The sequence below is a fragment of the Mixophyes fleayi genome, chromosome 2 (genome assembly GCF_038048845.1).
Source record: "Mixophyes fleayi isolate aMixFle1 chromosome 2, aMixFle1.hap1, whole genome shotgun sequence".
Taxonomy (NCBI): Eukaryota; Metazoa; Chordata; class Amphibia; order Anura; family Limnodynastidae; genus Mixophyes; species Mixophyes fleayi.
The window spans coordinates 323,241,582-323,313,670 of record NC_134403.1 but is presented as its reverse complement, the minus strand read 5'-3'; positions in this window follow the sequence as shown (position 1 = coordinate 323,313,670).

Below are 72,089 nucleotides of genomic sequence, written 5' to 3'. Positions count from 1 at the left end.
TTTGGGAACTACATATAGAATGAAAATATAAATAGAAATGGCAGTTCCTCTTTTTGGGAACTACATATAGAATGAAAATATCAATAGAAATGGCAGTTCCTCTTTTTGGGAACTACATATAGAATGAAAATATTAATAGAAATGGCAGTTCCTCATTTTTTGAACTACACAAACAATGAACGTAGTAATAGAAATGGCAGTTCCTCTTTTTGGGAACTTAACAAGAATTAGAGCATTTTTTTTATTCAGAAATGATGAGTCTCTCTATTAGAGTGTAATGCCCCTTAAAACTCCTTTAAATAAAATAGTACGTATTCTAGGAGACCCTGTTTATATATTTAAATTAGTTCTGCAAAAATATGCATGATGATCACTGTACAGAGATCTGTAATAGAGCAGCGATTAAAGTGGCCTGATTAAAGGTCATGTAAGATCTTAAAGCACTCACAATATATATAGATACTGTATTCTCGTTAAAGACGCTGCCTAACGTGTATAAAAGTTGGCACTTATATAGCGCTTGCTTCACTGGGTGATGTGAGCAAGCGGAGTGTGTTAATATGTAGAGACCCTATCTAAACATTAATATGATAGAACAAATAGCAGCACTGTATACGCTGTGTGTAGGTAAGGTAAGGATCTCAAATACCATGACACTCTGTTTAGCCTAATCCCTGACAATGTAATATCACGGAAAGCCTATTTGATTATCAAGACCAATGGCTAGCTTCTGCTAAATCAGACAGAGTATGCAGCACACGTCTAACACCAACATAGCTGTGCCGGTGACATGGCCTGCAGGAATATCTCTGATGGAGATAGAACTAGGCCCCAAAGAGCACATAATGGCAAAAAAAGAGTTGCAAGATGGTATTGTCCTTGAGTCCTCCCACCCACCCTGATGTTGTTGAAATAGGACATGCACACTTTACAAACCAATCATTTCAGCGACAGGGCCTACCAAACTACTGTGGCTGAAATGATAGGATGTCCCTAGGTGGCCAAGATCCTTACCCCTGCTTATTTGAGCTTTACATAAGCTACATATGGCCATACATTTGTTGTCCGGATTCGGATAAAAATAACTCCAGACAGAAGAGGTGGATTTTTGGGTCTTCTGACCAGGCATGACAATGGGCTTTTTCATCCCATGGACAACAACTGTTTCCCCCCCTGGTGGCTCATTTAAGATAACCACATCAGCATCCTCCTCGTCAAGTTCCTCCACAACGCCAGCTACATCAATAACCTCCTTGACAACTTGATTATCCAAATCTGGAGCGACACTGTGGGTCATCCTTCCAGCATATGCAGAGGGTGTGCTGCAAATGGTGGATGGAGTCACCTCTTCCCGTACAGTGATGGGAAGGTCAGGCTTCGCAACCACCAACACCCTTGGATTTGCCTTGGGGATTTTTGATGTCATCTGTTTAGAAGGCAGAGTTGTTTGCTGTGTTGTTGCTGACAGCATAACTCTTTTAAATTTTTTGGAGGGGGTGGGAGGAGGGCTTAGATCTTTGGGTGAAGCTGAACCACTAGTGCTGAACACGAGCCAGGGCCTAAGTCGTTCCTTTCCACTCCGTGTCGTAAAGGGCATATTGGCAAGTTTATGATTCTCCTCAGATGTTTTCAATTTTCTTTTTTTACTAATTGTAGTGAACTTTTGCTTTTTGGATTTTACATGCCCTCTACTAGGAGATTGGGCATCAGCCTTGTCAGACGACGTTGATGGCATTTCATCGTCTATGTCATGACTAGTGGCAGCAGCTTCAGCATTAGGAGGAAGTGGGTCTTGGTCTTTCCCTACTTTATCCCCCACATTTTGGTACTCCATTATATGCAGCACATGTTGTATTACAGTACTATTTTTTAAATACTGCAAGAACAGTGAGCAATTTTTAATAGATTGAAGTATTAATGTTAATGGACTGCAATAATTTTTTTTCGACTTTTTAGAATATTTTCTTATATTTTTTTAAAAGGATTTTTGTCGAATTATCATTTTTTTGGAAGATTTTTTAATACTTTTAAAATAAAGATGCACTTAGAAAAACAAAGCACAGGACAAAAGCACCGCTGGACTCAGCAAGGACAGAGCACTGGACTGATGCACCACTGGACTCAGCAAGGACAGAGCACTGGACTGATGCACCACTGGACTCAGCAAGGACACAGCACTGGACTGATGCACCACTGGACTCAGCAAGTACTTTTTTGATTATTTTTTTTTATATTAATGTGAAAGGATTTTTGTAGAATTTTTCTTTGTTTTTCTTTTTATGGAAGATTTTTTAATATTTTTGAAATAAATATAAACTTAGCAGAACAAAGCACAGGACAAAACGCACCGCTGGACTCAGCAAGGACAGAGCACTGGACTGATGCACCACTGGACTCAGCAAGGACAGAGCACTGGACTGATGCACCACTGGACTCAGCAAGCACACAGCACTGGACTGATGCACCACTGGACTCAGCAAGGACTTTTTTGATTTTTTTTTTTATATTAATTTAAAAGGATTTTTGTAGAATTTTTCTTTGTTTTTCTTCTTATGGAAGATTTTTTAATATTTTCGAAATAAATATAAACTTAGCAGAACAAAGCACAGGACAAAACGCACCGGTGGACTCAGCAAGGACAGAGCACTGGACTGATGCACCACTGGACTCAGCAAGGACAGAGCACCGGACTGATGCACCACTGGACTCAGCAAGGACAGAGCACTGGACTGATGCACCACTGGACTCAGCAAGGACACAGCACTGGACTGATGCACCACTGGACTCAGCAAGGACTTTTTTGATTTTTTTTTTTATATTAATTTAAAAGGATTTTTGTAGAATTTTTCTTTGTTTTTCTTTTTATGGAATATTTTTTTATATTTTTGAAATAAATATAAACTTAGCAGAACAAAGCACAGGACAAAACGCACCGCTGGACTCAGCAAGGACAGAGCACTGGACTGATGCACCACTGGACTCAGCAAGGACAGAGCACTGGACTGATGCACCACTGGACTCAGCAAGGACACAGCACTGGACTGATGCACCACTGGACTCAGCAAGGACTTTTTTGATTTTTTTTTTTTATATTAATTTAAAAGGATTTTTGTAGAATTTTTCTTTGTTTTTCTTTTTATGGAAGATTTTTTAATATTTTTGAAATAAATATAAACTTAGCAGAACAAAGCACAGGACAAAACGCACCGGTGGACTCAGCAAGGACAGAGCACTGGACTGATGCACCACTGGACTCAGCAAGGACAGAGCACCAGACTGATGCACCACTGGACTCAGCAAGGACAGAGCACTGGACTGATGCACCACTGGACTCAGCAAGGACACAGCACTGGACTGATGCACCACTGGACTCAGCAAGGACTTTTTTGATTTTTTTTTTAATATTAATTTAAAAGGATTTTTGTAGAATTTTTCTTTGTTTTTCTTTTTATGGAAGATTTTTAATATTTTTGAAATAAATATAAACTTAGCAGAACAAAGCACAGGACAAAACGCACCGCTGGACTCAGCAAAGACAGAGCACTGGACTGATGCACCACTGGACTCAGCAAGGACAGAGCACTGGACTGATGCACCACTGGACTCAGCAAGGACACAGCACTGGACTGATGCACCACTGGACTCAGCAAGGACTTTTTTGATTATTTTTTTTTATATTAATGTGAAAGGATTTTTGTAGAATTTTTCTTTGTCTTTCTTTTTATGGAAGATTTTTTAATATTTTTGAACTAAATATAAACTTAGCAGAACAAAGCACAGGACAAAACGCACCGGTGGACTCAGCAAGGACAGAGCACTGGACTGATGCACCACTGGACTCAGCAAGGACAGAGCACTGGACTGATGCACCACTGGACTCAGCAAGGACACAGCACTGGACTGATGCACCACTGGACTCAGCAAGGACTTTTTTGATTTTTTTTTTTTATATTAATTTAAAAGGATTTTTGTAGAATTTTTCTTTGTTTTTCTTTTTATGGAAGATTTTTTAATATTTTTGAAATAAATATAAACTTAGCAGAACAAAGCACAGGACAAAACGCACCGCTGGACTCAGCAAGGACAGAGCACTGGACTGATGCACCACTGGACTCAGCAAGGACAGAGCACCGGACTGATGCACCACTGGACTCAGCAAGGACAGAGCACTGGACTGATGCACCACTGGACTCAGCGAGGACACAGCACTGGACTGATGCACCACTGGACTCAGCAAGGACTTTTTTGATTTTTTTTTTTATATTAATTTAAAAGGATTTTTGTAGAATTTTTCTTTGTTTTTCTTTTTATGGAAGATTTTTTAATATTTTTGAAATAAATATAAACTTAGCAGAACAAAGCACAGGACAAAACGCACTGCTGGACTCAGCAAAGACAGAGCACTGGACTGATGCACCACTGGACTCAGCAAGGACAGAGCACTGGACTGATGCACCACTGGACTCAGCAAGGACACAGCACTGGACTGATGCACCACTGGACTCAGCAAGGACTTTTTTGATTTTTTTTTTTATATTAATTTAAAAGGATTTTTGTAGAATTTTTCTTTGTTTTTCTTTTTATGGAAGATTTTTTAATATTTTTGAAATAAATATAAACTTAGCAGAACAAAGCACAGGACAAAACGCACCGGTGGACTCAGCAAGGACAGAGCACTGGACTGATGCACCACTGGACTCAGCAAGGACAGAGCACCGGACTGATGCACCACTGGACTCAGCAAGGACAGAGCACTGGACTGATGCACCACTGGACTCAGCGAGGACACAGCACTGGACTGATGCACCACTGGACTCAGCAAGGACTTTTTTGATTTTTTTTTTTATATTAATTTAAAAGGATTTTTGTAGAATTTTTCTTTGTTTTTCTTTTTATGGAAGATTTTTTAATATTTTTGAAATAAATATAAACTTAGCAGAACAAAGCACAGGACAAAACGCACTGCTGGACTCAGCAAAGACAGAGCACTGGACTGATGCACCACTGGACTCAGCAAGGACAGAGCACTGGACTGATGCACCACTGGACTCAGCAAGGACACAGCACTGGACTGATGCACCACTGGACTCAGCAAGGACTTTTTTGATTTTTTTTTTTATATTAATTTAAAAGGATTTTTGTAGAATTTTTCTTTGTTTTTCTTTTTATGGAAGATTTTTTAATATTTTTGAAATAAATATAAACTTAGCAGAACAAAGCACAGGACAAAACGCACCGGTGGACTCAGCAAGGACAGAGCACTGGACTGATGCACCACTGGACTCAGCAAGGACAGAGCACCGGACTGATGCACCACTGGACTCAGCAAGGACAGAGCACTGGACTGATGCACCACTGGACTCAGCAAGGACACAGCACTGGACTGATGCACCACTGGACTCAGCAAGGACTTTTTTGATTTTTTTTTTTATATTAATTTAAAAGGATTTTTGTAGAATTTTTCTTTGTTTTTCTTTTTATGGAAGATTTTTTAATATTTTTGAAATAAATATAAACTTAGCAGAACAAAGCACAGGACAAAACGCATCGCTGGACTCAGCAAGGACAGAGCACTGGACTGATGCACCACTGGACTCAGCAAGGACACAGCACTGGACTGATGCACCACTGGACTCAGCAAGGACTTTTTTGATTTTTTTTTTATATTAATTTAAAAGGATTTTTGTAGAATTTTTCTTTGTTTTTCTTTTTATGGAAGATTTTTTAATATTTTTGAAATAAATATAAACTTAGCAGAACAAAGCACAGGACAAAACGCACCGGTGGACTCAGCAAGGACAGAGCACTGGACTGATGCACCACTGGACTCAGCAAGGACAGAGCACTGGACTGATGCACCACTGGACTCAGCAGGACAGAGCACAGCACAGAACAGAACTGAACAGCACGAGATATAGCAGGACAGAGGACCACCTAACACACCCTCCCTCTTCCCTGATCAATGCCCGAGTGAAGATGGCGGCGGCAAGCGGGGAATTTAAAGGTTCCGAGTATCGCGAGATCCGACAGCGGGATTATGACTCAGAGCCTTGTTTTAAGTTTCGGAATCGTCAGGAATACCCGGACAGTGCTCGGATCTGACTCGGATCCGCAATGTTCGGGGGGGCTCGGATTCCAGGAATCCGAGTGCACTCATCCTTAATTAATATTGCTAATATTATTAGTACTGTAGATTATGATATTAAAAGGAAGCTTGCGACATGTTTTGCTAATAAAATGCAAACATATGTCAACCTTCATGCAAAAACAAAACAATTCATTCTATATATTTTGGCCAACAGACTGCCAGTATGACTACTGAGTGAGCAGGAGGTTAAAGATACATGACTTCGCAGGACCAGGCTTGTGGGGGGTTCCACTGGCGGCAGATAGAAGACATCTTAAACCAGCAGTCAAAAAATAAGTAATTTATTTAGCTTCAAATAAAACCTTTTTTTTTCCAGTGCTCTAGTTTCCATAAATATCTCGCACAGTCTCTATAGGGGAGATGTCACACACACAAATCCCAGGGGAAGATAGGGAAATATGTTCATTTAAATTAAAAAAATGAGAAGCAATTAACACACAATATAAATGATGGTTTCTACTTCTAGATGGGACAATCTTCACATCTGTCGTTACCATGCAGCCGTGCCTGAAGCTTATAGCAAAGTGGCCTTTTCTTAAGCCTCCCAGATATTTAATGCAGCTATTGCAGAAGTCAGTATTAGACCAGAGCGTTAATATGAAACAATGGTGCAGTTGTGCCGGTACATAATCATCAAAAAATAGAAAAGAGTAATTATATATATATATATATATAATATTATATATATGTGTGTGTGTGTGTGTGTGTGTGTGTGTGTTGCTAAGCTTTTAAACCAGGGTATCCTGGCAATGTATAAAGCCATATAGAGTCAATCTTATAGAGTCACATACAGATTACAGAGACACATTTTAAACAATGAGTCATTGTCATGTCTCTTAATTAACACAAGATCCATTTTCTTAATCCATTGCTAGGAAACAAGTCCTTGGGGAGGTAATTTCAGTTCTATGGATATATAATATTAATTTAAAGTGTAAAATTGAACTCTATTATACCCAGAAACCTTCATTCAACCTAAAGTAAACAATGATAGAAGTAGTTATTTTTTGCTTAGTAGTAATTTGAAGGAGAGAGATGACAATCAGGATAGGAGGCGGGCAAACTAGTGCCCTTTGGGTCCCTCTTGCTTCTACAGTTGGGGGCTGATACTGTGAGACAGAAAGGGCCTCCTTCACTGTCATAGAAATAAATATTATTTATTTACTAACTTTTAGTCATATTACACAAAAGAAAATACTATCCATTCACATCAGCCCCTGCTCCAGAGGAGGCTTAAATACAATCACATTATTTTACAATATTTACCAATAGAAAAAATGCTTTATATAAATTATAAATCATTTTTTTCATTCGTTATTTTCTGCTATTGCCATCCTGAGATAGTGATAGGAAAAGGAGGATTGTGGGGAAAATGTGCCGCAGTGGTTTTTTGTTAAACAGACATCCGTCATGTGGGTAAGGTGTCGCCAGAGACAGCCAGCGAATCTCTTCACTGACGGGGGTTACCAAGACGGTAACCTTTGATAGACAGGGAGAAGCACAACCTCCTTCAAAAACACCCGTAGGCCCCAAAGAGAGACATTCTTCAGTGTCCATTACTAGACCTGCATGCCTACATACTGCATATCTGCTGCGCATAGGGAAAATTTCCTTCCCCATAATAACAACTTTATTTAAATATATTCCAAAATGCTTCCCCTGCTTTTACATATTTACATACCTCCCAACTGTCCCAATTTTGGCAGGACAGTCCAGGTTTGTGATCCTCGAAATGGTGGGATGCACATGAAAGTGGGTAGCGTTTCATCCAAAGGTGGGTGTGTCTGGGAAGGCTGAGGCAGACTTTTGATGGGTCAAGGCAGACTTATTTTGTCCTGATTTTTATTGTGTAAATGTTTGGAGATATGTATTTGTCAGGTCAGTCGAAGCTCATTTTTATAAACCTAACTATATATTAAGTTCCGTGGTCATTTAAATTATTTTTTTTGCTTACTAAAATAAAGCTTACATTTTATAATTTTCCTGGGTGATTTTAATTTCCAATAATATTTATTTAGGTTTCAATTTGGTTTTTAAACTATACAAATATTGCTTAAACAGAATAGTAGTTTTTCAGCATAACAGCAATTTACTGATTTTTAAGAACATTCCATATGTTGTTACTGTACTGTACAGAGTGTACTGTACAGTCAATCTTAGTTACAATGCTTAGAGGTCACTATTAGCTGCTGCAGGTTTCCATTGCCATATGTTAGCACGCATAATGTAATCAATCATTATACAATGGTAAAGTAATATTATTTGTGTGGTCAGCTGCCTGGGAGCTGGTCCAAGGAGATTCAGATGAGATCTCTCCTGATAACAGCAGCGACAGGGTGAGACGCAGGTGTCTGTTCAATCACATCGTAACCCTAACAGTGTTATAGCCTAGTGTTGGATAAATGGTGTACTGGAGCATCAATAATTGTTTTGGTGTTGATATGAGGTCAAGTAATGGTTCTTTTAGCTTCACCAACATAAGAAGAGGTGTGAAGAGACAGGAGTTATAAAAAAATAATTTGTTACAGAGGATAAATCTGATGGAAGTGTCTTCTCACTCACTGTCACTCAAGAATTTTATTTATCATTTATGACAGCATCATTCACCAACTTTATCAATCCTCTATTTTTAGACTGGATAGTGGTGACAATGGGTCAAAAATGGAATTTAATCTTTACTGATAATCTGTGCTCTTGCCCACTCTGTGGCAGAAAGACATCACTTTGCAAGCAGAAAGGTGTGCGTGAACACAACAGTAACACAATACCAAGCAGACGGTACTTTGATACACACTATACAATGCAGACTGCATCTGTATAAAACAGCTTTAATATGGAGAATAAAAAGTGCTATGTACTTTTTAATCCAGTAAATTTAAACAAGATTAAGGCAAATGCGTCTCTCTGTGTGGTGAACTGCAAGTCCCAGCATGCCCTGCCATCTTCTGGAGTGCTGCAAAATATGCTGGGATTTGTAGTTCCACAACACAGAGTCATATTTAAATATCTCTGCCTTAAAGATTAAATAAAGTATAATTGATTATTTTCAGTTACCTTGTATTGCTTCTGCAATATGTTTAATAAAATTTAATGGTTTAGGTTATTCTACACAGATAGGTTAATTTATTAAAGTGAAAAAGCATTGTCACATGCCTACATCTACACAAGTTTTTACAGATATATGCATGGATTTGTGGCCAAGTTGGCAGCATCCTTAGGAGTTGCTGTTGCTTGCTCAATGCGGATTAGGTGGACAAGTGTGCTTACTTTTGCACTGCAGTGGAACAAGTTATTTAAATGAACTGACAGGAGAGGATAAGGATAATTTGAGAAGGATTTCCCATTTGTTGTTTTTATTTTTATGGGATAGCACACAACCTTTTCCTACACGCAAAAGAACTTAAATTCTACAGTCACTGTTGTAATGTAAAAGCAAACGATTTGATTTTGTGGCACATCATTTTTGTAACACACAGCATTGATTTGGTGAAACAACAATGACTCTAAACTCACAAAAATGTATTCTGTTGCACAAAAGACATTTTGTAGTGCACAAAAAAGTTTGTATGCCTCAAAAACATTTCAACAACACATTTCAATAACACATTTCAATAACATCAAAAGCTTAATTTTGTGAATATAGTAGGATTTGTGTTACAATTTTTTTTTAAATACTGGAGAAATGTATTTTGCAACACACACTCTAGTTTATAACAACAAACCTTGCTGCATTTGGATTACAATCTTTGTAACACAGAGAGATTAATTTTGTGACACAACAACCAAAGACGTGCATGGTTTTGCTTAATTATGTAGACAAAAAAATGACAAAGAAACAAAAGCCCACATTTCATAAAGTAGTACAATGGAGCAGAACTGTTTACCCATCTAGCAGAGCTAAATCACCGATAATGCTCCCCCACATTTTGTTGAATTTGTAAATGACCCCAATTGGGTGTAAATGTTATTGTAAAATATTGTGTATATATATATATATATATATATATATATATATATATATATATATATATACATACAAGTTAACCCGTGCATGATACTCATGCATTCTAGTCAAATCAAGCTACTTAAGGTCTTAAAAAGGTTCTTGTCATGCATTTGGACCTAGCCCAGGCCTCCTCAGGGGAAGAGCGTTACTTCCCGACGCAAGCGGCCTTTTTAATGTGTGTTCATGAGGTAAACTTACCTCACGAAAATGAGTTTGACCCCTCAACTCGTAAATTTAGCCTTTACTACCCCTCCCACGGGGGGAAGGGGGGATGATGGAAGTTAACTGACTTAACTATTCTAATTTTGGTCAATTGGATGAGCCCTTTCTGAGAAAATAGTTTTTTCCACACACACACACACACACACACACACACACACACACACACACACACACACTAACGCACGCCTCTACACATGTGTGTTCATGAGGTAAAATTACCTCACGAAAATGAGTTTGAGCCCTACCAAATTTCAGCCCTTTTTGAATTTTTTTTCCTACACACACTAAGAATTTAGTAGGTCAGTGTATAACTCTGCCCAGCAGGTGGCGCTGCAACTTGGTTTTTTCTTTCCACACACACACAGACAGACAGACGCCACTAAGCATTTATATATTAGATAGATATATATATATATATATCTCAATACAGAACTAATGGAGGTTTTATGATTTGTACATACGGTAGTGTTGTTTGTATCACCTTCTTAATACTTGAATATTTGGCATTTAATTTCAGCATTGGATGTAATAAGGAAGCCTCTACTCATATTAATGAATTTGTTTTTACCAGATTTCTCCATATATTGAACAAAACATTTAAAATCAGTTTATACATTTCCTTAAATAACTATGAAACAATCACTATTTCATATAATTGTTTTTAAAATGTCAATTTGAAATAGAACCACCACATTGCTCTTCAATCGCCCTTATTATAATGATAAGGACAGTATATTTTATTCTCAATCAACAGATCCACTGTGAAGTACATTTGTTTCAACATATTTCTTTTGACCCAGTAGAGGATATTCTTGTAAACCAGAGACTCTCACAGAGTTGCCATGGCAGTGATACCACACATTATCACATGTCAGAACACAACACACAAGTTTGTAATATCAAATGGTGTGAAGTCTGCTGGCCTTCGGCTTCTAAAGAAAATCTAAGAGGAAATGTAAGGTCTTTAGCAGTTCAAGGACTAAGGGCAGATACTGTCTTCTGATAATCTATTATTTTGAATTTCTCACAATATTTCCTGTTTCAAGTTATTTATCTTAACTCCTAATAATAAAATGATTTTATATGTTCAAGTTTGATAAACCTCAGTAAGGAAACAACAGGGCTGCCTTTATTTTGCTTTTAATATACATTAGTTGAATATTCTTCTGAACAAAAGACATCTTATTAAAAATAGACGCCAAGGTCCAACTACCAATGTGTGGTCTCTCAATACCTTGAAATCCTTTCATATATCATCATATACATCATCCTGACCTGCCCATCATAAGAATCAATATTTGCTTATTCAATAAAAAGCTGGAGCAACAGTGGATATACAGGTACATGTGTGAGCTTTCCAGCATAAATGGCTCCAATATATTTATATGCCAAGTAGTTGATAACAGATGGCGGATAAACCACAGGTTTCTCTCTACTTAAAAAGATTCTACTTAAATCTACTTTTCTTTTATAGGGTAGAGGGTTACGAGTATTTTATACTACAAAGTTGTTATTCTAAGTAGTCCTAATGTACAAATGTAATGTAGGTGTATTAGGCGCTTCGGAATTTGCTGTCGCTATATAAATAAATGTTGCTGATAATGTTGATGATTAGGTGCTCTTCATGTTTATGTTAGTCTAGTATCTGTAGAACAGACCGATGGGTCCATCAGATGAGTGTCGTGGTCCCTGTCTTTGACAACACACAACTTAAAGTGATTTTGTGCAGAAGAGGTCAAACAGATAGAAAATGATAGAATGCATTTAAAACATTTTGTACTGTGGATTATTAACAAGGCGAGTGTTAGATATGTGCAATGGGTGACATTTCAGATTGAAACAGTTAAAGCCTTGTCACATTAATGCGAAGCAATACAACAAGAGCAGCACACTGAGATAAATACAACCCATACTAACTACAGTAATAAGTATAATTGCTGTTGTCCTTGTTTTTTTTCCCTATAAATAGGTAATTATGGGCTACCGGAAATCACAAGATCACAACATGGTCTCAAGACCATACCCTTAATCTCTAACGTAATACATTTAGAATTACCTTGTAAACAATCAATTGGGCACTTACTGTATATTTGATCCAGAACCTACTGTATATTTGATATGAGTTTAGGCTGTTGCCAGAACTGTGACTTGTCCACCAGCTTTGTTAAAGACAAACGTAGATAGATAACCATAGCCAAAACGCATTATTGCGCATGATCATTCAGGAGGCTCAGTAGCAGCAGGTCACATGAGTGGATGTGAGCATCATCATGTTATATTCTCACATGTATTTATGTGATACTCTCCATGGCTAGGTATATCCTGGTGATCAATCGTGTTATGTGAGTCAGGAAGGTAAATTCATCCACTTTAATAGAGGTATGGAAAATGTTTTCTGGAAACCCATTATCCAAAACCCAGAAAATTAGAAAATGGCCAATACGCAAATATGGCCGGTGGGCACATCCCCATACTACTGAGAGGAGAACTGTTAACTAATTTAATGAATGACAGAGTCAGCGCTCAGTGTGGGTAAATGGGGACGGAAAAGGTGACTGCAGCTCAAAATACTAAAAGACGTCCAGCCTTTACAAATGGTCAGTTAGTAGGGAAAAGTAAGAAATGGAGAAATGTAACCAGCCAGGGGGGAGAAGAGAGGTGCTCTGTGCTGCAGTGTTTGCTCAGCAATAGAATTTGGATATTGATATATTGGATCTATGAAAAGAAAATACAGATATTAATGTAGGTATACATAAAAATAAAAACTAAATATGAATAAAAAAGTAGAACAACACAGTATAATCAAATAGAAAATTAAAATAGATAGTGGGATAAATAAATCAAAACAAAACAAATAGTATAATGTCAAATAAATAGTTACGGGTAGTCTTGTATATAAGTGGACATCTGAAATCTGTCATGGTTAAGTTCCAAGGGTGAGGCCCTGTCAAAGTGTTCACAACTGGCTTTAGTATAGAAGAAGTGTCAAAATGGTAAACCACAGCCATCACCCAGCTAATCATTAATAAGCTTTTGATTAGATCATACCAACTTTTCTGTTTTGTCGTCTGGGAGATCCTGGGGGGGGGGGGGGGGGAGATGTAGCTCAACTGCAGAGGGCTACAGGGCATCATAAATCACATCCTTTTGTCTGCATTGCATTGCGGGGGCATCACTTCACCACGGATGGGGCAAAACATTATACTAGATACACTTCTTCCACGTGCAAAACCTCTCAAAAGTCATCGTCAAAAATCTCTTAACCTCTAATGAAATAAAACACACTGACAACATCTAGCTTGGCTAAATTAGGTCATAGTTTATTAATGATTATATATAAAAGTAGTTGCGGTGAGAGCTCCTGTGAGTCAGCTAACAACTAATAGCTGAACCAAACAGTGTACGGCCACAGGCACTACCACTGGTACCAGGACATAGGGCTAGATTTACTAAGCTGCGGGTTTGAAAAAGTGGGGATGTTGCCTATAGCAACCAATCAGATTCTAGCTGTCATTTTGTATAATGTACTAAATAAATGAAAGCTAGAATCTGATTGGTTGCTATAGGCAACATCCTCACTTTTTCAAACCCGCAGGTTAGTATATCTAGCCCATAGTCTCTTACAATTGACCGGTGCTAAATCTGGTGTAATTGTGACTACTCCCCCTCTGGGCTGATGAAGTACCATATAATGCAGGTCAAAGGGTCCCCGCACAAGGTAACCCCAAGAACCAGGGTGCTTCAAAGGGGGTGTCACGGTCACTAGCGTTCTTGACCCAGTGCTCTGCTAGTTGTTGTCACTACTCTCGAGGCGCGGAGTCTAACGCAGTAAGTGGTCTTCTCCAGGGACCCCCGCAAGAGGGTTTGGGTTTCGCAGCGTCACTGCGCAGGTCGCGCTCCTCAAGAGAGTGCAGCAGAGCAACGACATACAGCTAAATATATAGTAGACAATAGTAGCGATATGAAGATACTCAGGAGAGCGTAGATATATAAATATGATGATGGTAACAACACTTGTCCGGCCAGGGGAAATAATGAGACATGAACTATAGGATAAGCAAACAAAGGTAATGTTATCCCAATGAGCCTAAAACGAGAGAATCCAATGAAAGGAATATAATACTAATATGGCAATCGGCCAGAGGTGATAAATACTGATAGAATGAAAGAGGGCCAATAGATACAAGGCAACAGTCACTACAGCCCACAGCAGGAAACCGGTTGACTACAGAGATGGCTGAGAAGTATCCGGCAAATAGGTGAGCAGCAGCGGTCACTACAGCATACAGCAGGAAACCAGTTTACCACGGATGTGGCTGAGAAGTATCTGGCAAATAGGTGAGGGTTAACAGCCACTACCGTATATAGCGGGATGTAGACTCACCAGGGATGTGTCTAAGAAGTATCCGACCAACAGGGATCACTACAGCATACAGTGGGAGGCAGGTTTACCACGGATGTGGCTAAGAAGTATCTGGCCAACAGGTGAGAAGCAGCGTTCACTACAGCATACAGCAGGAGGCAGGTTTACCACGGATGTGGCTAAAAGGTATCCGGCCAACAGGTGAGAAGCAATCATCAGAGACCAGTGCAATGAAGCTGGAACGCAGAGTAACGGCAGCCACAGGAACGGAGTACACAGCTGACACAAGGAAGTGAGATTCAAGATCAGATAATTAAGGAGGGGTCAGGGATGGGTTAAATAGGGAAAAGGCTAATGGGTAGCCAATACCAATAAAGGAAAGGTTATAAAGAGCCCTTCTGATCTGCACATGCGCAGAAGCACAGTCAAGATGGTGGACGGCCGCGGCGCAGTACAGGCGCCAGCAGAGGGACAACTGGCCCAACTCTAGGTCTAGAAGTCCGGTGAGTGACAGGGGGAAGTAATATTCGGCCGATCAGTGATAGTACTATATGCCTTAGTCGCCGACTGCAAAAGCTCTCTCACCTAACTGTGCCTCCTCTGTAACCGGGAAAAAGAAATGTTAACATAGCAACACACATGTAGGGAGGGTGGGAGTGAATTTCTGCGATGGAAGAGATCCAGCATCCTTTGCTTGAGAATATATGGACACACAGCCCAACCACTCCCACAGGATTTTATTGGCTGACGAGATATAACAACTTAACCCTTAATAGGTAAGTGCTTGACTCCTGAACATGTACATAAGTTTAAGGCCGTTCGACTTCATGCGCCTCACTTTTCAAAATGACACAATTCGTCTAAAAATTGCACCATGTAAGCCCCTATCTCGCCCATTTCACTAGGAAGAGGGTAGGTTATGGGAGGCTGGCCTGTTCTCCAGAGAGTCCAGGAGACCTATCCAGACTTTGGGATTCTCCTGGACATTTCGGGGGAGTGGGCAAGTATGGATATGATAGAGTGGCATTATCTTAAGTGGAATATGAATAATCCAAACTGACTTTCACATGGTCTGTGAAGGATGTTTCCCCTGATTTTAACACTGATGGGGTAATAACTGCATTTGTGTTGCTAATGTTTTATGCTCTTTGCCTTATAACAATTTTATATGAATTGGTGCAGTAACACAGAGTCAGCTTTTATGTACTTTTAAAAAACTGATTAAAGACCACTACTTCTTATTTATATATTCACATTTTTATCCTATAGAGAACTAGTAAAACATACATAAAGCTCAATAACACTCAACATACTGGACTATAAACTATATAAGTCACGTGGAACAGCAGCAACAAGTTAGCTTGGTCTAAAAATACATTTCATGTATACTGATAATATTGCAGTTTTCTGAACCATTTTGAGGACGATGATCAGTAGGGTTAATTGGGTGAAAGAAAGTAATGTGAAGCTTTCAGGTTCATTCCTAATCCCCATAAAGTCTGTCTCCTGTGGAGCAGGATTAGTGGTACAGTCATGTGCCCATTCTGATAAAAATAAGCCTATACCTAGTACATTGGCTGAAAATAACAGTGCAAAACCACATCAGAGATGAACGGTTCTAATTATATAGATGTCTTTGTATTATATTAAAAACAATACATGTATAGTTAATATGTAATATATTAATATAATATATTCCTGTAGATAGTATATAAAATGGTTCTTTGGAGAAACACACAAGGGAATCAAGGCCGGTCTAAAACAGACCACATAGTAAGAGGAGAGGGCAGAGAGGTCTGTGATTATTACATGCATCAGTGACCTTGGTGGATCCGACAAACCATGTATCCAAGAGAATCATTTTATTAATCAGTACGCTCCTCCTATCTAATGCATACCTTCCAAATATCCCCATTTCGTCTGGACAGTCCAGAACTTAGGGCTCTGTCCTGCTGTGCTGCTCATGGACATGTTTCTCCAGCGGGTGGGAACATTGAGAACGGGTGCAGCACACCTGCTAGTGGTGCATGTTGCAATGTTTGGAGGGGAAGGGGGGTTTCTAAGGGGCAGCCTAGTGCTTCACAGTGCTAGACAGCCCTCTGGGGGAATGGTCACACCCTCATCTTGAAAACGGCCACTGTCCTTCATGTTGAGGCAGCAGGGTGGCTAAAACCACTTTCAAATTGCCACTCCAGTAATATCCCGGGTATATGAACCCGGGATATTGCCGGGGGACAGTGCAGGACACACAAGCAAATACCCGGGTAGATCATGTTCACACTGAACACAAGTCTGCCCCGGTCTCCATGGCAACATCACAAGAGTTGCTCTGATTGGCTCCTCTTGTGATGATTATTATTTAATTTTTTTTTAACTTTACAAAGGTGTTCGGTGAGACCCTGGTTGAAAAACCCGGGTCTCACCGTTCACACCGGCAGATACTGGGGTTGGACCCGGGAATAACCCTCCAAAAGACCCAGGTCTAATTCCCTGGTCATTGACCCGGGTAGATTCCCCAGGATCCATTCACAATGAGCCTAGACCTGGACCATCGGAGCTCATCCCTGCAAAAGCCTGGGTCTTTTAGGCAGTGTGAATGGGGTGTTAGTGGTTAGCAATACTGCCTCACAGCACTGGGGTCATCAGTTTGATTCCCGAAAATGGCCTTATCCGTGTGGAGTTTGTATGTTCTCCCCGTGTTTGCGTGGGTTTCCTCCGGGTGCTCCAGTTTTCTCCAGCAATCCAAGAACATACTGGTAGGTTAGTCTGTGTGTGTGTGTGTGTGTGTGTGTGTCAGGGAATTTAGACTGTAAGCCCCAATGGGGCAGGGACTGATGTGAATGAGTTCTCTGTACAGCGCTGGGGAATTAGTGGCGCTATATAAATAAATAAATGATAATGATGGGTGCTCAAATGCTAAAGGAAAATTCCTGGCAGGTTTGCTGCAGTATACAGAACAGAGGTGAGTGCAGGATTCAGGGTGGGTGGGGGGGTATCTAAATGTAAAAGCTATCGTAGAAAAAATTCTGAGTGTAATTTTCCCCATACTTTTCGATGCATGCACCTCATTCAAGGAAAATTGCTATTCACACAAAAGTATGGTACATACCACTCATACCCTGGTATCTAATAACTACATGTTTTTTGAATAAAAGAGCACTGCACCTGTTGGTACTGCACTTTGGTACTCTTACGTTCCATCTTTTGGAAATATGTTTTGCCTAGTGGGATTCCAGACACCTGTAATCCCCCCTATACATGCCACTGCAATTTCATCAGCTATACATTCTATCATCATCATCACCATTTATTTATATAGCGCCACTAATTCCGCAGCATGACCACAGTGCTGTAAGGCAGAAGTGCTAACCGCTAGGCCACCGTGGTTAAGTAAACAAACAATAGCACAAAATACTGTACAGTACATGTGATATTTGGTCTATGTTCTTTATGACCTTATACTAACTGGCAATTGATTTGCATTTTTACTCACATTCAGGTGGCTTGTGGAGGACACTCCATTGATTGCAATGACTTTAGCTTATGATAAATGCATTAAACAAAGCAGGTAGTGCTTGGAAACCTACAATGCTGTTGCAGTACTTCTGAGTGTGTCTAACATCGCAAGTGTGTATGGGGTCACTAAAGACAAGGGTTTCCATTTTCATACCCATTTTTGTGCATTGTAGTAGAGTTAAAAACACTAATATAGTATTATGCACAAAATTGACATCAGTAGTTATACGGCCAAAAGTTAATATTGAAATATTTATCAATATTCAATACTGTGCCCTATAGTTCATGTTTTACTACTTGAATTGTAGAGAAACAATGTACGGGAGACGAAAAACAAATGCTTATTTTTTCACTATTGCATTATAATAATACAGAGAAGATCCCTGAAGAGGCAAAAAGAAATTGATTTTGAGATGAGAATTTAATACCTCTACTTAAGAACAAATACAAGATATTCTAAAGGGATTACTGTGAATACGCTACTCTCGAGCTGTTCCTTACATACAACAGATTGTAATAAACCTGTTATCCATTTCATATGTGATTCATTGTCAACAGACAAACTGTTTGTCTAAAGAATACTGTTTTAACCCTTAATTGCAAAGGAGAATATCACTCACTGCATTTCTCATAAATGAAAAAGTTTTAAAGTCAAACGTGAAGATTTTCGGACTAAGATGATTATAGTGGGGGCCACTGGGGCTCAAACCTCCTCCGCACAACCACAGCGCAGAGCGGGATAGGAGAAGTGACTGCGCAGATGAATAGCATCCTATTGGTCCACCTTGTAACACCCCTCCTAGCCGGCGAGCACAGCACCTTCTGTCTCTGTAGCTGTACGTGTAGCCTTCGGGGCAGTGGTGACACTAACGAGCATAATTTCCCATTGGATGCATGAATCTCAGCTAATCGCAAAGTACATCCAAAGCTTTATGGGGAGTCACTAGATCATAGCCGCAAATGCAACTATTATTATTACTATTATTATTTTATCTATGTGAACCAACTTCATGAACTGGAGCTGCTTTATTCCAAGTGACTTTTTCATGATATAGGAGATTAATTCACGTACATCTTGATCACCAGTCATGAATACATTTCATATGTTACCGCATTTAAGTAGCTCCAAGAAGTGAGTTCTATAAGTAACATATTGATCTCCTTGTAGCCTCTGCAAATTATATAGCTAACAATGTTTATCACTGCTTTACTATGGTAAGAAATGTGATGTTTCAGTGTTATAAATAATTCATACAGTATTTCTGCATAGCTGATCAGGATCCATTTAAATCATTACATCAGATGTGGTCATTACTTGCAGACGACCTGTTGGTATGCCAACGCGTAAGGCACCAATTCAAGGTCACTAGTAAAACAGCAACAAGCACGGTGATGGACTATACAAGCAGGGTCAACTACACCGTTTATTTTGTTTTTTTTACTTGTATGTAACATCTGTACTATTGTATTTGGACGGAACTATATAAAATGATGGTGCTTTGTGAATACTGCATAACAATAATTCAATTAAACATTCAACCATCCTATCACACTTGAATGTATGGTATCATAAAGATATGATTTTTAAATAAATTGTGCAAGGACAAATATAAATTAACCAATTAAAGTTTGCCTACTGCTATACAGAAAAATAATACTTATATTTATAGCTTTGCTCTTGGGAAAGTTTTTAATGGTGCACAGTACATCATTTGATGATACAATTGATGGGTAAATATTAAGCCTTTTGTTGACTATAACGGATGGCGAATTTGCGCTGTTACCTGCTGGTGAACTAGCTGCAACCTTTTGAGTGACACTTTTATTGAGCTCCACTCCAACAAAATACAAATATTCACCGTGTAATCAATCTTATATAAACTCTACAATAATATAATTATAAAGATCATTAGAAGTATCGGATATTTCCTCAACTTGATGTTCTGTTTCACAGTTCAAAGAAAAGGGCGTGGATATTATTACAGGTGATAACCAATTAATGTAATCAGTGTTACAAAAGAATGCCAAGAAAGAACTATGTAATGTTTGAGAGGTACTAAGCAACCCAAAAACATGACTGTCCCCCTGTGAGATGTACATTCAGTGGTATAGAGTTTACTTGCAAAATAAAAACATATAATAATGTGTGTTATGCTAATTGCACAAGACAATAATTATTGTTTTTTCACTCTTTAATGATGAGACAAAGGTTCATAAGGCCTTAAACAAATTCATTAAGGACAGTGATAGTTAAAATTTAGTTTAGTCCTTGATAATTACAGCTCAGAGTAGAAAAAGTATAGTTTATTTATATCTATTAGAGGTATTTCTATTGCATTTGGAGATAGTGTTATAGATGCTTGTTAGTAAACCACATTTGGCAATGCTTCATTGATATTTTAAAAGACCTGATTAAGAGATGAATGTTACCCTACCCAAACCATAAAGATATTGGGCCTAAATTCATTAAGGAAAGTAAAGCAAAAGAAATGAGTAACTTTTCACCTGGGCAAAACCATGTTGCATTGGAGGGGGAGGTAAAAATAAAATGTGGAGAAAGACTTATAGTTAGGTTAGGGCATGTCCTAGATTAACTATACATTTCAGTTTACAAATAAAGCTACCAAGTATTTATGTGCTACATGAAAAAACAGCCAGTATTTAACTTATGTGCAAAATAATAAACTAATATGCATCCCTTGCATTGTAACATGGTTTTGTCCAGGAGAAAACTTACTCAATTTTTTGCTTAACTTTCCTTAATGAATCAGGCCCATCACCTATAGGCATACTTGCCTACTTTGGAGATCTCCCATCTGGGAGGGGAGATCTCCCTGCTGAACCCTGGGGGCGTGTTCATACTAATCGCATCTTTTGGCCCCAGGATGACGCAATTAGCCCCACCCACTTCACTAACGAAGAGGGCAGGATGCGGGAGGTTGCCCTGGTCTTCGAGGAGTCCGAGAGAACTCCCAAAAATTTGGGAGCCTTCCGGACATTTCGGGAGAGTAGGCAACTAAGTATAAGTTACTTTCATGTTTCAGAATGTTTAATAAACAATAAATGATTATACAGTCATACTGAATGTACATCTCACAGGATCAGGCTTTGTTTGTGAGTTGCTTAGTAACGCTCACATATTGTTAGCCGGTCACACAGATTACATTCATTGGATACTATATCCACACCCATGTTATCTGAACTGTTATACAGGAGATCCAGGTGAGGTAAATTACACAGTTGCCAAATGTCCCTAATCTCCAGGCACAGGTCCAGGATTTTAAGGCTATGTCCCTCTTTTGCAGTATTGGACTGCACTAAAAGTAATCGCTGTCTGCATATTATATTATATTTTTACCATCAACCCTTATTCTCTGAGTTATAAATTAATATTTATTGAATAATGAATAAATAATCTATTGAATTTAAGATGCACAAAAAGTATTATAACATGATATGATGGGGATGGCAGTGCTTCAAGGTTCATTGTGGCGCTATTGTGCAAGGAGTGCTTTGATTTACTGGCTCAGGGCCTAATGCTGAGTTAGGAGCAGTGCAAAAAAAGGAGCTAGTTTGCACTGGGTCAAAACATGTTACAATGCAAGGGGTGCAAAATATTTTTTTTTTTTTTGCATGCAAGGAAAATATTGCCTTTTTTTTCTTATATAGCTTATAAATACTTTATTTGTACACTGAAATTTACAGTTGATCTAGGACTTGCTTATTTTGCTTATCCCACTTATAAATGTGTTCCCACATTTTAAATTTGCCTCCCCCTCCAACCCCCTTCAATGCAACATGGTTTTGCCAAGGTGCAAATTTGCTCAGTTTTTTTTTTGCTTGGCTCCTCACTCAGCATAAGGCCTTCAGAATTTAACTGTAAATTATTTTAAACCATTAACAACAATGTTGATAACTTTTGAATGGTACAACACTCAACAATAGTAGCACCACTGTGTGGGTAGCGGATATCATGACAATAAGCGCATGATGCAATGTGCATAAGTGTTGTGTACCAATAAACCATTATTCAAGTCACAATTTATTCAAGTAACAGGAAATTGGTTTCTATATTACATTATACTATGGCATGTTCTTTTTTTGCCATATTTCACTAGCGCTGCTTAAAGAATCAGGTTGCATGTGGTGGATTTTTCCTTTTCAGACTGATAAATCATTTTAGTCATTAGTTGCTTGACATCCAATAAGTTAGAATACAAGGTACATGATGTAACTGTTTATACTTGTATCTGCAATGTTTTGTGCATGTCTGTCCTGATAGCTGTATGTTGCTGCCACCTAGTGGTACCGCTTTTTAGTGTAACCACTGTCTCAACGAAGTGCAGCTGAATGAGGTGGACTTCATGCCAGCTGTGTTTTTTCCTTCAAGAACTGTGTCGAATACTTTGCGCTTTGTGTTTTATTGTTGAGGATAAAAACATCGATCCTATAATGGGCAAAGCGTGGCTGTAAAGGAAAAACACACTTAGGACACTTAAGGGTGCAAGTAAGGTTTCTTTGGCTAATGACCTCCTGTTGATCTGCAGGCACACTGACATTTTTTAAAGTTCCTCTATATATTTTGATATTTTATTTATATTTTAAAATAGTTCCTCTATAATATTTAAGTATTTGGATCACATCTTCTCAAATAGGTTTCCAAGGTTTCTTCTACACTGCTTCTTGTCTGTCCAATCAGACTTCCCCCCAATTCTACATACATCAAATACTCCATTATTATTATTATCTTTAATTTATAAGGCACCACAAAGGGTCTGCAGCGCCGTACATGACATACAGAAAACAGTGAGCCATGACACAACATGATACACAAAGAACAAAAAAGAGCAAAAATATATACACAGACACAGGTAACATGGTAATGCAAATCAAATTATTACTGGGACAATGAGTGAAAGTGATGGTAGAAATCAGCGAGAAGTAGGCCGAAGCTTAAGAAAACAGGGCTAGGGAAGCAGGCCAAAAGGTACAGAGGGTGATAGAATAGTAGAAGGAGCACAAAAGGAAAGATGGCCCTGCTCCTGAGAGCTTACATCCTAAAGGGAAGGGGGAGACACAAATAGGGTGGTACTAAATGGGGGAGAGAGTCGGTACAAGGGAGTTAGGAGGACTGATAGACTTGAATAAAGAAATGAGTCTTAAGGGCACGCTTGAAGCCTTTGAGAGTAGATGCTAACCTGATGGAACGTGGAAGATTGTTCCACAGCAGGGGAGCAGCCCGAGCAAAGTTCTGAAGACGAGAGTGAGAGGAGGTGATCAGGGAAGTAGTGAGGCGGTGGTCAGAGGCAGAGCGGAGGGGGTGGGTAGGAGTATAGGTAGAGATGAGATTGGAGATGTAGGGAGGGGAGGATTGATTAAGAGCTTTAAAGGTGAGGGTGAGGAGTTTAAATTTAATTCTGTAGGCCATGGAGAGCCAGTGACTGTTGGAGGGAGAAAGCAAAGGTAGAGCGGCGGATGAGAAAAATGAGGCGGGCAGCAGCATTGAAGATAGACTTAAGAGGGTCAAGGTGAGAGTCAGGTAGGCCGGAGAGAAGGAGGTTACAGTAGTCAAGGCGAGAGATTACAAGCGAGTGAACAAGGGTTTTCGTGGCTTCTTTAAAATCCATCTTTTCAGAAAGTTATGTTTTCTCTGTCCCTGAATTATTTCTGCTTATCTCTCCACCTAAATGATTCTAGATCACCCCTATATGGTGCAGAATGTACACCTTATGTGACTTTGGGTCTCATTTAATTCCTACTATTTTCAAATTGGAAAATCTCATGGCCAGGGTCGCCTCTACTACTTGTGCCAATTTCTAATCATAATTCTGTTCTATATGTTCGTGTCGCCATTTGTACATTGCTATAAAATCTGTAGAAATAAATAAACTGATAGTCAACATTCTTGTTTATTTTATTTTTTTCTAGATCTGATTAAAATAGGTCTTTGGTATTTTCTATCAAAAACCAATTGCTTCGCAATACTGAGCAAATGTTCTACGATTGCTGAGTGGCGGTGGTCTATTTCTGTGCATGCTGTGAATAGAGTAGAGTACACATGGACAGACTGTACCAATATGAATGAATATCATTTACAATTATCACCTCTAGTCCAACATATGTTTAGCCAGAAAGCTCAGTTTAATTTGCCTTCCAAAGCATTTTCTTATTTATTTTTAGGGGCTGATACAGAGTTGGTCGAAATTTCAAACCAAATCAAAGCAATTTGTGTTCATTAAAAAAGCAGCAATTGCAACCATATGCAGAGCGGCACCTATCTTACAATGTTGGAAGGGATAGCATATGCTCTGGTTTACCCCAGACATAGGTCACATACACTTATGTCCCACTTGCGCCCATGTTTATAACCATTCATTTATTTTATTTGCAACAAATGCATTTGCTAACAGGCATCAATAAAACTGATATTTTTACTACAGCAGAAATATCTCCCCATCTCATGGACGAATATAAAATAAGCTTAAACACGCACACAAAACATAATATATGTACGAGTGTGGAAGAAATCACCAATCAGAGTAAGTGGAACATGCGCAGACAGCCAATCACAAGCAGATTGCTAGTATGGGAGACCATCATCATTATCATCACCATCCACTATTTCCACCTGCCTCTGATCACCTACAAATAATATCACTTTCTCAGGTGCATGTGTGTCTCTGTCTCAGTCTACGTTACAACGCCCCCATCCCACCTATCCAGGTGCAAAGAGGCAGAAGTGGAGGAATTACTTAAATCTGCATGGGCACATACTCTGCAGCCACTTTTTTGGCAAGCGCAGAGCAACATCATGCAAGATATTCTATGCACCGGTGTCTGCATCAGCCCCTTAGAGCCATTTACAAACTGATATTTTACAAGATCCCTTTTTGCACAAATGCTTCCATGGTGATGTTTGGTTGTGAGTTTGAGCAGGTGCTTGGTGTGACCATTTGCAGGATTTTGGTTTATTTTAAGATGTCAAAATCCTGCTTCTTGGACCACCCCATTAATTAATTAAAAATTTCCCTTTTTTCTCTTAAAATGCAGCAATCACAAAGTCATGAGAGTAAGAGAAATTGGGACTGTATATGTACATTTTAATATTTTTACTATCTTGCTATATATGTGTCTATAAATGTGCTTTCCCATATAAGGGACATTTGGATGGTGCAAAAGGCATCCCATTTAATGTATAGACCTATTGGGTTATAAAGCTCTAATGCCACCCACTATCCAGTAATGGCGACTAAGTTCACAGTCTCCACTACTTGAAAAGAATTTTGTCTTATCAAGCAGCACAAAACTGTTATCTGCATCCGTGCACAGTATGAGGATGTAACTGTAGATAACCAGCATTTAGTAATGATTTTTCCTCTCCTCCAATCACAATTGTGCATGTCCCAAGTTTGCCACCTTCGAATCCAATCCATAAGCATACCACACTTGCTAATCCATGTACATATCTATAAACACACAATTTTTAGCTTAATAGATTTAATAGATTATACTCCTTGGCTGTGTTTTATGTGTTCGGATAATCTTCCCCTCCTACTAACCATTCCTATCTTTAGTGGTTTGTATATTATGTTATCCCCTTCTATTATTTTAGAAATTCTTAGATTAGATCTTTAATTAGAGATTTCAATGTTAATTTTGTAATTATAAATATATAACCAGTGTAACATTTAAAATTTGGTAGATGGTTAGTGGAAGAGTGAAATGAATTGATAAGGCAAACTGAATTATGTGTGATTATAGCACCATCTAGTGGTTTCACTTTAAACTAAAATCTCAAAATCTTGTAATGGAAGAATTCAGTCAGTAAATGTTGTCCACAAACATTGATCAGTGTTCCGCCCCCCTCTTGCTGATTGAGCAGTGCCACTCCACAGCTACTTGTGTCCCCGGATGGTCGCTACAGGAGGGAGCAGAGTAACTGACCCAGTGAGAGGAGTGCAGAAAGAATACTTTAAGATTTTAATATATTTTTTGCAAAACATGCCAATGTCTATTATCTACAGGCATTTATCAAGATGCAATTTATAATGATTATTTGGGACATTTTAGACAATTCAAAGATTCCAATGATTAAATAATAAAGAATCTATATCAATCATGATGTTTCCTTACATTGATCTAGAGTCCCCTGGTTTTATATTCACACATTTTGGGGTTTTACTTCCATTATTCTACATTTCATTATTTCCTAGGCAATTCTTGTTTGGATAAAATCCTTATTGTTTTATATACGTACATTTATGTCTCACGTGACTCCACTATCTGCTTTACTGCTCACATTCAATTTCCATACCAGTCTTGTTATCCATTGTCTCATCATACCTTGCACGACTACTGCAACCCCCTCCTAGAAGGAAATCCATCACCCATGTATCACCACTTCAATCTGCCCTCAATGCTGCAGCAAGTCTGACCTTCCTCTCTCGCTGCTCCACGTATGCCACAACACTCTGCAAATCTCTACACTGGCTCCTGTGTCCACAAGGTTCCAACTCAAATTACTCACCCTTACCTACAAAGCTCTCAAAACCACCACACTTCATACACATCAAATCTTGTTAAAATACTCTTCCTTATGCCCTCTTAGATGTACCTCTCACCTCGCCTCTGATAACCATGTCTCACTCCCTCCTACACGACTTCTACTGTGCCTCTATCAACTTCTGGAATTCCCTACCACGTCTGGTCAGTCTCTCCTAAAGCCTTCAAATCTTTAAACGCTCTCTGAAAACCCAATATAAAGGTATTATATTAATAATAATAACAATAATAATAATAATAATAATATAGTATTAATAGTAATACAACCAACTCCCATTTTACACTGGTAGACCCTCACAACTCCACTCTGAGTCGCACTCTCTCATCTTGTCTCAGCTGTCTACGCTCTCTCATGAGCAGAGTCCTCCCTAACCTTTTATATTCATGTCTGCATTTATTTTGCCTACTTTGTATGTCTCTGTTTTATGTATCCCCACTGGCTGGCACTGCAGAGCATTGTGGCGCATTATAAAAATCAACAACAAAAATAATAATGACTTGCTGCTTCCCAACATAATACAACCTGTAGCCAGAAATAAAAGAGAGACTTGAATATGGCAAAAAGTCAGGTTTATTAAATTTAGGTTAGAATTTGAAATGATGCAAGAACAGCACTGCAGGGAGCCAGTCCTAGCTGTATGTATACACATTTGGGAGCACCCTTCTGTCCCCTCTGACTAGGCCTTGAAGCTCCCACTCCCCCTTCCATAGCTTTCTTGTGTGTCTATTCTATTGCAGTATTATTGTGCAACCTTTGCATTAATGCCATATATCTTGCTTATAAAGTTACATACAACACAATGGGGCATATTCAATTGTCGGCGAAAACGCAGAAAATCTCGCGGTGCACGCACTATTACCATTATTACGGTAATAGTGCGTGTAAAAAACGTTATTACGGTAGTTTACTTGCTGGATTTCAGCTCGCAGCTCCTGAGCCGCGAGCTGAAATCCAGCTAACTATTACCGTAATAATGGTAGTAGTTTTAACGCCGCGGAAAACGGCGACAATTGAATATGCCCCAATATGTTAGACCAGACTGACAGAGAATGTTAACAATCACCGTATTTATAGCATACAAAAGGTACTTTGCATGTATACAACACACATAGATTTTGTCACTGAAAATGGTGACGTGTGGGTGCAAAAACTAGTTGTTCTTCTCTTCTTAAAGAGGTATCAGGGGAACTGACTACTAAATGTAGACTAGGCCCACTTTTTATGCCCATGTGATAAACAAGCCTTTTTGCAATAAGATATATTTAAAATGCCATTTAATTGGCTGCAAAGGCACTTTTACAGGGTGTTCCCTGGTGCGCGGCTGCACAGGCTTCTTTACCCTGTAAAAGGACTTGTTTTGAACATGTCCTCAGAGGCGACGTGAAGGTTGACCCCAGGCTTGCAGCACAATCTAGCAGTACTTTATATGACCAAGTGCCATTTCAAGCAATGTAAAAAATGATTCAATTGTAAGATCCTGACACATATTAGACAGCCCCGATGTCCCCTCAATTCACATGACCGAATTAAAACATAATGGGGCTAATCTGAGCAGGACGTTAGGGGTTGTTCAGAGTCAGTAGGCATTTTGAAGTGATGTTTTTACTCTTTCCACCATGTGTATGTCCAGGCGCAGACTGATTTCTGATCGATTCCAAGGGCAGCTCCCAAAACTGAACTGTGGGCGTGCTCGTATATATGTGCTAAAGAAACATTTATACTAAGTGTCAGCTCTGTGCATCCTCATCTTCTGCACATTTTGGTAATTGACCCTTAATGAATTGCACAAGATAGCAATGAATTTAACTAGTTCTGTATAGAGGAACCGGCCAAAATACCTTCATGGCGATGTGAGAGGTTGATCCACAGGTACAGAGTCACTGTTGCTAACAGAGATACCAACAGTTACTAAATGCAAAGGTTTTACATACGTTTTCCAGACAGTGGATGGTATGTCAATAACACTACTTATTACATATGTGCACCTATTTGATCACACATACATTTCAAGGCTCACATCAACTTTACTACCCAAGGGACTGTGAAAGTCAATGTGCAACTGGATGGTGCAATTTGCATCCAATTATAAGTATAACACAAGACTTGACCACTGCCACCTCAGCGGTTGTGTACAGATCAAGTCATTTTGTGGCAGGAAAACCCCCCAACGTGTCTTTATCTCACTTAAATTATCTTATTAGACAAAATGAAATATTGCTTTTCCATGTGGGTGCAAAAGTGGTCTCTCTTGTGCCCCTAATCTGCAGTCCAGTCACCAAGGTATACCCCAATCTGCATAACTCCTTCTATCAAACAGGGCAAATGTTTGCACTTCTGCAGACGCAACCATTTTGGCCTGCAAATCAATGCACATATCCATAAAAATGTGGACACTCAGCAAAAGTAGGCACGTGATATTATAAAAGAGCATCTCCATGTCACCATAAAATGTAGCCTCTGATACTGAATTCCATAAAATGTTCACAGTGATAGACTCTCGTTAAGGATGGCACACATACATGGGAGTGTAGTACAAACTATTACTAAAAATATTACCAATATCATTATATCTCATAAAAAGAATACCCAGATCACCGCAAACACTTTGACATTTTATGATTTAAACATGGAAGAATTCACTTGACAAACTGCCAGAAATAAAGTGTGCCATCTGGGAAGATAATATGTCAACTGCCATTTATTCTTAGACCAAACATCAAAACCATTCAATGCTACATAGGTTTCACTTCACTGTTTACAGATTTGACGCTCAACTCTCATAATTTCTTGCCATGCTTTTATATGAGTACGATACATTAATCTTTCTCTGTTTAAAACATGAGGAATTATATTTGGAACTTAGCATAATAGTGCGGAATGTGCTGGAAACACCACTGTACTGTAGAAATAGGAGTAGCAGCAGCAACAACTGTCAGGTTCTGGAGTCCCCAAACCTTCCCAATTATCCTGATTTAGGTGGGACAGTGCTGACTTAAAAGGACTGCCCGGTATCCCAACAATCAGCACCTTTGGCTGGAATTTTTGGAAGTACGTGCCACTCACCATGTTGGGCAGGAGCTATGCGTATATCTGCCCTTGTGCACGTGCCAATATACAGGTCTTCCTAGGGGAGCGGAGATGGAAACTGGCAATACTAAAAAAAAACAGCCTCATCACCTCAGGGCACTACTGATACATAGACTCACTGGAGTGAGAGGGAGGAAATCTCCCTGGCCCATTGGGGTAGGCCTGAACTGTCACTGCTCCTCTGGACAGGTACTAGACTCTCTCTGTTCTCCTTTTTCAGCCGGTGTCCAGAGATCTGGCCTCTGTTAATTTAGTGTTTGGGTCACAAGAAAGTGTGTGGAACTTTATGTTGTCAATTACTTTGTCATCCTGACAGTAAAGAAAATTAAAAAAGCAAGAAGTTGTTTGAGTGTGTTTTACCAGAAGAGTGCTAGGGCCACAATGTATACATATATATATATATATATATATATATATATATATATATATATATATACACAAAGACATTAGAGCGGAACAGTGACACACTGCATATAATGCAGGTAATTTAGCTGCACAATAAAAAAAGCACATGATGAAAATGATGATTTTTCTTTCCAAAAACATGCTATGCAGAGCTTAATAGTTACAGTTTAACTTTCCAAAACATATTCAAGATCTATTTACAGTATTTGTGATGCAGATACATACAAGCATATAGAAACCTTCCTGTATAAGGCTGGTACGAGGTGCATAGGATGTGTAGGGTGTGTAGGTTTAGCTGGTTTCACACCAGAAATAAAAACGTAAAAGGTCAGACACCAGTCTGCACTCTCCCACGATGGCAACATAATCATATACATGTTTATGTGGTTAGATTCCTATAAATGCATAAACAAGTCAAACAACTAGAGAAGAAGAATATAGTTATCACATAAATTCATACTAGTAAAACATAATTAGATATATATTCCACAGTTATAGAGGCAAGACATATATACTTAGCAGCACTGAATACATATAAGATAGCTATAGGGCGAAAAGCCTGGGAAAACTGGAGTGTTCACCAGCAATAGGATATTTTTGTTTTGCTCTACACATCAAAGTGTTACATCCGGTGATTATCCCAGCATACAGTAAGATTCTGTGCATGGAAAGGCCTGTATACAAAGTATTGCCTCAACACTCTATTAATTGAAGACAGAGCAGGCAAATATATGGATCAACATGTAGTCAGACTCATATTTTTTTTTTATCCTCAGTTTACTTCCTTTTCAGATATATCTCTTTATGTATTCTTTGAATGTGTTATTAATATCCCTGCTTATTCTTTTATCACATCTTTATCTACTTCACATACATTTCCACTTCCCAAACTGTATTGTGCACATTTCTGCAAACCACAACATCAAGGCGTAGAGCAGGCTTAGGCAACCTGTGGCTCTTCAGCCTTTATGGATCTACAAGTCCCAGCATAACAAGGAAGAGCATGCTGGGACTTACAGTTCCACAGCAGCTTAGAAGCAGTAGAAATGCTTCCCAATGGAGTCCTGTCTGCCAAGGAAATTTTATTAAATGTCCCTGACCAAAACGATAGGCCTGATATTTTATTGCCGTGACAGATCAGTTATACCTTAAATCTAGCAAAAGATATCCCAGGGGCAGCTGTGTGGTTCTCAGTGGCCCCAGAAATATTGGTCTGTACCAGTAAATGTTAACATAACATCTTGCCAGGCCAGTCATGCATATATATATATATGTTTTAAGAGAGTACCGCTGTAATACTTGTTAAATAGGCTTCCGCTATGGTACAGCCTTCGCTGGTGAAAGCTGGCAAAACAACGCTGATAGGGTTGACGCCAATAATGAGAATGTTATCTCCTACGGTGACTCTTTTATGTATGGGTGAAGTGAAAATAGGCCCTATTGGGGAAAACTCCATTATCCTGGAAATTCTCCCTTCCATAAAAATGTCCCTTAGTCTGTTTCATGTGCAATTTTTCAGAACACCAGTCTGTCACAATAGAGTAGAGCAGCTGTGTGATGTTATCTATTGTTATCTATACTGCAACAAGCAAAGCTGAATGAAGACCCCCCCCCCCCCCCCCAAGCAACACAGTGGTTTTGACGCCAATCCAACCATCCCCCCGTCCCCACGAGCTTTGTAAAAAAAAAAAAAAAACATAAAAGTGGGTTATGGTAATTTGGGACCTGCAATGCCCTCTGGGCCACAGGTGAGAGCCTAGAATACATAATGGATGATTCTCTATGGCTACAAAATAACATGAACTCTATTTATTCAGCGATACATGTTGCTTTTAAAAAATGTTGTCAGTTCATGGAAATTTTGCATTAACATTTGTGAATATTTACAATGCCTGTTCCCATCAGATCAGCTTACTAGTTCAGTAGCCCTTCAAAGGCTGCACACAAGTCTGCAATTATACCCTCAGGTGTAGATTATAAAGAATGGGATATTATAAATCAGATTCTCTATCAGTAATCTCTGGGCTTTATGCTACCTATCATACACAAATATACAAATGTAACAAACATGTTATATAATAACTTACCACAACCTCATGAACATTCTCAGGGTGTATTGAGTTTAAAGCTTCTGATTGGAGTCCTTACTTTATCCCAGACCCGAAACTTTAAAAAATGTTATATATTGCTTTTAAATCCTATGTAAGGTGAGCCTGCATGATTCAACTAATTAATTGAAGCAGGACTGTTAATTCAGCAGCAGGGCTTATCAGTCTCTGCATGTGATTCCAGCCTGTAATGTCTACTTATTTTCTCCTGTTTCAATTCCTTCAACAGGCATTTTCACAGGTTGTCATAGTAACTAATGAAAACTGATTTATTGCGAAAAGGAAAAAAAAATGCATTCAAGCTCAACGCCACCTGTGTGAATTAATTTATTAATAACTGGTTCAGCCAGCGGCAGGAAAATAAGACAAGCAGAGCTTTGCTTTGCCTGGCCAAGGCCTAGCTTGCAGGTTTAGGCTTGTTCTAGTATTTATGTCAGGCTTTAATTAAATCTGAAACCTGCACTGTGTGAAAAAGACAAAAATGTCAGTTCCGCCTCTTATCACTGATTTTCAGTAATTCAGTAAGTTGCAATAACTGTCATTTATTCTCAGCACAAACATTTGTTATAAACTTCAGAGTGTTCAGCAGCCACATTCACATCATCAGTGCTTTTATTTCCAAGCACAGCTATAGTAATATTTTAAGATGTACCAAAGGCTGATTTAGTGGGTTGGGTACGTTTTACCTATTACCAGTATTCCGACATCTCCAATGAAAGCACCGTGGTGACAGGAAGTGATTCCGATTGAAGAAGTGTTCGGCGGTGCAAGCTGACATTATCGCGACGTCTCTCAATAGACATTTAAAGCGGCAATGTGGGGACCCGTAAGGTTAAGTGTTTAAACACTTAACCCGACATTGCCGCTTTAAATTTCTATTGACAGACGTCGCTTTGACGTCACCTTGCACCGCCAAACACTTGTTCAATCGGAATCACTTGCTATCAGCATGGTGCTCCCATCGGAGATCTCCAGCGTCGGGTTGAAGGTAAGTCTGTTTATTTTCAAATCGGCTTTTCATAATTTCGGAGGTATTTTGTAGGGGTTCTCCATGTCGGAATAGTGGTAATCGTAAAAACCATTATCACTGGATATATTTAGAGGTAATAGAGTTCTAATGGGAAAGACTTTGATGGTCCCTTTCATTTAGCCCACTAGTATCCCAGGAACTAAAACATCCTCTCATTTAAATTATCATGGATGTAAAACAAAAAATAATACTACTCAAAGCCTTCAGTAGATGCCACAGAGATGTAGTAGGTCATTGTGGTGGCATTCAGTGTGTACAATATATTGAATGTGGTGCAATAGATAAATAATATGAGAGTCAAAACATTGTAATTACCATCGTACAATAGCAGAAACTCCACGTAGAGGTTACTCAATGCAGATCAGGCCCAGTTGTCCTGACTGGTATTTATTAAAAAACAAAAAAACAAAAACACCTCTTGCCAGGAGTCAAAGTGACACTCTAGGCTGGCTAATAGAAATCTCCTATCTTGGACAGCCCACTACCTGACACATAACACTATGATATCTTATCATATCATATCATATCATATCATATTATATCATAACATATCATATTATATCATATCATATCATAGCATTTCATATCATAGCATATCATATCACCGTAGACAGCACAGTGACTTAGTGGTTAGCACTTCTGCCTCACAGCACTGGGGTCATGAGTTCGATTCCCGACCTTGGCCTTATCTGTGTGGAGTTTCTACGTGGGTTTCCTCTGGGCGCTGCGGTTTCCTCCCACAATCCAAACACTTACTAGTAGGTTAATTGGCTGTTATCAAATTGACCCTAGTCTGTCTGTGTGTGTTAGGGAATTTAGACTGTGAGCTCTATTAGGGCAGGGACTGATGTGAGTGCGTTCTTTGTATAAATGATGATGATCTACCTATATTTAAGATTGGGAAATTGTGACAAATTAAGTCAAACATTGATATTCCAAAACCAGCCGTTATCCTCCCAAACCATGCCCCCTTTGAATGACAAAAACTGGGGCTTTTGCTTTCAGGTCAGACTCATTTTCTGTCTCCTGTGTTAGTGAATGATTTACTGCCAGGGGATGGGGAACAAGATGACATATAGTACAGACAGTACTAAGACAAAAAAAGATGACGTGAGGAGTTTAGTGTCCCACCAACTCATGTCCCTGCAGGCAAAACACAATAGTCCCTTAGCAAAGCAACTGCAAGGATGTTATAATCACTCCAAGAAATCTTGTGGTGTGTGAAAAAAATCTATGCACGTCACATATGGGAAGTGATACTATGCAGTACTATGTAGTATGCACGTTCTCTGTGTACAATAGAATACTGCTTCAAGATATAACCGTGAAGTAGAGAAGCCCATAGTTGCCAACCTTTAACGATTGGCCTCCAGGAGTCTCGGTGTAGAGGTGGGCATGAGGGGGTGAGGCTCCTCGAATCGCGTCATTTTGGCCCCGCCCCATGTGACCGAATGACACGAACGCATCATTTTAACACGGAAGGCGGGCCAAAATGATGGGATTCCCGGTAAATCACCTCATGGAGGCTTCAAATCTGCCCACTTCCTAGTGAAGTGGGCAGATTTGCGCGAGAATTGTCAGCTCTTCCGGGAGTCTGGGAGACCTACTCAGAATTTGGGAGTCTCCCAGGCATTCCAGGAGAGTTGGCAAGTATGGAGAAGCCACTAGACTGTCACGTCAAACAAAATAAAGATGTCATTTTTCACTTTACAATATGTTGCAGACAATGAAATAACACACAAAGGCTCACGGATGCAAGTAACATAGGTCTTTTTGTACTGCACTTGTGACATAAAAACTAGGGGAGAGAAGTAGAGGACAAGCGTAGGCCGAATTCAGTAAGGACCTGTTCACGTTATTGTGACTCATTTAGTCATGGACACAGACACACATATTCCTAACAAGAAGCATATGTCTTACCAATGCTAGAGAACTGGTATAAATTTACATGATGATGATGATGATGATGATGATGAAAAATATTAGCAGTACTTTGTAGCCAGTTCTGATTGGATGATTGTGGATAGACCTCTTCAGCTTATAGAAAGAAAACGTTAGCAGCTATTTTATATCAAGTCATTGACACCTATTTGCATTACTGTCCGTACCTACAGACGGCTGCAGGAAAGACGATTCCAGGTTAATTCTCTCTTGTGTATCTAACCCCATTATCCTACTAATACACATCATAATAATGTATTAAGACGTGTTTTTATTACATTATTAGGTTGTGTACAAGTAGGACAATGGGGTTAGATACACAAGAGAGAATTAGATTTGAATTGTCTTTCCTGCAGCAGTCTATCCTACACTGAGTACTAATACAGATACCTAATGCTTGTGTATCCTATGCTGCTGTCTGGCATACAAACACACACTGGTACGCCTGACGTAAGAACTGCATATAGTATATAAATAAATGTTAATAATATTTGTTGTTTGCATGGCAAGATACATCCCCATATTGTTCACAAACTCATAATAGGTAAGAGTTGTGAAACTTTGATATCCTTGGGCTTGATTCATTAAGGATCTTAACTTAAGAAACTTCTTATTTCAGTCTCCTGGACAAAACCATGTTACAATGCAACGGGTGCAAATTTGTACTCTATTTTGCACATAAGTTAAATACTGACTGTTTTTTCATGTAGCACACAAATACTTGATAGCTTATTTATACACTGAAATTTAAAGTTGATATTTGTGTGCTACATGAAAAAACAGTCAGTATTTAACTTATGTGCAAAACAGAATACTAATTTGCACCCCTTGCATTGTAACATGGTTTTGTCCAGGAGACTGAAATAAGACGTTTCTTAAGTTAAGATACTTAATGAATCAGGCCCCTTGACTTTAGTAAAATGTTTTATCCGACACAAATGGAAAAACAAGAGGCCTCTAGATGGCACACAGAGCAGGTGTTAATTCCTGGAACATAGCAACATCCAGCCCTTGATACAGTTCTGTAATCACTATGCTAAAAATATATATATTTAGTTATCAGTTTGAAGAAACTTTTTCATTCAAGGAATCCAAAGCTCCACTTTCCAGAAAGAAAGGCAAGTAATGCTAAATTTGCAATACAATGCTGTAATTATTATAATAATAGTGTAAATAGGGGCATCATTACTACTCTAATCTAAAAATAAAAAAATCCCTGAACTGAGCAGGGACCCAACAATTATTAACAACTTCCCACTGTGTTAGTTAGTTAGCTAGGCTAATTACCATGATCATTGTGGAAGCCAATAAGCTAATAATGGTCACTAGCCTCTTTACTGGTTGGCTGCAGATTTTTAACAATAATAAGAATTGCTCAATTGCAATTAACAACAGAAAACATTAAATAGTGGATTTGCAATGTGTATGGCTTACTAAGATTAAAGTATGATACTAATTTGGCAATTATTATTATTCATTCACAACCAAAAAAAAAAAAAGGTTCATAGTTTCTTCCTTTTTTTGACATAGTGCACCTAAGCAAAAAATACATCTTGTTTCAACAAGCAGGAGACTTCTCACAGTCCGATAATTGGAAATCGGAGACAGAGAAGGGAAACGAGTCAGATCTTCACACGTTTATCTCTACTTTGGCTGAACTAGCAAAGAGAAAATGTGGACTGTGAAGTGTTTTTGTTTCCTCTTACTCTCTAGCGAGTTATACTTTACAACAGTTACAACATCCCTGCTGGCTTATCTCTCCTCTGCAACACGAAAAACAATTGCAGTTATTTTTACAATGTGCAGCCTGCACCATATCATATACAATAATGGAGGGTAAAAAGTGACGAGCAGACCTCTAATAGTTACAATCAGACCTCTATTGCAAAGCAGGCATTCTAAAAGAATTAAAGAGAGAACATTATATTCTGTAAACAGAAGTTCAATTTAAAATGAAAGTTAAAATGTGTATATTTTGTTATAATTCTTTTTAATGTACATGTCTGAAAACTTATTTTTATTTTTTTATTTATCGTAGTTTGGTTTAGACTTACTTTACCATATTTTTGATATGATGCTACAGCTGGAGCAGCTTTATAGCCGCTAAAATATGCAGTATACACTCACCAATGCCCCATGTCAAATCAAATAAAATGATGCTATGAAAAATTACATGTTTATTTTAAAAGTTCAATTTTTAAAAAGGTTTCCGTATCCATCCTCCCATTCCCCTAATAGATTGGGTTTCCAAGCTCCCTCTGAACAGTTACAGTACTTACCAGTATAGGGTCTTGGCACCTACTGTGAGAACCATTCGTAGGCAGGATGAAAGGCTGCAACTTATCTTATTGGACTATTGCACCTGATATAGTGACTGCAGTCATCAATCCAATCATGTGCAGCCTTTCATCACAAGGATCATTGATAGTTAATCACCATTTCCATTACAGTAGGCTTTCTAATCAAACATGCAATCACTTTGATATATTTAAAACCTCAGATAAGTTGAACTGCTATCTCTGTTCCTCCTCTGTGGCTTTGCAGTGTGACCATGGAGAACAAAGTGATCTGGCTTGGTGAACAGCAGTGAGCTTTATGGTAAACAAATACACCAGGCACACTCTACTCTGAGCTGACGGATAACCATAAGCGAGCCCATCAGCAGAAAAATGAAAGCCTTCTTCAGAACCAAAACGAGAAGGAGGTTTGGTTAATGTGAATTGTGAAGGATGGTCATGGTTGCCAGCAGCTGTCTACATTCTACAATGGTTAACCAATCATTTTCCTCCACCATCTCCCCTCATTCCAACTGTACCACTCCAGTGGTAGCCACGCGGAATTGCAAGTAATTAATGGCTACTTTAATATTTGTGGCTTATAATGCTTCTTCAGAAAATTAGCGGATGTATAATAAGGTAAATAATTGTCTAAAACAAGGAGCCATTGCAGTAGGAAATGGAAGTTTGGCTATTATTTTTATGGCTATAATACATTTGTATATACAGCCCAAACCGCAGTAAACCCAGATAACTAACATGATATGCAGTCATTTTAATTAACTATTAAATCACAAAACATCAATTCTTTTTAACGACCTTATATTATCATCAACATTAATTTATATGGAGCCAGCAATTCCATAGCTCTTTACATCTGGGAACACAGTTATAAAACAATCCTGGGTAATACAGAGAGAGGGGTAAGAAGGGTCTGCTCACAAGTTTGCAATCGGCAATTTACCAGTTCAAGGAAGTGTCAACTACTCTTCATTGGCAGCTCATGCAGAGTCAGCTGGTCACATAATACATGAGACCCCAAAATGTAGTGGTCAGAAGAGGGCCCTTTAACCAAATAAATATCTATCATAGAGTTCTCCTTCAAAATAATCACCAGTTATTTTTGTGATCAATTTAGCATTGTGTTTCTTGGCACTGAATTACCATATTTCCCCATGTATAAGGCGCTCCCATATATAAGACGCACCTTAATTTTGGTCTTGAAATTTGAAAAATATTCAGAGCAGCCGGCCAGCACACTCTCCTTGCCTGTCTCTGCCGAACGGACCTGCATAGTGTGCAGCCGCCAGCAGTAAGCCCCTGCAATTGCCCCCCCCCCCCCCCCCGCGATGCCACTGTAACTATCCCCCCCCACCTGGATCCCCGCTACCACTATATAAGACGCACCCAGTTTTTAGACCCCAAATTTCTGGGAAAAAGGTGCGTCTTATACATGGGGAAATACGGTATATATCCAATGCTATAATAGCTGATACCTATGCTATGTAGATTTTACAATTCTAAAGAAACCTGTGTCAATCTCAATTAGCACTATCAGACCAGGGGCGCTGAGTTTAATGAGTTCCCCAGTTTTCACCAAGAATCACCACATGGCAGGATGGGCTTTGCTGCCAAGAACTCGCAGGTCGCGGCCTCCTAGACTGCCGTAGGATGTAGCAACAGGGTCTAAAGGAGAGAGAAGTACCTTGGAGTTGCAGCACAAACAGGAACACATTAGCTGTAGTGGAATTGTCTAACAGGCCATGATCTGGTACATGGAGGAACAGACGGAGGATCGTCAGACAGGCTAGGATCTGGTACACGGTACGTCAGGCAAGGAATGGTCAGGCAAACCGAGCTCGTTACACAGCAAATCCCAGGAAAACAAGGTCAGACAGCCAGAATTCGGTACACAGAATATCCAGCAGCTCTTGGTCAAACAAGCAGGATTCTGTACACAGGAGATCAGTAACACTTGGTCACACAGGCAGGGTTCGCTACACAGGAGATCAGTAACACTTGGTCACACAGGCAGGGTTCGCTACACAGGAGATCAGTAACACTTGGTCAAACAGGCAGGGTTCGCTACACAGGGGAATCCAGCAGATAGCAACACACAAGGAGTAGCTCAGAGGGTCAGCAGCACAACAAGTTGCACTGTGTCAGAATCACTAGGTGGAATTGATGATACCTGCCAGCAGTTGGCGCTGAGAACTGAGGCGCAGAGTCTAACACGCCCCTGGTTTTCACCAGGAACCCCCGCAAGTAGGTATGGACTTCGCTTCAAGGGACGTGCAGGTCGTGGCCCTCAACTGGCGAGGTAACAATTGAGGCAGCGGTGAGAGCCCACCAGGATGCAGGATGAAAGAGTAGTCAGCAAGCCGGGTCACAACCAGAGGAACGGATATAGCCAAATCAGAAGCAAGAGAATGGTCAGGAAGCCGGGTCAATACCACATATCCCTCTAAGCCAGAATCAGGAACCAAAGGAGAAGTCAGGAACAAGCAGAGGTCAGAATCCAAATAACAGCAACACAGGAACAAACGCTGGAGCAAGGCTGAAGACCAAATACTCTGGCACTAGACATGTGTCAGAGGCTGCTTTATATACCCTAAGGTGCCTCCTGATTGGGTTAGGGAGATTTTGGCGGTAAAACATGCTGGCTGCAGACAGGTGAGCAGAGATAGCGTCCTGCTGCTAGACAACAGGACGTGGTTGCTGAGAAGGTGCAGGCGTCCGTCTCCTGCACCAAGTGTCAGTGCGGAGACGGCGCCTGACACACTGACACTGTGCAAGTGTCAGAGCCAGAATTAACTAGAGAGGCAAGTTTGAAAACCCCACCCCGACCAGACGAGTCATGTGACCTGCCACCTGAAAGTACCGCGGGCGGCACAGAGGAGACAGCGCTGGAGCGTGGATAAGGTAAGTTTTGTTACAGTAGACATATGATTTTAATAATACTTATGTTATTATTACACATATACTAGGACAACAAACTGAATTCAATTTTGAATCATGTATTTAATGTCACTAATTTGATAGCCAATATGAGTTCTAGCTAGCAGTACTGATTCCTAAGTGAAAGGATTCCTGAACTACATTAATATCTCAATGACAGTGTATTTATTTATAATGTGTTGTTGACATGGATTAGTGTATACAATATAAATTGACAATAGAGACTTAAGAATGTTGTTACATGAAATATATTTAATAACGTAATCTTCAAATTCAAATATTTGTCTATAACATTCTCCCTGTCCATGTCCTCTACTTGTCTGATGTTAGTGTCAGCCTCATTGAACTATTATTGGAGGCTTATTGTAGGTCTACAGATTGATAAGAATGTATTCCACTTTGCCCATTGATCGTTTCAAGAACCACAAGATGTCAATTATATTGATGCAGCCCATACATATCTGTTTACCATTCACTAGCAAAATGTACGCATGAAATACCTGTCAAAACTCATTTTTGTTGCTGACAGCACAGACCAAAAACAGTCAAGGTTAATGCTACATAGGTGCATCAGACTTTTCTCTTGTGTTAAATTACTGCAGCACAAACAGAATTTAATCAACATTTTATGCAATATTTCATGCATAGAGTAGAGCCCTGAAAAACAATCAGCAAAAGTGCATTGTCAATTTGAAACTAAATACAAAATTACATTTTTTTCAGTTTAAGGAGAATTCTACCATAAATGTATTTTTGGAACCAATATTCCTCTATATAGCAGTATTGTGGAGCTACCAGTCTATTAAAAAAACCAAAAAACAAGTCAAACTAATCACTTGCAATAAAAAAATCAAAAAATCTCAAATTGTTATAGTAACAATAAAAGAGAACAATTTGCATCGTTTGATAACTACATTAGTTATCAGGAGTTTTACAGAAAACATGAACTAATGGAGCTGCATTAAATTTACTTTAAAATGTTTGCATCACTATAACAATTTATATGAGCCTTTTTAGGATATGATATTATTATTTAACAATTTATCACCCAAAAATTAAAATAGAGGCTTTGTTATCAGCAACAGTACATTAGGGAACATTTATGAATGCTGGTGCACAGCAATAAGTTGCTGTAACTTTTAGCCACTTATAAGATTTTGTCATTATTCTAGTAGTGCTTTGAAAATAAAAGTAAATATCTAAATGGTTGCTATGGGTTACAGCTGCAATTTAAAGAGCAGCAGTTTATAGAAATGTACCCAAGCATGTATTGATAGCATGGATCCAGTGGATAAACAATCATTAGAGGGGCACATAATTGAGCCATTGGTAGGACCCTACCTCCCTGTGTTCCTTTCCACTTTACTTGTCATTTTACTCAGCTATATTGGAGCAAAATATATGGGATACAATGAAAAGGCAGAAATAAAATCAATAAGTCAGAAAGGTGTATGCACTATGGAATTAAAAACAGATGTGAAAAGTAAACATATTTTGTGTATATATTTATTTCACATGCATTGTGTCACAGATTTAAACAATGGCATATCTGGGGAAAAAATCTCTTGTTTCTCTTCACTTTATTTATAGAAACTAAGGGTCTCAAGCTTAGTTTGGTACATGTGCTTTTGCTTAGCGTAAAACATGAAAATTTGTACTGGCCACAAAAAATACTAATGTACGTCTACATTCTTATACAGGTTTGGTACTTGCACCTCTCTGTGCTGGATGAGGCGGGACGGGGCATGGAAGGGACTTGGAAACGAAGACTCTGTACAGTAAGGGCGTACAGTAATTGTGGAGGGAGACAGACCCACAGAGTGAGCTGTTTATGCCTGTCAGTACCTGTATCACTTGCAGGTACCTTAGGTCTGGTACAGCTACATTCTGATGATGAGAACGGATGTTAGAACTATCTAGCCACCTCCAGTAGGCTGATTGCAAGGTCACCGCTGAAGCAGAAGTGCTTTCTTCTCATCCAGTGACGGTAATGAACAAGATTGAACAAAAAAGAATGCAATGTAAAAATATAGTCAATTTATTAAAATTGAATAGCACAGTAGTAACTCACATGAGGTAACCACAATAGCGCTGGTAGATGTCACCACTCAACGCGTTTCGTCTCGGTGCAACGGGACTTCTTCAGGAGCAATATTTTTTTTTTATTACTCCTGAGGAAGTCCCGTTGCACCGGGATGAAAAGCGTTGAGCGGTGACATCTACCAGCGCTATTGTGGTTACCTCATGTGAGTTGACTATATTTTTACATTGCATTCTTTTTGTTCAATCTTGTTCATTACCGTCACTGGATGAGGTTGTGACAGAGGAATTGCCTGATCTTATATATATGGTCTAAGAAAGTTCATGGTCTTGTGACTATCTGGTACGCAGTTTTTATTTACCTAGGGATGCATGTTGCACCTGTGTGCTACATTATTCACCATTGGGTTTACTACCTGTTTTAGTCTCCTGGTGGAGGAATATCTCTGGTTTTTGGTGCAGTTTTATATATAATAATACTGCACTATGTTACTTTCTGTTCTGTTTTTTCTACATTGTCGCTATGTCTGATGGAGACTGAGAGGGATTACCTCTGAAGAGGAAACCTCCATATGATATTTTACTTCTTGAATACATCTTTACGGTACGCAGTTATTACATCTTCCCAACATCATATTTTTGATATTACACATTGGGGCGCCCTACTTGTTTTTCTGTTGCAGCATTTTCGTTATCCGGACTAACCATCTGGCCACAAGTATCCTGAGGCTGCCGCTCTCAGCTGAGCTAAGTGTTGTTTTTCGGGACTGATCCCTCAATACTGGACTTTATATATTATCTATACCAGTTGTTTATCCAAATTGTATTTACGTTGTGGTAATTAGCGCCATCATATATATCTTTTTGTTGTTTGAGATAGATATATATATATATATATATATATATATATATATTATTTAAATGCTGTAATCAGAGCTGTCTATTGGTCAGGTAATATCACAATGGACATTTGGAGCTTCAAAGATGGGCTGTCGATCAGAAGACACCTTTAAGCAGCGGGACACCTAGTGGAGACCCATAGGACTACCGCACTTCACAATAGCTGTATATCTTTCATCTTAAACTTGTACAAATCACTGAAACAATCATCTCTATTTTCTAAATTTATTGTTTTATACATAATAAGTTACAGCCCATAATTTAGATTTCTTTTTTGATATAACTGTGGTGGTTTCTAATCAACAAATGGCTGCAATAGTTACTACAGTAAAACAGGAGCCAAAAACTCAAATTTATATTTATAAAGTCTGAAACATTAGCTCGAAGCAATAAGTCTTGGGCTGTATAAATGATTATAATCTGTTAAATTAACAAAACAACTTAAATAAATAGAAAGTAAACCAATTACTTACTTGACTTTCAGACTGGCCAGCATTGCTTTATCAATCCTGCAAAAATAAAATCAATAGGCTAATTCATTATTCAGCTTTCATTAGCTATACACAAAGTTTGAGCGCATTACAATTGACGTTTAACTTAAATAGAGTTATTACCGCTAAAAACAGAACAACTTTATCAGCAGAAGTAAAGTGACTGCTGGACTTACAACATACAATGATTTCAGTAAGATAGATCGTAAGACTAAAAAACATAGAATCTCTTAAAAGTAACAAAAAAAAATGTTATCAGCATCAATGTGTATCAAAAAGGTAACAACAATACATCAAACCATGAGACAAAATAGATCCTTTAAGACATTGGTAAAATCAGAGAAACAGTAAACATAAAAAGGTATTATTATTATTAATATTATTATTATTATTATTATTATTGTAGATTTGTAAGGCGCCACAGGGCTCTGCAGTAACATACAGTAGGGAAAACAGTACATACATAAAACAAAGACATACAAGGCAGACAAAATAAATTCAGTCATGAAAGCATAGGGTATGAAGGACCCTGGTCATTAGAGAGCTTACATTATAAGTGGAAGAGGGCACAGCTGAAACAAGAGGAGCAAGTATGGTGTGTGTATATATATATATATATATATATATATATATATATATATATATGTGGGATAAGGTCACCTCTAAAAGAGAGATGGGTTTTCAAAGAGCGTCTAAATATTTGAAGGCTGTGGAAGAGCCTAATTGAGCATGGTAGGGAATTCCATAAGTGGGGAGCAGTACGGGAGAAGTCTTGTAGGTTGGAGTGAGAGGTGGTTATCAGAGACGAGACAAGGCGCAGGTCAGAGGTAGATCTAAAAAGAAGGGAGGGAAAGAGAGTATTTTGATATAAGATTTGAAATGTATGATGAGGTTGTGTTTTTGGGGGCTTTGTAGGTAAGGGTGAGTGATTTGAATTTAAATCTGGAGGACACAGGCAGCTAGTATCAATAGCAGATGAATGTATTAGGGCTAGGGAATGAAAAAAACTAATAATAAGTCTGCTGCTCTTTAGGTGTGCCAACTAATTATGTATTTTTATAATATGTCATGTTTCATAGTTTTAGCCATTTGCTTATACTGCCTTTCAGTGCACTCAAGGGCGAGCCAGAGATAAAGCATGCACCTAAGTGTGCAGTTTCCCTATTGAAATTACAGATTAAACATAACTTCTTGCTAATAGAAAAAAAAAATCAGGCTCTATATATAGAGTAATTAGTAAGTGAGTTTATAATTACAGCAGAGTTTTACCACAAGGAACTGGCTCCGACACAGAAAAGGAATATTAAATATGTCAAATGTGTTTTAATATTTATAAATAATTGACACAATGAATATTCTTGTTGGAGCAATTTTGCATCTTGTGCTGAGGTGCACTGAGCTTGTCTGATGTAAATTACCCCAATTTCTGCTAATCTAATACAACCGTAAAACATGCATATATAGCAGAGTGAGTGAGACAAATGTCATATTACAAATGTCCCTGGAATGCACAATTTCCACCATTCATCATAACTGCCTGGCTATTGTTCACATTATTTGGCTCTACTTGCCATTTTCTAGAATTAACCATAGTATTCTACTGTGCAGAAGTACTGCAGTAAAATAGACTTACGCAGCATGAAAAGGAAACATGTTTCTTCGTCTTTTGACTATCATGCCATTAAGATAAATTACTTCAACAACTACTACCAAACTGTAATAATGAGCTGTTTAATTAATTATATTCTGATTGACAAAAGGCTACCAGTTTCTTTAGAAAGAAGAAGCTTATTAGCATGGCTGAAATGAAGGTAAATCACTGTATGATTTCTACAGAGCTCATATTTAAGTTTAAATGAATCTTTTAATTAATAAATGGGTAAAAAGGGCATTTAACTTTGGCCATCTAAGACAGGGGACCCAGCATTAAACTTTCTAGTAATGGAGCTTGGCCCTAAAATAGCTTATATCAAGTGCTCTGGTGTCCTTTGTTTAAAATTGGTAGGTCCCCAAATTAAAATATTTTATCAAGGTAATCCTATAAAACTCCTGGGGCAAATTAACACAAACTGCCATAAAAGTATCCCAGAGGTGTGAGGGAGTAAGCGGCACTGGGGGTGAGGTTGTAAGTTTTGCAGGATTCAAGTGTTTCAAAATATGGGACTTGAGCTTGGGTGATATTTAGTTAATGACTCGTATGTTCCCCATTCTGGTGTGAGTTCATGCTTTTGGAGGTACGGGTGAATGAGATTTGAATAGGGATTAGACGTGGGGCTTAAGAAAAGAATGTCGTAGCCTAACTTGCATGTGGAATGATTATTTATAGCATATGGAGCTCGCTCAGAGAGGCACATCGTGATTTACCTGTACTCCAAATGCATCTGGGAACAAGTCAACTGAGAGAAAGAAATGGAGAGTGTAAAAGAGTAACAGTACCATATGAGAGTCAGCTCTGAAGTCAAGGGATGCACTGCAGGCTGTGATGTGATAATGTGATTACTGCTGCCATATGTTGTGATGAGACAACGCACACTGAGATGTAAATTCTCTCTAACTGCTAAATAACTTACTGCAACTAATTAATCTGTGCGGCAGAGGAGAAAAGTAAGACTGTAAATAATCAAATCATTCATTTAACCAATCATAAAATAACCTGATGCCCATTCCTTTCCCCAGTGATATTTGTGCATCATTTGCCTGCAGCATCTTCATGACATCAGTTCTCTCATTTTCTGTTATCAAACCTGCAAATCACGGACAACTGTTTGCTAACTTTGACTGACAGGATCCTAAGGTCCTAAGACTGACCTACAGCCAGATACTTGACTCTAGGGCACTGCATCAATAGACGTTCAATGAGCATTATAGTTACACTGACAGTCAGGGGGGAAGACTACTCCAGTATGGAAGAAAATAGGAGTACAGTGACGTGGTGGTCGTAGATGCTCAGTTACTAGGTGGAGAGATAGGGTAAACTAGTTCTGATCATTTAGGAGTGTTTGTTGATAGTGTGCAGGTGGTCTCTTTTATGGGTATTTTGTGGGTTTGTGTTTGAACTATTACTCATCAAGCAAATCTTTGCTGGTTTAGGATTTCTGGTGGCACACTGCCCAGTTTTTAATTCGTTTTTTTAATTATTATTTTGCATGGCACTGTACATGGGGACAGTTTTTAAACTTCTCCGCTTATTTGATCCTATTAAAGGTATATTATAGGCGCAGATCCTACCTGAAGTATTTGATATAAATATTTTTATATGTTCGGTCTAATTTAGAAAAAAATAACTTGTAAAAAATCTCAAAACACAACTGATTTATTCCATTAGCGCCAGCAATTATTTTGTGTTTACAAAGGAGGAAACAATGCTATGAAACATTTTGTACCACGATAACCTATACACGCTGTTGACTATTATCATTCTAGCTCAAGAGGAAATTCATTTACTACTAAGCAAGATTAAACATGATACAGTAGTTGGTACAGATGGTATCTATCATGTGTAATGAAGGAGCTATGTTCAGTTATAGATGAACCATTATTTCTTATATTTATGAACTCCTACATAACATGATCCGTACTACAAGACTTGCAAAACAGCAGGGGGTAAATGTATCAAGCTGAGAGTTTTCCAGCGGGTTTGAAAAGTGGAGATGTTGCCTATAGCAACCAATCAGATTCTAGCTATCATTTTGTAGAATGTACTAAATAAATGATAGCTAGAATCTGATTGGTATTTCAAACCCGCCGGAAAACTCTCAGCTTGATACATTTACCCCCAGATGTAGTCCCACTATCTAGAAAGAGTTCAAAATCAAACCTAGTAACTTACAGGACCAGTGAGCATGACATCAGTTGTGTGTAAACTTTTGAAGGAATTCTAAGAGATTACATCCAAAAATATACTGTGGAAAATAAACTAATAACCAGTCAAATTTTTTAAGGTATTTTGAAGTCAGCGTTCATGTCAAACTAATCCAATCAGTTTCTATGAGGAGATTGTAAACAGGATCATGACAATGCATATTAGACCCATAATCAGAATAATTTACCCACAGATATTTGTTTCTTTATTGTTTATTTATAAACAAGTTTGTATTATTTCCCCTGAGGATTAGCTCTTGTAAAAACAAAGATTAAGGGTGATGATTGAGGGTAATTTCAGGTCACTATGAGGAGCAGGGGATTTCCTTGAGGATTACGCTGGATCAAGTTGAGAAGTCAGGTTTAAGTATTATTTTATGTCAAGGCAACGGCTTTTAATAAATATTTTGTGTGTTTTAAATACATTATAAAATATGTGTGCATTATATGTTAGATTACTTAACCATTAGTCAGGTACGCTAGAAGTGACATTATTTGCCACCCCAGAAATACGTAACGTTAGCACTACTTTGGTAACCAAGGCCAAGGAGAACCCTTTTGTTTTCAGCAAGAGGTTGACTACTATATTTGGAAGGATCCACAGTGTTTTGACCTCTTTTTCTTTATTAGTAACCCTGTGTTGACCAGTCCATTTGCAGTTAAAACTATGGGCTTGATTCATTAAGGATCTTAACTTGAGAAACTTTTTATTTCAGTCTCCTGGACAAAAACCATGTTACAATGCAAGGGGTGCAAATTAGTGTTCTGTTTTGCACATAACTTAAATACTGACTGTTTTTTCATGTAGCACACAAATATCAACTTTAAATTTCAGTGTACAAATAAGCTATCAAGTATTTGTGTGTTACATGAAAAAACAGTCAGTATTTGACTTATGTGCAAAACAGAATACTAATTTGCACCCCCTGCATTGTAACATGGTTTTGTCCAGGAGACTAAAATAAAAAGTTTCTCAAGTTAAGATCCTTAATGAATCAGGCCCCATGATGCTGCTACTACAGCAAACCAGCATTGTTTTAACAGTGAAATTAAATTAATGAAACCTGTTGCCCTAAAGTCTCAAATATTCTAGGATTTTTTTTGCATTGTCTTCACAATGATTTGCAGTATAGACGGACAAATCAATTCAGCCAAATTTCAGAGACTCACAGTCGGCAATTTAATTTTAAATGATTCCTGATTTGTCCACAATTCAGTGAATAAATAACACGCTGGAGAATCCGTCCAATCAGACTGCATGGAACTTAAGGAAGTCAATCAACAAATGTCAAGTCACAGTCTGATAAAGGTGCTTACAGCTAGAGATGGTCACTGACCCCCGTGTTTTGGTTTTGGATTCGGTTTTGGATCTGGATTACCGTCGTGTTTTGGTTTTGGTTTTGGTTTTGCAAAACCGCCATTGCGTGTTTTGGTTTTGGTTTTGGTTTTGTTTGGTTTTGTTTTGCTATTTTTTGGGAAAATCCATGTTTTTGGGCCTAAATTAACCCAATTTAGTGCTCCAACTGTTTTAGAGACAAGTAATCTAATTGTTGAGGTAATAAATCATCCAAAAAAACAGTTTAATTCTTCGTTGGTAGGCCTATTCTACACACAAAACAGATTGTCTTCCTCTCCATCTATGCATATTGGCAATGCAGCCATCGTCTTTGAATGTATATTACACCCTACACTTATAGTTAAATATGTAAAGAAATGGAAAAAGCCAGTTTGCTTTCTGTCTCTCAAGGCCCCCCTCCACTTGTATAAAATAGCAAAAAATTCAGCCATTATAGACTGTACAATATTAATTGACATGGAGAAAGCCAGTTTGGTTTCTGTCTCTCTAGGCCCCCCTCCACTTGTATAAAATACTAAAAAATTCAGCCATTATAGACTGTACAATATTAATTGACATGGAGAAAGACAGTTTGGGGTCACTCTGTCTCTCTAGGCCCCCCTCCACTTGTATAAAATACCAAAAAATTCAGCCATTATAGACTGTACAATATTAATTGACATGGAGAAAGCCAGTTTGGTTTCTGTCTCTCTAGCCCCCCCTCCACTTGTATAAAATACTAAAAAATTCAGCCATTATAGACTGTACAATATTAATTGACATGGAGAAAGACAGTTTGGGGTCACTCTGTCTCTCTAGGCCCCCCTCCACTTGTATAAAATACCAAAAAATTCAGCCATTATAGACTGTACAATATTAATTGACATGGAGAAAGCCAGTTTGGTTTCTGTCTCTCTAGCCCCCCCTCCACTTGTATAAAATACTAAAAAATTCAGCCATTATAGACTGTACAATATTAATTGACATGGAGAAAGACAGTTTGGGGTCACTCTGTCTCTCTAGGCCCCCCTCCACTTGTATAAAATACCAAAAAATTCAGCCATTATAGACTGTACAATATTAATTGACATGGAGAAAGCCAGTTTGGTTTCTGTCTCTCTAGGCCCCCCTCCACTTGTATAAAATACTAAAAAATTCAGCCATTATAGACTGTACAATATTAATTGACATGGAGAAAGACAGTTTGGGGTCACTCTGTCTCTCTAGGCCCCCCTCCACTTGTATAAAATACCAAAAAATTCAGCCATTATAGACTGTACAATATTAATTGACATGGAGAAAGCCAGTTTGGTTTCTGTCTCTCTAGGCCCCCCTCCACTTGTATAAAATACTAAAAAATTCAGCCATTATAGACTGTACAATATTATGAAAAATGGACAAAGCCAGTTTAGGGTCACTCTGTCTATGACACCCTACCCTTAAGGATAAATTGCCCTAACAGCAGCCTTTCAAGATGGTATGTGATATGGAAATGCCACAAGTCCCTTTCCTCTTTGGGGGTAGATTGCACCCTACACTTACATAGAAAGTTTTAAAAAGATGTTATCGGCATCATCTTCAGCTTCATCCTCACCCTCATCAGTGTGTACGTCATCATCACAGACTATCAATTCATCGCCGCTTGAATCCGCCATTAGAGAACAGTCAGTGCTTGGATGTCTTGGATGGTGAAGGCCTTCCTCGTGGAAGATGTAGTTCATTTTTATAAACATCATTTTCTCCACATTTTTGGGAAGTAACCTTCTACGGCGATCACTGACTAAGTTCCCTGCTGTGCTGAACACTCGTTCAGAGTACACACTGGAGGGTGGGCAGCTTAGGTATTGCAAAGCAAGTTTGTACATGGGTTTCCAAATGGCCTGCTTTTCTTCCCAGTAAGGAAAGGGACTGTCTGACATTTCCATATCAACTACCTCTTGAAAGTAATCCTCCACCATCCTTTGCATGTTTATACTCATATTGGATGGACTTATGGGCAAAGTGACACTTTTTTTTGAAAAATCCTTCAAACCAGCCCAGATGTTAAATTGTTCTCGTCTGCCCCCTGTGTCTTCCCTGCTTCTTTTTTGGAAATTTAATTTTTTACGAGCAACAGCTTGAGAAAGTGAAGGAGGACACGTCGTCAAGCCGAGGCCCAGTTCAGCGGCCAACTTGCTGAGCAATAGCTCCTTGCAAAAGTTCACATCTCGCTCATTTACAAGTAAAGACTCAATGTAGGTTTTAAACCTTGGATCAAGCACAGTGGCCAAAACGTACTGATCCGAGTTCAAGATCTTAATAACTCGAGGATCATTGTGAAGCGAATTAAGTACTTGATCGACAAGGCCAACATACTTTGCTGAATTGCTTGCTTTCAGCTCCTCCTTCATTTTCTCAAGCTGCTTTTCCAATAGTCTAATTAAAGGAATGACTTGGCTCAAACTAGCAGAGTCTGCACTGACCTCACATGTCACAACTTCAAATGGTTTCAGCACCTTGCACAGCACTGAAAGGATTCCCCACTGTGCAAGAGTGAAATACATCCCCCCTCCTTTCCCAATGTCATGACTTGTGCAATATGCTTGGATGGCTTTGCGCTGTTCCTCCATCCTCTGAAGCATGTACAGGGTGGAATTCCACCGAGTTACCACCTCTTGCTTAAGTTGGTGGCAGGGCAAGTTAAACTGCTCTTGGAGCTGCTGTAATCTCCTACATGCTGTGGCTGAATGCCTGAAATGGCCTGAAATTTTACGGGCCACCGAAAGCATCTCCTGCACCTCACGGTTATTTCGTAGGAAGCTCTGCACCACCAAGTTGATGGTGTGAGCAAAACAGGGAATATGTTGGAAATCACCCAGCTGTAATGCTCGCACTATATTGTTGGCGTTATCTGAAATGACATACCCTGGGGAGAGTCCGAGTGGTATAAGCCATGCATCAATCACATCTCTCAGTTTGCGTAACAAATTGTCAGCCGTATGCCTGTTAGTGAAGCCGGTGATACAAAGAGTGGCCTGCCTGTGACAAATGTTACGTAGTGGTGTACATGCTGCTGCTGTTCCTGCTGGTGAAGGTGAATGACCAACCCAGTGGGCTGTCACAGTCATATAGTCTTTGGTTTGGCCACTTCCACTTGTCCACATATCTGTGGTTAAGTGAACAGTGGGCAGAATGGCATTTTTCAGCGCAATCTCTACATTTTTACACACTTTTTGGTATAGTTGTGGAATAGCTTTACGGGAGAAATGGTGTCGCGATGGAATTCTGTAACGCGGACACAAAACCTCAATTAACTGTGAAAAACCAGCTGCGTTTATTGTGGAGATTGGACGCAGATCTAACACTAACATTGCAGCCATGGCGTCTGTGATTCGCTTGGCGACTGGGTGACTGCTGTCATATTTGCTTCCCCTCGCAAATGATTGTTTCACAGTTAATTGCTGAAATGTAGGACTGCTCATTTTATTCACCTGCCTCTGGGATGACGATTCACCCCCAGCAGCAGCAACAGCAGCAGCAGGACTAACGCTTTCTTCAGAGGAATCAATAATAGTGCCGGAGTCATCCAGCCTTAAGTGGGATGCCGGGCTAACTCCGAGCGCTACTGAGGATATTGATGAGGATGGTGTGGTGGGTGTATTTTGTAGCCGTCGGTATGTCGGTGAGCGGAGGGTCTTAGCTGATGAGGGAGTGCTTGTATTCTTTTGGGAAGAACTTTCAGCTTTTCCCAACACTTTGCCATGAACTCTCGTTAAATGGCGTAACATAGACGAGGTTCCAAGATGGTTAAGGTCCCTCCCTCGACTGACTGTGGCTTCACATACACTACAAATGGCTATACAATTGTTGTCTGGATTTGGGTAGAAATAATTCCACACATAAGAAGTGGATTTTTTTGTTTTATGCCCAGGCATGACAATGGCCTTTTTCTTGTCACGTGCCAGAACTGCTGCCACTGGTGCAGGACTTACACAAACAACCTCATCCTCATCAACATCCTCATTAGCGCCCTCGTCGCCTACACAAATCTCCCCCTCATCCTCTTCTAATTCCAAAGTGGCATCCTCAATTTGGGTATCACCGGCTACACTCGGGCTATTAAGGCACACATCAGCAGAATGCTCACGATTAGACATCCCACTGTTGGATGGACTCTCCACAGGGATTGTTGTCATTTGTGAATCAGAGCAAATATTCTCCTGTAATGCCTCACTGGTATCTTGCAGCTCAGCTTTGACGCGTAACAGTAGTTGTGCACCAATTGTAGCCTGGGTAACTTTTTGGGATCTGCCACTAATAGCCAAAGGTGAAGGCCTCATTCTCTCTTTGCCACTGCGTGTGTAGAATGGCATGCTTGCAATTTTTTTTTTATCGTCACTTAACTTTTGCTCAGTTACACTTCTTTTTCGCTTCAATACAGTAAATTTTTTTTTGGTTTTTGTTTTTTGCACTAATTTGAAAACACTCTGTTGTTTGACATCGCCTTGGCCAGATGACGTACTGGGAACACTAACATCAGGACTGGTGACAGAACCTGGTTGCTCATTTAGATCATATGTGGACTGCTTTGAATCCATTCTGAGCGCAAACCACTGAGGAGTGCTAAAAATTATTGAGTAGATACTGCTGACAGATATGACTTTTGACAGCCAGAAATATTAATGCACAATTAGGGAGGACACCCCAAAAACACTGAGGAGTGCTACAAATTATTGAGTAGATACTGCTGACAGATATGACTTTTGACAGCCAGAAATATTAATGCACAATTAGGGAGGACACCCCAAAAACACTGAGGAGTGCTACAAATTATTGAGTAGATACTGCTGACAGATATGACTTTTGACAGCCAGAAATATTAATGCACAATTAGGGAGGACACCCCAAAAACACTGAGGAGTGCTACAAATTATTGAGTAGATACTGCTGACAGATATGACTTTTGACAGCCAGAAATATTAATGCACAATTAGGGAGGACACCCCAAAAACACTGAGGAGTGCTACAAATTATTGAGTAGATACTGCTGACAGATATGACTTTTGACAGCCAGAAATATTAATGCACAATTAGGGAGGACACCCCAAAAACACTGAGGAGTGCTACAAATTATTGAGTAGATACTGCTGACAGATATGACTTTTGACAGCCAGAAATATTAATGCACAATTAGGGAGGACACCCCAAAAACACTGAGGAGTGCTACAAATTATTGAGTAGATACTGCTGACAGATATGACTTTTGACAGCCAGAAATATTAATGCACAATTAGGGAGGACACCCCAAAAACACTGAGGAGTGCTACAAATTATTGAGTAGATACTGCTGACAGATATGACTTTTGACAGCCAGAAATATTAATGCACAATTAGGGAGGACACCCCAAAAACACTGAGGAGTGCTACAAATTATTGAGTAGATACTGCTGACAGATATGACTTTTGACAGCCAGAAATATTAATGCACAATTAGGGAGGACACCCCAAAAACACTGAGGAGTGCTAAAAATTATTGAGTAGATACTGCTGACAGATATGACTTTTGACAGCCAGAAATATTAATGCACAATTAGGGAGGACACCCCAAAAACACTGAGGAGTGCTAAAAATTATTGAGTAGATACTGCTGACAGATATGACTTTTGACAGCCAGAAATATTAATGCACAATTAGGGAGGACACCCCAAAAACACTGAGGAGTGCTACAAATTATTGAGTAGATACTGCTGACAGATATGACTTTTGACAGCCAGAAATATTAATGCACAATTAGGGAGGACACCCCAAAAACACTGAGGAGTGCTAAAAATTATTGAGTAGATACTGCTGACAGATATGACTTTTGACAGCCAGAAATATTAATGCACAATTAGGGAGGACACCCCAAAAACACTGAGGAGTGCTAAAAATTATTGAGTAGATACTGCTGACAGATATGACTTTTGACAGCCAGAAATATTAATGCACAATTAGGGAGGACACCCCAAAAACACTGAGGAGTGCTAAAAATTATTGAGTAGATACTGCTGACAGATATGACTTTTGACAGCCAGAAATATTAATGCACAATTAGGGAGGACACCCCAAAAACACTGAGGAGTGCTAAAAATTATTGAGTAGATACTGCTGACAGATATGACTTTTGACAGCCAGAAATATTAATGCACAATTAGGGAGGACACCCCAAAAACACTGAGGAGTGCTACAAATTATTGAGTAGATACTGCTGACAGATATGACTTTTGACAGCCAGAAATATTAATGCACAATTAGGGAGGACACCCCAAAAACACTGAGGAGTGCTAAAAATTATTGAGTAGATACTGCTGACAGATATGACTTTTGACAGCCAGAAATATTAATGCACAATTAGGGAGGACACCCCAAAAACACTGAGGAGTGCTACAAATTATTGAGTAGATACTGCTGACAGATATGACTTTTGACAGCCAGAAATATTAATGCACAATTAGGGAGGACACCCCAAAAACACTGAGGAGTGCTACAAATTATTGAGTAGATACTGCTGACAGATATGACTTTTGACAGCCAGAAATATTAATGCACAATTAGGGAGGACACCCCAAAAACACTGAGGAGTGCTAAAAATTATTGAGTAGATACTGCTGACAGATATGACTTTTGACAGCCAGAAATATTAATGCACAATTAGGGAGGACACCCCAAAAACACTGAGGAGTGCTACAAATTATTGAGTAGATACTGCTGACAGATATGACTTTTGACAGCCAGAAATATTAATGCACAATTAGGGAGGACACCCCAAAAACACTGAGGAGTGCTACAAATTATTGAGTAGATACTGCTGACAGATATGACTTTTGACAGCCAGAAATATTAATGCACAATTAGGGAGGACACCCCAAAAACACTGAGGTGTGCTACAAATTATTTAGTAGATAATGCTGACAGATATGACTTTTGACAGCCAGAAATATTAATGCACAATTATGGGGGACACCCCAAAAGCGCTGGGGAGTGCCAAATATGAAGAAAAAATAATAAACCTCTATCCTCCTCTCTGCACTAGCGATTTTGGTTAGAGCAATTGCAAGAACAATATGGTATTCTCTGTCCCTGCTCTAATTAGCCTATGACTACACCCTGCTCTCTCCCTCTGTCAAATGGCGATGGATTGCTGTGGAGGCGTGTATTTATAAAGTTGAAGTATCGCGAGAACCGAGTCCCGAGATCCGACGACGTCACAATGACGTTCGGCCTCGATTTGGATTCGGAATGGGCGGGAGAGTACCGAGCTGCTCAGCTCGGTACTCGGATACCCAAAGTTCGGGTGGGTTCGGTTCTCGGAGAACCGGACCCGCCCATCTCTACTTACAGCTCACTCTGCTTGGATTACACTAGGGGAAAAGACCACGTTCTCTGTGACGGTGACTATTAGGCTGTACAAAAGTGCTCACACTGTATTTGTTACAGTCATAGTGTAAAAAGTACTGCAGTACTGCCGGAATTATTTTCTCCCATTTTTCTTGCATCAGAATCAATGTTTGCACATCGCAGAGAATTGCTGACACAAACACTTCAGTCATTCTTATAGTAAGAGAAGTGAATGTCAGAGAATAAAAATGTGTCAGTATGTTCACGAATGTTCATGAATATTATAATGTCATCCAGCAAACTGTTATAAAAAAATTTCCCTGAGGGAAGGTGAAAATCTATTAACAATAAACAAAATGTATTTTGATTGGAGTGATGTAGACGTTTTTGACATTGTTTTGAGGAGCAACCCAATTCTGAAACTCATAGACAGAAAATCTTCCATCTGCTTATGGCTCAATGGAATACTGGCAGAAGAAGCTTTACCAGTGGGCAGAATTATTACAAGTTGTCATGTTCTAGTGTTTTGCCTGAATAGGTGTTCAGTGCTGCCAGTGGAATTATAATGGAGTTATCCCCCAAAATGTGGAAATGCTGACATTTATAAATATGATTCAACAATGGATTATTTACTTATTTACATAGTGCCAGAATACTCCGCAGCACTTTATAATTGAGATGGAAAACAGCGATAAAACAACACAATGTATTCACAGGCAAAGAGGTAACAGGATCCTGCTCACAAGCTTACAGACTATAGGAATAGACTCCATGAGCCAATCTGTTTTTATTAGATTATAACATTCTGGGCCTGATTCATTAAGGAAAGGAAAGCAAAAAAAAATTAGTAACTTTGCACCTTGGCAAAACCATGCTGCCTTGGAGGTGTAGGCAAATTTAAAATGTGATGGCAGAATTATAGTTGTAATATATCATGTCCTAGATCAACTTTAAATTTCAGTGTACAAATAAGCTGCAAAGTATTTGTGTGCTACATGAAAAAACAGCCAGTCTTTTCCTTAAGTGCAAAATAATAAACTAATTTGCACCCCTTGCATTGTAACATGGATTTTTCCAGGAGAAAACTTTTTTTTGCCTTACTTTCTTTAATGAATCAGGCCCTCTGAGTTTCTATAAAAAGAAAGATATATGCTAAGTTCCTGCCTTAATGCTATACTGCCAAATTCTATTTGATATATATTTTAGGAGTGTTGTCCTCGATGCTGTTATAGAGACACTAGTGCAAACAGGGATTATTCAGACTGCAATAGTGACAGGTATGAAAAGCTAAATGTCAATAATGACAAGCTTGAAAACTTAACATTATAAAAGCCCTTTGTAAACAATGTACAATATTTATTTACAATCAGTACCAGAGATGTAACTAAACATTGGTGGGCCCCATAGCATATTTTATTTTTAAGGTTCCCCATGTACCACTCAATGGTTAAAAATTCACATATACACAGGGAGCTTTGATAGGGAAGGCTGGTCTCTTTCAGCTGTGGGTCTCAGAGCTGCTGCACCCCCTGCATCTATGGTAGTTACCCTTAAACAAGTATAATCTTCCTATGGGAGCACCAAACATACTGTATCAGAATATCCTCTAAAGCAGGGGTGTCCAACCTTTTAGCTTCCCTGGGCCACATTGGAAGACGACGAGTTGGTTTAGGCCGCACATAAGATACACTAACAATAACGATAGCTGATCATCCAAAAAAACATAGAAAACATAGTAAACATATTAAACTTACTTGGAAATTAAGTTAGTAAGAGCTAAGAAACCTGTTGCAGAATCATGATTAAAGCAGTATTATTATTATTATTATTATTAATTTTTATTTATAGGGCGCCACAAAGTATCCGTAGCGCCGTACAAGGACAAACAATGGCACAGTACAAGGTGAAACAGCACAGTACAAGTAACAGTAAGCACTATAACTCTGGGGGCTCAGGCACAGCATGAAAGAGAGGGAGGGAGGGGAAAAGTGAGTACAGGCAGGTAACTATGGCCCAAGAGGGTGGGCACGGATGACAGGTTGAGAGTCACTGAGGGGAGCGGAGAGAAGCGAGAGGAGACAGAGGGCAGAGGGACTGAGAGGAGGTGAGCTGAGTAGCTGGAGAGCGCAGTTAAAAGTGATGGAAACAGGAGGTAGGAGAGCCCTGCTCAAAGGAGCGAACAATCTAAAGGGAGGGGAAGACAGACAGACACATGGATGAGACGGAGAGACGGGAGGAAGGGGGAGAAGGGAAGAAGGGATGAGAAAGAGAGGTAGCCGACCGGTGGGAGTTTAGGCATGAGACAGTAGTCCCATTACCAGCTGCAATTTAACTTACCTGCATCTGCCCCTTAGTGGGGTTCGGGGAATTAAATGCCAAAAACTTTTTTTTCCTCTCTTTCTGCACCCATGAATCATTTTTTTTATTGACCAGTTTGAAATGGTCACCGATATAGGTAGCATCAGGAGACTAATAGAAATCTGCAGAGATTTAAAGATAGGGTGGCGGGAAAAATGGCTCATGGAGCAGCCTCCGATGAGGGTAACAGTGGGTGATATTTTCACCCTACTCAGCACTGCACATTTAAAATGGTTTAAAAATATTAAAAATACAATCATCTCTTAATATTTATATTAGATACATACAGAGAACACAGCTAGTTCATAATTGCATGGTGCAGAAAGTCCAAATTCAGAGTAACAACAATAAGATACTGGATAATCTTTCACTGCTGCTGATAGTTCGCGCGGGTGACTCCTCTGTGCTGCGCTACGCAATGGATGTCGGGTGTGATGACGTCACCCCCGACATTCACTGCGAGCCAGTGGCGGATCCAGGGGGGGGCGATCGCCGACAGCTGCACACTGTGCAGCTCCGTTCAGTAGTGACAGTGTGCTGCCCGGCTGTTCTGATTGTGTTTTAAACACAATCAGAGCAGCGGGGCAGCACACTGCCACTGCCGAGCGGACCTGCACATAGTGTGCAGCCGCCGGCAGCCTTGTAAATCAGAAAGGGGGCGGGGCCTAAATTGCCCCCCTAAAATCGCCCCGGGTATATCAATAGTCTAGATCCACCCCTGCTGCGAGCACCGCACGGAGGAGGAGACCAGGGAGGGAGCCGGAGTGCCAGCTGACGTGACCGCAAGGTAAGTATTTTCTTTTTTTTTTTCTGCAGGATATTTTTTTCATTAACAGCGCTGCATCCTTGCCACAACCGCTGGGCCACATTTACAGGCGGGCTGGGCCGCATGCGGCCCGCGGGTTGGACAACCCTGCTCTAGAGTGTACCTTTCCAATTCAGTAATCAAAGATACGCTCTAAAATACAAATGTAAACTGTTGCTTTACTATTTTTTTCAAAAAAATGAAAATTGTTACATTGGCTCCATTCAGACAACATTTACACTTATATATTAAATTCTTGGTCTGACTTATGAGCTTTACTGTGGCTAAGCCAATATTTTCTACTAAAAAGGGAAACATGTCTGCAGTTATAGTTTTCTGTCATGCTCTATTACACTCAATATGCAATGCTGGTTGTTTATCAGATTTCAAGGCACCAAGTCATCAAAGCAGTGTGTGATAAGACTGTTAAATTGCTACCATACTTACTTTATCAGGCCTTAGGCATCAGATGAGCATCTTTTGGAACTGACCCACTTTTTCTTGCCAATCAGAAGGAAAAGCCTCATGCTGTGGTTATAAACTATCATACACTGCTTTCATAACTATCATCCTGGATAGCACCTGTAACTGCACAACACTTAGAGGTATATTTGCTAAACTGCGGCTTTAAAAAATAGGAGATGTTGCCTATGGCAACCAATCAGATTCTAGCTGTCATTTTGTAGAAGGTAAATAAATGATAACTAGAATTTGATTGGTTGCTATAGGCAACATCTCCAATTTTTCAAACCCGCAGTTTATTAACTATACCGCTTAGAGTCATAAGTGCCACTCACACCAGACTAGCCCCATCTAATTTATGCAGGTCATCATGTATTTTTGCTAGTAGTGTGACAGAGCAGAATATAGTGACATTATCTTCCTCCTCAGATAAATTCACATCAATTGAATATTTCATTCCCTCTTTTTTTAATTGCTGATAAAAGAAAAAAGTTTGACTTACACACTGCACGGGGAGTGATCTACTTTTCAGCCTCTGCCACCCCATGGCACAAGTCTACTGTGTCTACTATTAACTCTGAACCTAAGTGCACATGACTCACATACAGGTTTTTGGTAGTTTGTTTACATTTCATTTGCCTCATGCATCAGGAGAATGACTAGCACATCAGTGAACATTTTATTATGTTGTATCTCCCCATCAGAATGGTTGGTGTCAGCTGACAGCCTCTTTCAGTAAAAATACTGTACCTGCAGATTTTCAGAAAGCACTATTCACAAAGTACAATTTATAAACTGACATACAATGGCCTGTGAGGATCCTGCATACTAGCACTGAAACGCGTCAAAGCAGCAAGTTCAGAGTGTGTTTAAACCAGCTTGGAATATCTACTTGGATACAAGACTTTCTTTCCATCCTACGGCACATAAAATTATCTCTAAAAGACCGTCAAGCTACACAAATGGGAGAACATTCTTCCTAATTATAGCGGCTAACTAAAGGACGACGAGTCTCAGAGGTACACGGAGGAGCGTGAGATCATATATCATTACACCAGGGGGTAAATGTATGAAGCTCCGGGTTCTTCAACACCCGCGAGTTCGGCGTCTTCGGCGTTTAAATTTAAAGCGGCGCTGCCTTGTAAAGGGAAACTTCTCTTTACAATGCAGCGCCGCTTTAAATTTAAACGCCGAAGACGCCGAACTCGCGGGTGTTGAAGAACCCGGAGCTTACTACATTTACCCCCAGGACTGCTTGAACCACCTCACCTTTTTGTGAACCTATTATAGCTATGAATTGCTACTTTCTCCTGTAAGATTTGAAATCCCATACTTAAACTTCTAATCATTTATTTGCTGCATAGGATTTGTGACTGTTTTACATCTAAACAGTCTCTCTCCGACAGTATATACATACATATTATTAACTTTTATGTGTATACATTCTGACACAAGCTGGTCACACGTTATTAGAATTATACTTTTTATATGTTTTAAATAGAGATGAGCAGTTCGAATTACTTGAAATCTGACAAGATCCAACATTGGAGATCCGAGTGATACTGAGTCGTGACTCGGTTTTTCTCGTCAATCTCGGACCTCAAAATCAGGCGAAACGTCATTTATGTGATTTTTCTTTTTGCAAACCTCTCACAAGTTTTGGATCGCCATCTTCTCTATATATAGTCCTCCCTCATTCTCTCAAGTGCCATTTTACAGCATATAGGGAAGAGGTTATCTGCAGAGCTCTGCTCAGAAAATAGCATTGAAGGTGAACCAGGAACATAGGAAAGCAATAGAATCCTGTCATTATTGTAAAGCAGTTCAGTAGAGATTAATCAGGTACAATAGTTTGCTGATCAATTGCTTTATATTTCAATCTTAAATATACTTTACACAGACTAGTGGCTACTGGTTATTGTTAATGCATTGCATACATCTAATTGCAATATAGCAATAGACAGTATATACAGACTGAGTTAGATAGATATCATTTTGAACTAACTAGTATATTTATTTCTTTGAGAAAAACAGTGTGCTTTTGTTGTCAGGCTATTAGCAGCAGCAGTGGCGGAACTACCATTGGTGCAGCAGGTGCGGTGCACCAGGACCCATAGAGATAATGGCATACTTGCAAACTCTCCCGGAATGTCTGGGAGACTCCCGCATTTTGCGAGAGTCTCACGTACTCCCGGGAGAGTGTGGCAATCTCCCAGATCTGCCCACTTCACTAGGAAGTGCCCACTTCCTAGTGAAGTAGGCAGAATTAGGTCCCAAACGCAGCGATTCCTGGTGAATCGCGGCGTTTGGCCCACTCCCCCGCTGTCAAATGACACGTCTGTGTCATTACGTCACGGGGGGGCGGGTCCAAAATGACGTGGTGTTGTGATGGAATTTGGTAACGGGGACACAAGACCTCAAGTAATTGTCTAAAACCAGCTGCATTAATAGTGGATATTGGACGCAGCTCTAATACTAGCATAGTCGGCATGGCATCTGTGATCTGGTTTGCAACTGGGTGAAAGCTTTCATACTTGCTACCTCTTGCAAAGGATTGTTTAACAGTGAATTGTTGTAAACTACTAGTAGTCTTCTTCTTTGTTTGCTTCTGGGATGAAGATTCACCCCCAGCAGCAACAGCAGCAGCAGTGGGACTAAAGCTCAAGAACACTTCTGAGGAATCCAGGATAGTGGAGAAGTCATCTAGCCTTAGCAACTACAGGATACAGGACTAACTCTGATCGCTACTGAGGATATTGATGAGAACAGTGTTGTGGGTGTAGATTGCAGGTGTCGGGATCTAGCTGATAGAAGGAACCTAGCTGATGATGGACTGCTTGTTGCTAATTTTTTATCATAAGTTTCCGATTTTCCCAACAGCTTGCCATGAACTCGCTTCAAATGGCATAACATGGATGAGGTTCCTAGATGGTTAAGGTCCCTAACTCTACTGACTATGGCTTAGCAAACACTACAAATGGCTACATAACTGTCAGGATTTGGATAAAAATAATTCCACACATAAGAGGTGGATTTTTTGGTGTTATGTCCAGGCATAACAATGACCTTCTTCTTATCACGTGCAAGAACTGCTTCCACTGGTGCAAGACTTACACAAACAACATCATCCTCATCAACATCCTCATTAGTGCCCTTGTCAGTTACCCTAATTTCCTTCTCATCCTGTTGCAATTCAAAAGTGGCATCCTTAATTTGTGTATTACCGGCTACACTGGGGCTGTTCATGCACACATCTGCAAAAATGCTGAAAGGGGCCTTCTTTATGGGTACACTATCAGGCAGGCCAGAATTACACACAGCACTCGTGGTTAGACTCTCCTTAAGGGATTTGTGTTATTTCTGAATCAACATACATTTTCCTCTAATGCCTTACTTAAAAACTTATTAAAAACTTCTTCCAGCTCGGCTTTTACATGTAAAAGTATTTGGACACTACTTTTGAAGTCCGAATGACAAGGACTTGCTTGGTCACGACTGACCTTACCAGAAGATGCCCCAATGACAGTTGCAGAACTAGCACTCATAGAAAAAGGCGAAGGCCTCATTCTTTTCTTACCACTGCGTGTGTAGAATTGTATGTTGGCAGTTTTATTTTTTTCTGCAGATAACTTTGCCTGGATTACAGGTCTTTTTTTCTTGACCAAGGTAAAAGGTGTTTTTTTACATTTTTATTTCCCTGATTTAAAAACACTATGCACTTTAACATAGACTTTAGCAGATGACGCAGAGGGATTACTATCATCAAGACTGGTGCCAACAGCTGCTTGGTGCTCCTGGACTTCTGGGTACTGTTGTGAATCCATTTTGATAACACAGTACAATGTGCCTCAGATTTAGAAGACCAAGCCTGCCAGCCCTATTATTTCTATTTCAGCAATGACAATTAGCAATGAAGCAATGGAGCTCTCCTGAATGTCACTGGAGACTTTGAAGAGCACTGCTACCCCTCCTCTTTTTTTTCTACCTATGATGCTGCCCAACTGCGCAGAGACTGCCAAGAACTGTGCTACCCTTCTGTGTCCCTCTGTGATATGGCACTGGATCGCCGTGAAGAGCTGTACTTATAGAATCCAAAGCTTGCGAGATTCGAGATCCAACAACGTAATGATGATGTTTTGCCTTGCTTTCAATTCCAAGGGCATGAAAGTACCGAGCCGGCAGGGTGTGTTCGGGTGTGTTCGGTTCTCGGGGAACCGAGTCTGAGTATCTCTACTTTCTAGTGGAAGTAATCTTGTGTGAGGCAGTGACAAGTGAAATAATTTTGAAAAAAACTTGCCATTTGCGTGTAAATTTTGGAAGGGTCATTCAGTGAAATCTATCTTTAAAAAAGGCCGTTTGTGTGTGAGGGTCAGCAGCAGATACACACCCCAAAAAAAGTAAACAGGGTGCGCTTGTCTTTGACTCAGAGCAGCACAACCCCCCGTAAAACAGAAAACTTGTTTGTTAGAAGTATATTGTGGAGCAGTGTCATAAGAATTGTTAGATAACATTCATTCCTTTCCCTATCTCAATGGGTGTTCACCTGGTGTGGTGGCAGGTATCTACAAGTAGCTCCAATCTGTTCAAGTAGCATTACTCCTATGGGCAACCATGAATCACTGTACAGATCAGAAGCAGCCCAGTACCAGTACTGGTAGTAGTAGTACTGTTACAACCTCTACTAGTAAAAAAAGGCAATGCGGGAAGAAAGTTGACTAAAGTGTCCTCAAAATCCAAACACTATTTGTCAAATTCAATCTCAAAGAAATCATCAGCTCTTGATGTAAGGAGGAGGATTTATAGGGAATTTTCTGACAAATGTGGTGATTTGTCCAAAAATCGGAAAATAGCTGACATCCCATACACCACCCGCAGTGGCAAGTCAAGGCTCAGACTAAGTCCATTTTTTGCTAGTAGGGGTCCTGCTACTGCTGGTACTTGTATACGCACCAGAATGGCCATTACAAAACAGAGTTTCCAACGTCGTTGTGCATCTTCCTCAACTACACATTCACCACGTTGTCGCTCAGAGTGTATGTCTGTTACTAACACCTCCAAAACAGACAAATCAGTGTGAATATAGCTGTATGAGTTATATCCTAAAGTCACTTATCCTTTGCATAATAGAGAGCAAAGCTTGAAGTTGATAAACTACTAAATTGTCCTGTGACGTCTTGGTAAACTTATCTGTACTCCACCAAAGATGTAACGTAATTAAATGGGTCTCATTAAAATCAGGTGGAGCAAGACAGAAAATTTACAAGCAGGGTGAAGACAGCTGCTAGCAATATCCAAGTATAAAAATAGAGACCAAGAATTGCATAGTAGAGACTGAAGATAGTGTAGCTACGGATGGGAGAAGTGACATCTTTGATATTAGCACACATGTAGCACATGATAGCCTTACTATAAAAACTAGAAAATGAGCATTAAAAATTAACCTGTATGCTGCAAAACTAAAATGTATAATATTTGAGAGGGAGGAGATTGTATAGTGGAAGAGATTTCAGTCTTAACAGACTAAACACAAGTACCAACTAACTTGATAAGATGGATTTAAAAAAAAAAAAGTTATGGCACTTTTACCAACATAACTGTAGAAAAATAACAGTGGGGCCGACTGCATCTATAGGTCAAAAGTGACACAGCTTCCCACCCTCTGAGGCACAATTATATTGTTTGCAGAAAATTACAAAGCGCTATGGGGAAGAACATCTAAAAAATAATTCTAATCCCATATTCCTCCTCTGATGTAAGAGTGAAGCCAGTATCTGGAACCAAACTTAACATAGAAAAAGTAGTAATTAGAAGCTGAATCCCATGCAGATAGACTGAGGTTCCAAACTACTAATTAAATATAATTAGCGCCTAAAAAAGATTGCATACATTTTTTTTCTGAAACTGCCACTGTCTCAGAATGATCCTGTATTACCTGGCCTAGCGGTTGCATCCCTTTAATGCTATGCAAATATCTACAAATATTAAAGGCACATTAAAAGAACATAAAATCCATGTCCATGTCTAACTGGATCAGTAAAATTTTTACCATTTCCATGAATAGGTTACATTGTCTAAGGACAATTCTATCTTGTCCTATTTTGCACTTCGGCCTTGGTCTATCAGCTTGCGTAACAGTCAACAATTCAGGTGTCAACGGTATTATTAGGTCACCAATTCACATGGTGGACAGTATGATTTGGAAGACAATTGAAATGTAGACAGTATTATTATAGGGACAGGGATAAGGATAGGGACAGTTCTAGGGACAGTGATTGGGATAGGGATAAGGATAGCATTAGGCATAATACTATCTACATTTCAATTGTCATCCTAATTAAACTGTAGATGTCATTATATTGTCAGATTTATAACCCTGTCTATTCTGCTGCCCAACAATTATATTATGCCAATCATGTAGCTGTTGCACACATGTATGTAACATACCTGGGTGGGTCACCCATCTTACACAATTTAAGATTGTGCTCTTATTGTCTCATCATCTGTTAAATAATGTCTACTGATGCTGATGCTGTTCGTCTAATGAGCTCTGATACTGCCACTGCTGTCCCCTCTCCAATGTATTGCTGCTGACCCTCTCTAATATATTTGCTGCTGACCCTTTCAAATGTAACTGACTGTAATGTATCTCTTAACTGTTTTCAGCATGTTACTAGTGCTGCCAACTGTCAAGTGACTGCTGGTTGGGTGACCATTATGCCAATTTCTGGCTCTTAATTTCTCAAAATGTCTGAACTGTCTGGTTTACATATTTTTTACACTTCACTAATATAACATATATATATTATTTATATATTTTTATATACATCCCATATTGATATACATGACATATATTATAGATGACATATTTATATACTTGCAAATATATATACGAGTGACGAGTCCCCTTCATTGATTCAGAAGGGCAACATTATGACACATACTTATTTGTATTCAGCCAGATCTACCTTACTCAAACCATAAAATAGTACTCATAGTAAAACAAGGTGTTTGAAAGCTCGACTCTTGGCTCTCGGTGAATACTCTACCCAACAATATGTGCATATAAAAGCCTGGGGAGGATATTAATTTTGACAGCATTGATACAGATTATCCAGGAAATATAGTGAAATATGTTATGACCACATAGTAAGGTCAAATTTCATTTCGGACAGAAAGCAGAGAAAGTTAGCTTGGAAGACCTTTTCAGCCAGATCTACCTTACTCATACCATAAAAAGCACTTGAGTAAAAGTAGTAAAACAAGGTGTTTGAAAGCTCTACTCTTGGCTCCCGATGAATATTCTACCCAACGATAAGTATATAGTAAATAAATAGATGAAAGTGCAGGCCACCTTCGTCTATTTAGTTTTATCAATATCTGTATTAACTGTATTAATTAACTGTATGAATTCCATCACTGTCAATCCAATTAACGCTTCCTGTTTCTGTAGCATCTAGACAGGATGCTCTGTTATGTTCTTTCTTGATGATGAGGTAGATCAGAGAGGTATCATAAAAGTAATCCCCTTAGTGGTTAGCACTTCTGCATCACAGCACTGGGGTCATGAGTTTGATTCCCCCCCCCGTGGCCTTATCTGTGTGGAGTTTGTATGTTCTCCCCGTGTTTGCGTAGGTTTTCTCCGACACTCCAAAAACATACTGGTAGGTTAATTGGCTGCTATTAAATTTGACCTTAGTCTCTCTCGGTCTGTGTGTGTGTATTGTTAGGGGATTTAGATTGTAAACTCCAATGAGGTAGGGACTGATGTGAGTGAGTTCTATGTGCAGCGCTACAGAATTAGTGGCGCTATATAAATAATGATGATGATGATCTCTAAATGGCTTTTTTTGCAAGACTGCCAGATCATTTATTGTGTCCCCTAGTCTAGGGATTGTATCTTTTATTAAACTGCTGTGTATTTGTGTCATATATTTGTGCCCCTGCTCTGTAACTAATTTTAGCCAGCCAGATCGCCGCAGACTTTGGACAAAATTAATGAAAATTGGGACAGTTGTGAACGGATCATTAGAAAATAGACTGGAAATGAATGTTAAAGGTATAAATAGTAATATAGGTGCAAAAACAGCTCAAAATGACATTATTTTTACCTATTTTTCACAATTTTTAGTTAGATCCAGATTCAAAACCCAACCCTTTCACGTTTTTTCCACAAAACCGGAAGCAAAGTCATTTTAGAACCGATACCTTGCCGCAACAAGAGGTTCAGCGCACATCTCTAGTTTTAAATAAATGTTTTATATTCAAGTTCCACGAGTATCAGTGCCTCTGTTGACTGCAGCAATTATTGTCTGTTTCTTTATGTAATAGCTTGTGCCCTTTAAATGTAAAGAGTTAATGTGGCTGGACAGTCTTCACTGAACGCCATTTCAACTCTTCTACAAGAAAAAAAAAACTATATAGGTATGGAATATATTATACAGTATGTTTAGGATTTTTTGTTTTTTGGATAATATATTTCTCTGTAATGTGGAGCACCATGTATAAAATATTGTAAAGTTAATTTATAAATGACCCGTGTCTTTCCCTAGACTTCCCCAACATTCTCTTCCTTATTAAATTGTTTATCAGTACTCATCACATTGAGTGTATGAGGAAGTAAATGGTGTTCCTGTTTGTGTATGACATTATCACCGACCAGAAGCAATTATTTGCTCTTTTCAATTTTTGGTTTTCTGAACTCTTTGGAAAAGAGCTTTCCAGACAATAGATCCTATATCTCTATAAGTCACGAAACTTAAAAGGCAACAAGCGTACAGATGATAGAACATATTTTTTTCAACATTTATTGATTTACATAGTGCTCAGTTAATCACAAGAGCTTATAAAGTTCAAACCACAGCTAATGTTTATATTGCTGTATCAATGGGGAGTTATAAAAACATATGATGGTAAATAATACATATTTGCAAATTTTGACAGCAATCGCCAGAGATACTTTCTATAGGGCAACTGGTGTAATTATTGGGGTAACTAGAGTAGCAGCTGCTACAGAGCAGATTATTTGCCCTGTGTAGCTAATAACCATGCTAAGAAAATGTGTTTATTTAAAAGATATAGCATAAAGAAGCAGAAATCTGCATTGGGTAGTGAGAGAGCTTATTTGCAGAGAGAGCTTTGTAATCAAACTATATCTTCCCAATGTCTGTTTAAAAGAAGAAGGGAAGTAAAATATTGTATGTAGCCACAAATATTTTTGGTTCCATATGTTTTCACAATGCCACACTTCAATGCTACCAGGTTATACTACCAAGGTAATGTCAGATTTGGCACACAAAAGAAGTGGCAATGTGCTTTTTCCCATATATGTAGGATAAAAATAGATACTAAGAATTAGATCCTAACAATACATTTTCCCTGCGAGGAGCAGGAAAGTTCCCAATTTTCAGGGAGACCCCCAATCTTTATTTTTAAGTTAACATTGAGACCCCACTTAAGCCACTATTTATTAACAGTTATTAATATACTACCTATACCAGTGATGGGCAAACTACGGCCCGCAGGCCACATCCGGCCCACTTAGAGGTTCTATCCGGCCCGCCAATATTTTAAAAAATTTCATTAAAATATGCATAAAATTATTAGGGCCGACCCTGTGTGTCAGAACCTTCATTTTTATGCCTTCCCAGCTATTTCCTCCATTACACTTCATCCTCCTTCCTAAAAGGACACTTCGTATGTCAATCACTTAAACACCTGCCCGCCCCCTAATGGCTGAAAGTCACGTGAGAAGAGATGGGCTGGGCCATATACTAAGACGGATTTCGATTGGCTGCTGTGTTGTCAGTTATTGGCTCACCAGAAAGACGGATCTGCAACAACCTGCTCAAATAAGTGCTGTGTCTGTACGATCGCTGCACTTATAGAGGTAACACTGCTATATAACACCCTCCCGTCCCATTCAAAAAATTTGTATTATATATTTCGATATTTGAGTTTTTTAAATTATTATATTATATATTATAATTATATTAGCCTGCCTAAAGTTTTTTCTTTTTTATTTGGCCCGCTCCTGAAAAAGTTTGCCCATCACTGACCTATCCCTCTTTGCCTCAGCAGTACTTGCAATCTTATTCCCTACCAAACTCACACACACACACTAGGGTTACATTGTATCAGAAGACAATCAACCTTTATGTCTTTGTAAACTGGAGCACCCGGCAGAAACCCACGCACAAACATAAAAACTCCCTACAAATAGGGTCCTGGTTGGAATAGAACCCATGACCCCAGCACTATTGCCTCCCATCAATTACTGTACATCTCTATTCACTATAACTGGTTTCTAGACTTACTAATTGACAGTCCTGGTGTAGCATATTTACCATTCTCTAGTATTTTATAGCAGAAATGCCAAAGTGGACAACTGTGGCTACATCTGTACGTTAACACTAACAACTACAACCAGCCACAAAAAAAGCAACTAATATTTTGCATTCACTTACATTCTTGTCAACACTAAAAAGTTAATCTGCCTATTTCCTGAGACTTCCTCTTTGGGCTAAATGAAAAGCCCATATTAAAGCATTACTGCTGAGCAGCGCCTGGCTGTGCAGATTGCTGTTCTCATATGAATCCATTCCAGTGATACATTGAGGCCTTTACAGACATTGACACATGCTGTGATAATGGCATCATTTGCACATCCAATATGTTTGAGAAGGCTTTCAATTTTACTAACATGTATTTATAGATATGTTTTCATTTAAAAGCAGTTTATCTTTTTAAACTTCTTGCAGATCTGCTCTATCAGATTACTGTTATCAATATAAAAGACTGAACAGATATAACTTTCTAAAAATGTCTGAGTTTTTCCACATTGCACAAAAAACCCAATCTTCTGCCAGCATTGTAAGTTGGAGACATTTTCTTTCATCTGCACACTGTTCACTAATTTCATACATTCTGGGAAGAAGAGATTTTCATTTGGAATAGATCGACTGAAACGCAATTTCGTGTCTTGAACCAATATTCCCAGGAAGTAATGACATCATTGAGGAATGAAACACTCATATCTCAGTCATATCACTGGATCCAGGTGAATTTCCAGTCTCCATTTTTAAGAACATTGGTTCAGGTCACAAACTAGCTGCCTTCATTGTAAGTAGACAATTTAAAAGTATTATTCTAACCAGAACTATAAATGTAAGCGAGATCAGTAAAACAACAAAGACTTACTGGTACATCTCCATGTCCTGTGATGTTCCTAACGGTCTGTGTCCTGCTCAGGGAGCGCTTTTCTCAAACTACTGTAGCGTTGTTAAGGACCTTAACCCTTCTCCCTCCCACCAGTATGCCAGTACTATGCAGACCTTATTCAGGATAGCCCCCACCCCCCATACTGTACAAAGGAGACCTCTCTCCCAGCAACCAAAAATAATGTTGAGCATATCCTGGTTGCCTCTCCTACAAAATAATGTAGAACTTATTTTGATGACCATTCACGTGAGATACATACCTTATACTTAGGACACCCCCTCCCAGTACATTGCAAAGTTAAAGCTGATGTCCCCCTACCTAAGTGCACTGTAGAGATTAAATAGATGGAGGGGTCTCCAACAGAGCCGTAAGTAGAAATTTCAGTGCCTGGGGCAACAATAAAAATTGATGCCCCCTATTCTTCAACTGTAGCCTGAATACACTAAAATAGTCATGTCCCTGCGCCCCCTTTCAGCTTTGCGCCCTGGGTGGTCGCAGCCCTAGATATGACCCTGGTCTCCAGAATAAAGTAAAAGGAAGGAAGAGTGTGTGTGATGTCACAATTTTTGTGGCCCACATCTCTTTTCACAATGGCACACTTCTTTGAATACAATACACCCCCGGTACCTTGCAGAGGTTA